The 62263-nt window shown below is 52.9% G+C and overlaps 2 protein-coding genes across 2 annotated transcripts; one reads left to right on the top strand and one right to left on the bottom strand.

Annotated features, from left to right (window-relative positions):
- Positions 1-6751: 6751 nt before the first annotated feature.
- On the bottom strand, positions 6752-44587 carry FAM167A (family with sequence similarity 167 member A). Its single transcript, XM_032268397.1, has 3 exons — positions 44454-44587; positions 26027-26806; positions 6752-7425 (listed from the first exon to the last, which is right to left on the bottom strand). Exons 2-3 carry the CDS (start codon positions 26408-26410, stop codon positions 7162-7164), a joined length of 648 nt encoding a protein of 215 aa, XP_032124288.1. The 5' UTR covers positions 26411-26806; positions 44454-44587; the 3' UTR covers positions 6752-7161.
- Positions 44144-47471, top strand: LOC116543077 (vegetative cell wall protein gp1-like). Its single transcript, XM_032268394.1, has 3 exons — positions 44144-44292; positions 44418-45057; positions 45199-47471. Exons 1-3 carry the CDS (start codon positions 44144-44146, stop codon positions 45373-45375), a joined length of 966 nt encoding a protein of 321 aa, XP_032124285.1. The 3' UTR covers positions 45376-47471.
- Positions 47472-62263: the final 14792 nt, after the last annotated feature.

The following is a 62263-nucleotide window of genomic DNA, read 5'->3' as shown; positions in this document are numbered from 1 at the left end:
CTCAGTCCGACGCTGAGATTGCGTCTCTGTAAAAAAAAAAAAAACTTTCACTTTTTCTGTTCCCATCCTCTTTTGCCTGCCTAGTAAATCCTAACTCCCACCGTCTGCCAGGTCTATGTCCGCACTGGGACTACTGAACACTGCTTAAAAAAAAACAAAAAAAACAAAAAAAAAACCCCCCCCTACTAGGCTTGCTGGACACACGCCACACTTGCGACCACAGCCTCAAATGGGCAGCCAAGTCGCCAGACCAGATGGTCCCTCCTTTTCCTAATGAACTCACCTGTTCTCAGGGAATTATTTCGAAAATGTCTTTCTCTGGCAACCGCCTGTATCCCACCCCGCCGACTCCCCTGTTTCACAGACAAATAGGAGGGACCCCATGGGCTCCCTTCCTCTGTGCCGCTGATGCTGTTACTGAAAAGGGGTCTTGATCCAGACCCCAAGGGAGGGTTCTTGGATCTCGCACAAGAAAGAATTTGGGGTGAGTCCCCAGAGTAAAGTGGAAGCACATTTATTACGGAACTGAAAAAACGGAATAGCTGCTCCGCGGGCAAGGGGTGCCTGGCTGGGCATATTCGTAGTTCTTTCTTGATCATATGCTGAGCAAGGGGTCTATTATTCATGGGTTTTCTGGGAAAGGGGTGGGGAAATCCTGGAATGGAGCGGAGGGTTCCTGCCCTTTTTGGACCGCGTGCGGTAACTTCTGGCTGTTGCCATGGCATTTGTAAACTGTCACAGGGCTGGTGGGAGTGTCTTCTAGCAGCAAATGCATTATAATTAGCATATAATGAGCAGTGAGGACAACCAGGGGCCACTTTTGCTGTTATCTTGGTTTTGGTGGGTTCAGGCGGCTTCTTCACCACATCCTGTTTTACCAGCGGGGGCTTTGTGACCCGTGTCTTGTGCCAGCCTCCAATGTCATCCTGTGACTAAAAATGCCTACCTCCTAGGGACGCAGCCCAGCAGGTCTCAGCCTCAGTTCCCCAGCCCTGTTCGAGCAGGAGTCTCCCTGGTTCCGACGCCTCTGACAGTGTCAGTAACGGGCACCCCCCCAGCTGCACCCTCCCTTCTCGCCTCAAGGAAGAAGCAGTTGGTCCTGCTGTCCCAGCCTGGTCTCTACTCGCACTCTGCTGGGAGGTCTCCCTCCTCCAGAGCTGCACTGCTGTGGCTCCCTGTTCCCTGAGCACATTGTCAGTGTCTCCCTTTCCGCAGGCACCGGCCTCTCTCAGATGCCAGCACCTTCATTATGTTACACAGTGTTACAAGAAAACCCCAAACCGCTCTCTGGTCCGTACCTATGTCCTTGTCCAGCTCCTAGTTCTCTGCTCCCTGCATGGCACATCGATGCAGCAGGGTGGCCCTTATCGTTTGCCTCCACGTCCTCACTTCCCGCCGCCTCCTCACTCCCGGCTTTCCCACTGCGGTGAGATGGCCATCTCCGCCATCTGTGATGCCATCACTGGGGGGCTCCCTCTTGCTGAAGTCAGCAGCCACCTCTCTGCCCTCTTGTTCCCTGGTTTCTCAGCAGCATTGGTCTAGACGACTCTCTCCTTGAAACACTGTCTTCTTGAAGGCTCTTGGATGCCCTGTCCACCTGCTTTTCCTTCTACCTGACTAGCTGGACTTTTGGTTTTGGTTTTTCTTTTTGTTTGTTCTGTCGCCCAGGCTGGAGTGCGGTGGAGCAATCTCAGCTCACTGCAGCCTTGACCTCCCAGGCTCCGGTGATCCACCCACCTTAGCCTCCCGAGTCGCTTGGTCTATAGCTAACTTTTTTCTTCTAAGTATTCCCTGAGCACACTTCTTTCTCTATCAGATCTTTAAATGTCATGACACCCAGGCTGCGCATGCACACTTCCACGTGGACTCGAAAGCAAGTTAACTCACAGAGGAGAGAGCAGAATGGGGGGACTCGAGGCTCTGGGAGCAGGGCGTGGGAATGTGCTGGTCCAAGGGTGCAGGGTTCCAGTTAGGAGGAATAAATAATGAGCATTTGAGGTGATGGGTGCGTTAGCTTGAGTCAGTCATTCCACATTGTACATATAGAAACACTTGGTACACCATAAATACAATTAGAATTTGTCAATATCCAGTGAAAGTAACTAAATGAATAAAAACACACTGGAGTCCCGAGGATGCTGTGTGCAGCCCTCTTCTCTCCTATACTCTTTTTCTGAGTTTACCAGGTATAGTACTTTCAATATTATCCAAACATCTGAATCCAGACTCCCAAATCTGTCTCTAACACTGGCCTTTCCCCTGAACTCCAGGCCCTGTGTCCAACTCACTCCCCACTTGTATTGAATTGACATTTAAATATACTGTGAACCAGCACCCTGGCTGCTGCGGCCCCTCCACACCCGTTCATTTTGAGTGAATGGCACCCCTTCTTAATCTACCTGCTAACGGGAGGGCCATCCCTAGTTCCTCCATTTCCGTCACACTCCACATCTAAATTGTCCCCAAAGTATGTCCCCAAGCAAATGTCCACTGGCTCACTTGTCACCCCCTCTGCAGCTACTGCCCAGTCTAGATTAAGCTCATGTCCACTGCCTCTGCTCCTACTTGACCTCTGGGCCCCACTTCTCCGCCTCCTCCCGACTTACTGTCTACACAGCAGTAAGTACTTTCTGCTTCGACCTTGTGAAAGTTTAAATCAGATAATGTATCATTCAAAAACCCCAGAAAGCTTCCTGCACCACCCAAATCAAACCCCAACTCCTGACTCTGCCCTACCAGGCTGGAGAGGCCCCGCCAGCCTCTGCGGCCTCCTGTTGCACTGGTTTCCCTCTGCAGACCTTGGGGGCTGGGACTATCTTTTTCTTCCTGGGGCACTCTTTCCTGACCTCTGCACAACTGCCCCTGTGGCTGGAATAGCTCTTCTCCAGGAAGCTTTGATCACCTGGGAAAAGTGGCCCCTTCCACACGTGGCGCTGTCTCACATTTTATCTTCTCTGTGGCACTTACAATGATTGGATTTGTTTGGAGGTCACATTCGTTTCCCTCTGGGCTGAAAAAGTGCACATGTGGTCCCATTTGCAGGGTGGAAAGGCCCTGGCTTTTTGAGTGCCCTTTGAACCACATGATGAAGGCGGATGGCAGATTCCTAAGTACTGGTGCCCCACCAACTCATACCCCACACTCCCCCCAGCAGCTTATACTGTGGGCTGTTTGTGGAAAGAGACATCACAGGCACTCCGTCTCTTGGTGTAGGCAGGGGATGTCATCTCAAGGGATTGGCAGAAGTGTTCACTTGTTCCTTCCACAAAACAGGATTAGTGATTCCTGCTCTGACTCATTGACATAGGCCTTTGCTGAGAACACAGGGACAGGATCAATGATAAAGAGTGCCTTCCCTTGCCTGCTTTTTCTTACTGAAGTTTCTCAAAGTGTCTTTGGACCACCTGTGTCCATCACCTGGGGCATTTTTGAAGCCTGGAGCAACAAAGCCAGAATCCCTGGGGCTTGAACCTAGTACTTCTCCTGGGAATATGCATTTGTGACAGCAGCCCAGGTGATTTTCACGCATGCTTGATTTTGTTGTTTAAGAGGTGCTTTAAGTGGCTGAAAAAATTTGAGGCATCAGAGCTCAGAGAATAATATGATCACCTTTGGAAAAGGCCACTGGAGAAGAGTGAGTTTACTTTGGCTCTGGCTTCAGTCAAGCTCAGGAATAAAGACTGCATTTTTGCCGGGCGCGGTGGCTCAAGCCTGTAATCCCAGCACTTTGGGAGGCCGAGGCGGGTGGATCACGAGGTCAAGAGATCGAGACCATCCTGGTCAACATGGTGAAACCCCGTCTCTACTAAAAATACAAAACATTAGCTGGGCATGGTGGTGCATGCCTGTAATCCCAGCTACTCAGGAGGCTGAGGCAGGAGAATTGCCTGAACCCAGGAGGCAGAGGTTGTGGTGAGCCGAGATCGCGCCATTGCACTCCAGCCTGGGTAACATGAGTGAAACTCCGTCTCAAAAAAAAAAAAAAAAAAATAGACTGCATTTTTAAGTTCTACATCAGCTCACCTGTGGAACTCCAGATACTAATGACCACCAAGAAGCTTCCTCAAGGGGAAGGCACGAGAAAGGAGGAAGAGTGATTGGGGTGAATCTTTTCCTCCCTCCCATGCTGTCACCAGGTTGGGAAAATCTTCCTGCCCTCCATCCCTCCCGCCCTCCCATCCATTCATCCATCTGTCCATCTGTTCATCCGTCCTTTCTTTCAGTTAAGTGCTTGGCCCTGTGTGTGGATAACAGGGACAAGCAACAAGGACAAGCGTTTCTCTTTGTTTGTACAGATACCTTCTTTTGAAGTATTTTTATTTCACCTTTTCTAACAGCAATATAGAAACAAATAATCATAAAAATAAAAGTATAAATTGTCCATTGATTATGTAATAGCACTTGGTATTGCTACAGGGGGTGGGTCTTGGACTCGGTCAGGCATTGTCAAGCCTGCCCAGGCCCTCCAGGCCTCTTGATGGCTACTGAGCCCCTGAAGGCATCAGACACAACCACAGGTGGCAGCATTGGTAGAGACTTCCTGTTTTACACCCGGGGATGCTTGGGGATGGCGGAGAGATGGATGGACAATGAGTACCACTGCAAATAGCACTAGACACACGTGGTGAGCCAGGAAGGTGGGATGGAGGTTAGGCCAGTGTTGCTGCTGATGCAGAGACCCACACAAAGCAGGAACTTCACAAAGCTGAATTAATGTGGTTGTGTTCACTGTGGAAAGTAAGGAAGCCAGCCGACGCGGGACAATGCTTAGAAAACATTGCTGTTTCCTCTCCACCTCTTACCTTGGGTCATTACCTCATCCCATAATGAAGTTCTCTCAGGAGGAACTGAGCAGTCTATCCCAAAATATGTGTCTTGATCTTAGTTTTCTCCCAGAGATTGAAGAAGGCAAGCAAGCACTGGGTTACCCAAGCAACTAAATCACTCAGTTGCATCCAACTTAATCGGATTGACTACATTCAACTAAATCTTTCCATTTTACTTGAACCCAGTGGTTTCAGTTACTGTGATGACTGCTTTCTAAAAAGAAAGCAAAACCTAATTTGGCATTTTTTCAGAATATGGGATGGGCTTTCCTGCGTGGATTCAAGGATGTTTACGGCGTGTTCTCTGTCGTGTGAGTAGATGGGTGTGTGCAGGTCAGCCTGAGACCTCAAGGGTTCATCTGGAAGGAGGCTGGCAGGAAAGGAATGCCGATTCGGGACTTGGCAGTGTTTGTGCAGAGCTCCAAGGAGAGACAGCAGTGCATGGTCCTCAGGGCTGCAGACCTCACTGCACGCAGCAGGGCAGACAGTAGATCTTGGCTGCGTTGTTCTACCTACTTTCAAGGAAGCATAGACCTTCTGGATCTTTGAAATTATAAGCCATAGACCAAGCTCTTTTCCGTCTCCTAGAGATCCTTCATATGCATTGTCCTACTCAGCCCACGGAAGAAAAGCAACCTCTCCCCTATGTGGGTCAAGATGTGTGGGTGGACACGGGCCCCAGTGGGATCACACAGGAAGAAGCCACAGCAGACACAGCAGACACATACCGTGTGTAGACTTTGGGACAGTGATTAGTGACACATGCCCTGTGGGGCCACGTCCATGCCTTGCTCTCCATTGACTCAAATGTTCTGAATTGCAATACGTGGGAAGATGGGGGTGGGGACTGAGGGAGGTGGAGAGTAGAGGGGTTGGCAGTGTGTGGGTTTGGCAAAGCATGAAGACCATCTTTGGGGTTCAAGTTCATTGATATGCGATCTACTAGGCATAATCAACAATGGTTTCACACATCAATATTCTACAGCCTAAACAGCTGTGCCACCTGAGGGAAATCCTTCTGTCCCTCAGGATTCACTTTGTGCCTTTACAAACCGAGAGGACTGGACTAGATGACATCAAAGGTCAAAAACACTTCTGATCTTGGGATTCTATCCGGCTGGCCGAGGAACCCCTGCCATGCGGTGTGACCCCAGACTGACCTCCCTAACCTGCTGGGGTCTTAACTTGCCGATCCTCGAGCCTGTTGTGAGGGAGAAACTCTTAAAATCAAATCCTACACACTGTACTTGACCTACACAAGTGGCTTCCCCATTCGGACAAAAATCGGTTATTAACGAGTGAACAACACATCACTCACAGACATACTCGATTAAAACTTGGTGTTTAGGTCAGGCACGAAATCGCAGAGGAGGCCCAGGATGGGCCTCTGGGCTCCCTCGATTGTCATTCTGGGGAGGGCAGTGGGGTGACCTAGGTGACACCACCAGAATCCACCAGGAGGCCCCCGGTCACGCCCCTCCAGGAGAATTCAGTTATGGAAAATGCATTCAGGACCTGCCTGGTTCAGTAACCAGTGGTCTCCTAGGCTGTCGCCCTGCGGGGTGGTGGTGGTGAAAAGGCTCTTTGGAGGTGCATGTAGCCAGGATAGATGATGGGGGCATCTGTGCTTGTTGCACACAAGCTACACTAGTGCACCCATCACACGTCCCAGCACACACCAGAATTTACAATTTACACAGCCTCACAGTGCCAAGGTGGGAGACTGACAGCAGCCTGCGTCTCAGGCTCACCAGGGATGCTGGCAGCCAGCCATAGAAGCTGCGTCCCCCAAAAGTGCCCATTTGTCATGCCTTTGGATTTTCCTTTCCTGGTAGGTTCCTGTTGCTGAGTCATGTACTTAGGGTTAATTTGAGAAAATACTTAGAGGACAGCAACAGCTCGTGAGACGGGCACATCTGACATATCTAATTTCCCCAAGGCCCTTGAGGGAGAGCCTTCTGCAAGAATGACAGCTTTGGGTCGGGGGGCTCCCCTTGGGAATCCCAGTTCATAGCACCAGTCATTCCAGGAAACAGGAACATGACCATGGAGGGATGGATTCTGGTGGGAACCCAGGTCTCATTTAACATCTGGTTGGAGTGGCCCTTCTGCAGAGCTCTTTGGGTATTAAGCAAGAGCCAGTCACAGAGACACTGGGACCCACACCCAGGGCCCCTGGGAGAGCACCACTGAATAGGTCCTGGGGCCCTTGAGTTGCCAGTCCCAGGACCCTTGCCTCAGGGAGACCCACTGGAGTAACTTGGCTTCAGCTTCCTCCAACATCCCTCCAGCCCAAGCACTCCGCTCCAGCCCCTCGGCCCAGTCTGAGGGCTCCTCAGCAGAGAGAGAACCTCCGAGAGTTGATGTTCATCTTGGTCACTCCAATGAGCTTGAGTGGCGTGGACAGGCTGAAGGAGGAGGCAAGAGGGGAATCACAGAAGAGGTCGGCCAGCTCGTCCCGCTCCTCCAGCTCGTAGGTGGCGTCGTTGAGCATCCTCCTGTGGAGGCGGCAGGTGTGCTCGATCTTCAGCTTGTTGATGTCCCCGCGCAGGCGCATGAGCTGTCTGGCCAGCTGCTGGTCCTGCAGCCGCATCTCCATCTGGAAGGGAGGGGGAGCAGGCAGGGTCAGCAGAGAGTGGCTCCAGAGTCCCTGATAGAAAGATTAGCATGTTCCCTGCTCAGGGAGGTGAAAAGACACAGACAGCAAGGTGACAAATGAGGGCGTGCTTGCAAAACTATACTTTGTGCTAGGCTACTGTATCCGAATCCTTCTGAAAGACATGCGTATTGGTCCTGGCTTGAAGACACTTCCAGTTCCTTCTCCTTGTTTACAGTTGCATTCAGATGGAGTAAGAGTACACAGAAAAGCATGGGGTGACAGCTATCAAGTTCAGCAGGATGGTTGCCTCTAGGTGGGAAGGAGGGACTGTGGCTGGGAAATGTATGTGGGGGCTTTGACTGTGATGGCCATGTTTTCTTTCTTAGGCTGGGGAGTATCATGTAGTTTTTATACCTTTTAAATGTTTTAGAATGCCTGAAATGTTTCTTAGTAAAGTTTCAGAAGAGCCAAGCAAAAACTGGTTCCTAAGTACTGGATGTTTTATTGTGGAACAGTTCTAAGCCTTTGGTCTATTAACATGCAATGGTTAACCATCACTACAAACTGTGAAGTGACGTCACCACCATCACCCACAGCTTATAGAGGAGGAATCGGAGAATTAGCTGTGTCGGATCACAGAGCTCATCCACAGCTAAGCTGGGGTGAGGAACCTGGGCAACTGGACCCCAGAACCCAAATGACTGACAATTAAGTTCTTCTGCTCAAGGATGAGCTGCAGTGTGGTGTATGGAGGTAGCTGAGTGCTTAGTGACCTTGTGGAAGGTTTCTGTTATTTTTAGTGGCTTGGCGTTTCCTTTTGACATGTAGACAAAAAATAAAATTCTAAGCCCCCCAACTGACTGAACAAACCCCTCTTCATCAAGAGGACCCCAGAGAAACCTAAAACCTGAATTTCCAGCCATGATGGGATGGGAGTTCAGACATGCTCCATTATACTCCCTCACTTTTGGAATCTAGGTACAGCAGATCGGCATTAATGTTGAGATCATTTGACTGACAAAACAGACTCTTTGTGGCAATAAGGTACCAAATTCCTACCTGTCGCTGGTATTGTATCACATAACAGAGAGCAAACCCTGAAGAATATAAAAATATTTTACCCCAAAACATATTTATTTGACATATTTTGAAATGGCCCTGCAAAGCCATCTCTTGTGGGAGAAATTTACATCTGGAGAGCATTTCTATTAATGCAATCAAGCCTTTCCTTTCTAGACCTTTCCAAGGTCTAGGAGAGATTCAGTGCGAGTCTGGCAGTTTTAAGGTCGGAAAAGAGACATTTACCACCTACTTCCTCTAAAGGCATCTACCTGGATGCTTCATCTGTATAACAAGAACCTTGGCCCCTACAACCCCCCTTGTCCTAAGCATTTCTTTTTACTGACTTCAAGTCTTTAGACAAAGCTTCTTTCAACCAAACCAGTAAATATATCTTTGAATCTACCTATGACCTATAAGCACCCCCACCCCCTCCAAACCCCTTCAAGATATCCCGCCTGTTCAGGCTGAACTGATGAACCTTCTGTGTATTGCTTTGTGTCTTTGCTTGTAACTCGTGTCTTCTAAAATGTGTAAAACCAAACTGTAGCTGGACCACCTAGGGCAAGCTTCCTCAGGCCCTCGGGAGACTGCTGCCTCGGCCATGGTCACTTATACTGGCTCATTAAGGTATTTTGCAGAGTTTGGTTTTTCTGTTCACAAAATGTGATGATGATTTCTCACCTGGCTTCGCACTCCCAGTTTCCCTAACCCACTGTGAACCAAAAGTATCTGAGACAGGTGTCAGTCAATTTAGAAAGTTTATTTTGCCAGAGTTAAGAATGCACGCCTGGGAGGCAGGTCTGTGCCTTCCCTCAAAGATGGTTTTGAAGGCCTTAATATTTAAAGGGGAAGGAGTGGATATTGGGGGAAGAGGAAGACATTTTTTTTTTTTTTTTGCATGGGTGAGGCGGAGTTTCGCTCTTGTTACCCAGGCTGGAGTGCAATGGCGCGATCTCGGCTCACCGCAACTTCCATCTCCTGGATTCAGGCAATTCTCCTGCCTCAGCCTCCTGAGTAGCTGGGATTACAGGCACGCGCCACCATGCCCAGCTGATTTTTGTATTTTTAGTAGAGACGGGGTTTCACTGTGTTGACCAGGATGGTCTCGATCTCTTGACCTCGTGATCCACCTGCCTCGGCCTCCCAAAGTGCTGGGATTACAGACTTGAGCCACTGCGCCCGGCTGAAGACATTTTTTAAAGGTGTAGGTAGATAAGAGACAAACGATTGCATCCTTTTGGGTCTTTGATCAGCCTTTCACCAAATACACAGTTTACGTGTGTGTTTACAGTAGAGGAAAAGCCACCTAGCCTTAGTCTGGCTCACTGAATCGACACTTTTATATAAGAATGTAAACACAGGGCACATGAAGCAATCAGATACACATTCGTCTCAGGTGAGCAGAGGGATGACTTTGAGTTCTGTCCTTTGTCCAGTTCCTGAGAAGATAAGCTATCAATTTCCATTGCCAGGGTGAAATTCAACAGAACTGTTTTAGGGTACAGATCTGGCCACCCAACAGGGAGGTTCCGTGTGAGCCAACTGTGAGAGGTTTAGGTTTTATCTTTGCAGCTGCCTTATTCAGAAATAAAATGGGAGGCAGCTTTGCCCAATGCAGTTCCCATCTTGATTTTTCCCTTTGGCTTAGTGATTTTGGAGTCCTGAGATGTATTTTCCTCTCACGCCGTCCACGTGTTTAACCTTGATGGGCCTCGGAGCCACTCCTGAGGTACCAGCAGGACAGTCTGGGTGTAGCTGGAGCTCAGATGGCTGGTTTCTCAGTTGTGACATGGCACAAAGGGACTGGCTGAGTGCAGAGTGCCTTCTGTAAGCAATGCTTTGTCACTGAGACAGGTCGCCAGCTGCTCCTACTTGACTTGAGATCTGAATCCTTCTCACCATTTCCTCTGTCTCCACTTGCAAGTGGTTATTGTTTTAGTATTTTTGAGACATGCTCGGCTATGCCATTTACCCAATGCCCGGAGCCAAACTGATTTAGAAAAATGAGCCCTGAGATGCCCTGTAGTTATGCAAATGAAGGCAGTGTTCTCACTTTCCCCCATTAGGTTTAGCATGGCACACACTGCCGGGTAGAAAAATTAAGTGACCTTGCCAGCGAGTATCTCAATGTTTTTTCCCTTTCTGTTATTCTTCATGCACCTCTACAGGTCTCTTTTCTCCTGATTTCATACATAAGGAAAGTCAAGGTAGAAAGTCTTGCCTGTAAGTCAACGAGGTATCTAATGGCAAAATTGAGATCACCGTTCACAGCCACAAGAGTTAGTTTACTTTTCAAGCCTTGGTCCTCAAGGATTGAATAAACTCAGATTTATTGCCAATTAAATTCTATTGATCTAGAATAGCGCCAATGATGATAGGGTGGCTGGTGATTTGTTTATTTTTTATGGTGTCCCTAACTGAGCCTGGAACTGCGTTGGTGCTGCCTAAACCCTTCTGAAGAAGATGGGGGTCAAACCTGCCTGAAAGACATTGTCGGCTAACACCCACTGCCGTAATGCAGACATCTGCCACTTCTCTTTGGAGTGTTCTGTAATTTGACAATAGATCTTTTTAAAAAACTAGGATCCCTATGGTTTAGATTTGAGCTTTGGCCCCAGGAATTGCATCTTTGGTCTGAAAAGATCCTTTCAAGTTGGACCATTTGCGGTGTGGCCCGGTGTCTAAGGCTGTGTGTGGTGGACACATCTCTGTGGGGCAGCAGGAAGGAAGGGGCTATTTTTCCGTGGCTGACAGATCTGGTCAAAGATCAGAGAACAAGTTAGGCTTTTAGACCCATCAGAGGCAGCTAGAAAAAGGGCTGACAGTAAGGCCTGTATCAGTTTCCATGGACTGGACAAAGGCCGCCTGGGTGGAGTTGCCTTGCATGCCCGTTCTGTGCAGGCGCATTCAATTCTGGGTAAGGGTGAAAAAGTTGCAGCTTCAATAGGGATGGTGATTCCAGCTGCTCTCCCTGCCTGGGGTCTGAGAAGACAGGAGGAGGGTCTGGGAATCGCTGCTTCCCCAGTGGGCTTGGTTCTGAGGGCATCTCACAGTGTGGGCATCTCACTAGGATGCATTGTAGGTTCTAACATTTAGATACTCACGATACCTGCTGTGCTGGGACCCCTGCACTCAAATCAACAAATTCATCTCCTGCTCCAAAGAACAGGGTTTGTCCCCATGCTGCAGGACCCTTGGCTGCGCTGGGCCCGTGCTCAGCTCCTCTCTGGGCCACACAGCAATTTTGCAAGGGTGACTTTGCAACTTAAACACTAACTCGAACCCTGATTAAGAGGTCACTCCACTGTAATTAAACCAAATCCACATGAGTTCCCACAGCCTCTGAAGAAATCTGAGAGGGGCTTAATTTTTTTCCAGAATTTTTTTCTAGTTGTGATAACACCCATACAACATGGAAGTTATCATCCTAACACTTTTAGTGTACAGCTCACTGGCGATTCAGTACATTCACGCGACTGAGCAGCAAACACCCATCTCCAGAACGCTCTTCATTTTTCCAAACCAAAACTGCACCATTAAACACTAACTCCGCATCCCCTTCCCCCAGCCCTGGAACCCATCCTTCTACTTTCTGTCTCTATAAATCTGACTACTCTAAGAACCTCACAGAAGTAGAATCACACAGTATTTGTCCTTTTATGACTGGCTTATTTCACTTAGCATAATGTCCTCTGGTTTCTGATGGCTAAAAGGCTTTTTACAAATTCATCCTTTTAGAGATTTGCAATGAACATATGTCTTTGCTGGTCCTGTGTGGAGTAAGTCAGGGGGATTGCCAGGGAAGGCACAGAGGGCTGTGCAGGTTCAGGAGAGTGGGTCTGGGCGGGGGCTGGAGTCCCTCTTCCTGTTTTCCCTTCATGCTCTGCCAAGGGTCCCCTTGGAGGCAGGGATGACAGTGCAGCCCCAGCTGCGGCAGCGGGGATGACAGTCAGCCCTGGCTGCGGCCGCACACATTTGACACAGATTGTTCATCGCATTTTCCCACAACTCTAGATGGCAGGCATGATTTTAGTCTGTTTTACAAACAAAGAAATGGTCTCAGAGAGGTGAAGGAACTGCTCAGGGCCAGCCAGCCTATGAACGGTGGCACCTGGACCATACTGGGGCCCGTCAGCACCCAGAGCTGGAGGACTCTCCCAGGCTCCTGTCTGCTCAGAGGTGAGCTAGGCCCAGGGGCGGCAGAAAGGGGAAATCCACAGCCCTGGCTTAGCACCTAGGTTCAAGGTGAGCTCCACTCCTCACTCGCTGGGTGGCAAGTCACTGCCAACTGGAACTTCTGTGTCTTCATCTACAGAAAAGAGATAAGGGCTCTTCTCACATCTTCCAAGGATAGTGAGAATGAATGCCAGAAAATAGGAAGCATGCTGGCCAAATCAAAGTCAGAGGTTCACCATCGTTTGAGTCCTTTCTCTCCAGGCAGAGACACACAACATGGAACCCGGCGAGGACCTCCCAGTTTTAAGCCCTCATTAAAGAGCCCGAGAAGCTGGCCAGGGTGACTCGACTCTCAGTGTGGGTTTCATGCTGTCCCTGGCAAAGCCTCTACCGTAGGACGTGCCGATTTCCAGTCCCCGTGCCCAGCGTGGCCTGGTGTCTCTCTGAGAACAAAAGCACTTACTGAATTCTCAGAGGTGCAGCCTGTTATCCCGGCAACACCATAATTAGGGCACAGAACTTGGTGAAAGGAAAGGGATGTCATTGGTCGGGGGCTGTCAGAGCCCCATAGTGAGAGGGTGTCGCCACCAGGCGTGGAAGAAGCGAAGGATGGCAGCCACACATGGTCCCTTGGAAACAGCTGTGCTTATGATCTGCGCTACAGATGTTTGGTTTTTGAGGTAGACAAGAATGCACCTTAAGATGTGAGCCATTGCACCTGGCTGAAGTGTTGCAATGTTCTAAAATCCTATGTGATTTTATGTGATGATGGTTGTACAACTCTGAAAACATTCTAAAAACCATTGAAATGTACACTTCAAATGGGTGAGCTGTATGGTATGTAAAGTTTATCTCAACTCCTTTTGAAAAAATTTTTAAAGACCAATTAAAAAAAAAGAACGAGCCAGGTTGTTTCTCAAGGTAAAAGGCAAACTACCGAGGGCAGGATTAAGTCACTAAAGACGGTAATTAAATGGCTCTGAAAGAGGAGAGAGCTTCCAAGCTTGACTTGGTGAGGGGAGGGTGTGGCAAGGGGGGCCTGGAAGAAGGGGCCAGAGAGGAAAAACCCAAGGCGGATGGTCAGCTGAGGACATTCACATAACAGAAAAGTCTAATGTGCCATGCCGGTGGTTTGCTGGGGGTGGGGGAGGGGGGTCCTCTCTAGACCTGGGGATTTTCCTGGTGAGTCAGAATAAGAGCTGACTCCTGCCTTAGAGCTGGGTGGAATAAAAACAAAAGCCACAGGAAAGGTATGGGAAACGGCATGGTGGGTCCTGGAAAGTTAAATAGAATTACCACATGTCCCGGCAATTCCACTCCAGGTACACACCCAAAACAAACGAAGACAAAAACTAGAACCAGTATTTGTATATCCACGTGCACAATCACTGATACGCGGAACCAACCCAGTGCCCTCCATAGGCGAATGGATCCACACAATGTGGCCTAGCCATAAAGTGGAATATTATTCAGCCTTGAAAAGGAAGACAATTCTGGCACATGCATGAACGTGGATGAACCTTGAGGACATTATGCTAAGTGAATTAGCCAGACACTAAAGGCCAAATACCATAGGATTCCACTTAGAAGAGGTTCCTAGTCTAGTTTATAGTGACAGAAAGCAGGACGGTGGTACCAGGAGCTGGGGAGAGGGCTTGGGAGTTTTAGTGTTTAGTGGGCACAGAGTTTCCATGTTAGAAGATGAAGTTCTGGGGATGGATGGTGATGACGGGTGCACAGCAATGTGAATATACTTAGTGCACTGTCCACATAAAATGGCTACAACGGTCAATTTTATATTATGCATATTTTACCATCATGTAGAAAACAAGAGCAAAGTCTACAAATTTAGAGCGATCAGTTGAACCCAGTTTGCCCAGGACCTGCCTGGTTGTAGCACTGAGAATCGTGCATCCAGGGAACTTCTTCAGTCCTGGGCAAACAGAGATGGCTGATCAGCCCACCTGCAGCAAGTGTGGCCACAGGCGCTGGGGAATGGGGGCCCAGCTTGGAGGGGTGGAGAGTGGTCTCAGTGAAATTGTCTCTAGCCCGAGTGGTACTGGAAGCTGATGAGACCCTGAAGAGTAGTCTGGGAGGTGGAAGGGCCTCTCTGGGGGGATTCCTGGAGATGGGGGCCACAGAAGGAGGGTATTGGACCAATTGGCAAGAAAAGAATTATTTGCCAAAGGGCCGAGAAGCTGGCTGGGGTGACTCAGCTCTCCGTGTGGGTTTCGTGCTGTCCCTGGCAGAGGCTGAACTGTAAGATGTGCGTTTGGGAAAGGCAGAAATTCTGTGGAATTTGCGTCCTTACTAAACATTCCCTGGCTGATCTCTGTTCGCTTGCTTGGTCTAAAACACTGAGTGATTTCTTCACATTCAAGGGACACAAACAATACTATTCCCAGTTGCCAATGAGATCTGCTCGAACACTTTCTCTGCTCCCAGGGACTGATGTCTGAGGTTCTAAAACCACCTGAAGATATTAGGAATTAAAATTTTAATAAAGGACATGCAATTGTCAGACCATTGGGAGCACAGGGAACGACTCTATCGAGGGGTTACGTCTAACCCACCATGGTTTCTCCTAAAATAAAGGCCATGCACGGACGGCCAGACAAATCCTCCTTTTTCCAACACCAGTCCTACCCGACACCCTATGAATAATTTGTCTTTTTTCTATCATCGAATGCTTCCATTCTCTGAAGAATGTAGCTGTGTGCACTTTTGCTTATGGAAGCCTCTGTTCTTTTAGTTCGGAGAAATAAGGGTGGGGACGGCGGCAAATGTGAAAGCATGTTTGCAGCAGAGATTTCTGGATGCATCTTTAAAGCTGGCCTGGGAGAAATCCCAGTGTGCAGGGGCCAACCAGAGGCGGGAGTGTGCGTGTCCTGGAGAGCATGGTAATCAGCTCAGATCTGGGCAGGCACACAGAATCTCAAGGTGGCGAAGGGCATTTTGTCTAGTCCCCTATCTGATGCTCTTATCTCCAGTCCCAGCCTAATCGCTACTTTTAGTCTCTGGTGCCTGCTGAAGGAGACTGCGTGTAAAATCCAGGCTGTTTGCCAGCTGCGTGTGCAGGTCCAGAACGTGGTCCACTGCCCCACGATCTGGGAATGAGACTTCCAGTTCTTGAACCCTGGAAACAATTTGTGGAATCTGTCTCCTTATCCATCTAACTTCACTTGAAGGGCTGCCTTAGTGCCGTTAAGTGTTGTGCAGGAGAATCCATTTAGAAGCCTGGATAAAATGGTCTTACTCGACTCGGGTTTGGCCCCCCGAGAAGGAGCCAGATGAACGCTGGCAGGAAAGAAAGCAGGCGTGTCCTTCAAGTGCACCGCTGAAGGGCAACTGGAGGTTCCGGGGAAATGTGAGAAAAGAAACGCAAACACCCCGAGGAACCAGACTGCTCCTGTGAATTGATTTTCAGAGGAAGGCTGGAGCTTGTTTCGCAGACGTCTCTATTCTGGGAGGCTACAGCCCAGTGGGAGGGAGCTGGAGCAGACTCTCCTGGCGAAGGGAGGCCACACTCATGCTCTGCAGCCTGGGCTGAGGCTCTGGGCTGGCTGGTCCTGCATTCTCTTTTGGGTCCCTGGTCTGGGGCTGTGGGTTGGAGGGGGGCAAATACAATGGCTCCTGTCACTGGGCTGACTCATCATGCAGGAAGGAGACAGCCAGACGACAGCAAAATGACATCTGAGCCAGGCCTCCAGGCTCTTCCCTGCGAGGGGCTCCTGTACCCCTGGGGAATGGTGAGTCTGCTGGGAGGGACAGATCACAGCCCCAGAGCCGGGCAGAGAGCAGGAGGCTGTTCGGGCCCTGTCCAGGACTCCACAGCAAGAGTCAAGCTCTACCCCTGTAATGGGCCTTTGATTTTTCAAACTTGGACGGCATGGGCCAAACTACACCTTCAGGGGTGAGGTAGGCCTTTGGGAAGGACAGAGTGACGCATTCTGAGGAGCCCCTAGATCTGCCCCCAGGGGCTCTGGGTTCCAGCCTCAGTGCAACCTCTGATGAGATGAGCGACTCTGGACAGGTGCATGTGCCCTTCACAGAGAGAGGATGCTCAGCACTTCCCTCCCATCAGACTGCATCTTGGAAGTGAGGGCGTTCTGGAAGCTGTATGCCCAAGGAAGGCATTCTGTGCCCGAGAGGGTGGGAGAGACGTGACTGCTGCTGGCCGGGTGAGGACAGGCCCAGATCAGCATCACTGGCACCTACCCCCGCACCTGGGTCCCCTGTACCTCAGCTCCCAGCATCAGGGCCTCCTCCCTGCCTGCCTCCCCCTCGCTCAGTCTGTCTCCACTCAAGAGGCTGAGGGCCAGGTCTCCCCACTTCTTCAAACCTTTCAAAGGTATCAGGGGACCCTCTTGCTCCCTTGACCTCTCCAGCCTCCTCTCTCCCGCCCTGATGCCCTCGCCCCACAGGGCAGCCATACTGGGGCTCTGACCCCTTCTCTACCTGTCACCCTTCAGGATGGGCTCGGCCTTTTCCCCTCTCCCTGCAGAGGGGGTGACAGCCCCATGGGTGCCTCCTATACTGCCCCACCATGCAGCCTCCACCATGGCACCCACGTGTGGGGATTGGTTTCATTTTTTATCATGTGTCTCTCACTAGATGGTAAAATACCAGAGAGGCCAAGACTGTGCTTTCCACGGGCCCACCACAGTGCCTGGTGCATGCTCTGGTGCTCAAAAGCCATTTGTTAGATGAATGAATCAATGAATCGGTCCATTAATTACATTTCCCCAGAGCCACATCTTGGTTTTCCACACTCCATTACCCAGTAACTGTCTCCACGCCTGGGACAGCCATGGAGAAATCTCTCCTCCCTCTGCTACCCGGGCTGCCACCTTCGGGGAGCTCCCACTGCCCCCAGGCCTGTGGAGAGGCAGTGAGCAGAAAGGACACGAGCAGCCCGTGGTTTAAAGTCGTCTCCACAACTCGCTGGTGATGCCACCCTGGGCAAGCCACCCCACATCCGAGCTGCAATTTCCTCATCTGTTAAATGAGCATAATAGTACCCACTTCTTAATAATAATTGACAATAATTAAACAGTAATTACATGGGCATTCTACTGATCACTTATGAGAAGTAAATAAACCCCTATATGCACACTTGGTACAGGACGTGGAGATCGGAATTACTAGCTCCATCTTCATATGCAGAACCGCAGAGTAAACCATTCGATTACATTTTACTTCCCATGTGGCACTCGCCCCGCCTCCTGGGTGTGGGGTCCCTGTGAGGGCCTTCTTTGCTCCTCACAGCCTGGCTCAGAGCAGGTCCCCAGCTCAAGCTTCACCTGCCCTTACTGGATGCTCCCTTGTTCCTGACGACTGTACTGCCCATCACACGTCACCTAGCATAGCCTGGGTTGGGTAGGGCTGTGTTATCGTCTCTATTACCAAGTGTTGCCAACGTCAGAAGGCTGGCAATGCCAATGTACTTCAGACTTGAGAAGTGGGGGGACCCTCCCGCTCTGGGGTGTCCTTAGCTTGCACATGAGGAGGGCCAGGCCCGCCACTGTGGGGCCAGGGGCTTCCTCAACTTCCCTGCCACTCCCCTGGAGAGCAAGTGGGGGCTGTTGTGAGGCCAGGTAGCCAGTCCAAGGAGTGCGGCTCCCGCCAGACTGGGAGCACGGCCTGGGCATGGCTGTTCCTGCTGGGCCCCCTGCAAGACCTGCAGGAACGGCTGGCTCCCTCGCCTCTGTGAGCTGCGCCACTCTGCTGGGGGGCTCTGGGCCAGTAGGTGGAGGGAGAGAAGACACCACTAGCAGGGACCACCTTCCTGCACTGACAGGAGCTCCCCTGCATAGCCTTCTCAATCCCACGTGCAGGAAGGCCTCCCCCATCTGCAGGCAGGAACTGGGGCTTTATCACGTGAAATTGGAAGCTTTAGCCAAGGTGGCAATTGTCCTATGGAAACAGTGCTGAGGTGCCCTGAGGTCACCTGAGAGCCCTCGGAAGACCCCTGGGCACCACTGTTGGGATTTCTAGGCTTTTCTTGGGTTCTCTGTCCCCTGGCCTGGAAACGGATGTAGCAGCGGGAGCTTCACATCTGATGCTGAGCGCAAACCAGCTAGGAAGGTGTCAGCAGGCTGCTTTCTGAGAGGGAGGGAGAGCTCAGAGAAGGACATGAGCTGCTGGAGTGGGGACTATGGCTGTAGTTAGGGCTCCCAGGCACCTGCAGTTGCTATAGGTAGATTCCTGGCTGCACTTCCAAAGAGAAGTGAAGCAAATCTATTTGCTGCCCCTCCCTCCAGCCTCCTTTGAGCCCTTTTGTTCTCCAAAGTCCCTTCACACTCCATGACTCGGTTCCTGTCTTGGGAAGAACAGGCTTTGGGCTTCAGCTGCCAGGGGCCTCACAGTTTCCTATAGCATTGGGGGTGAATCCAGACCCGTTGTAGGCCCCTGAGGCAGGGCAAATCTGAGTTTAAATTCCTGCTGTGCTGATTGATCTTGGGCAAGTTTCTTAACCTCAGTTTTCTCATCTGTGAAATGGGGATAGTAATCACACCCACCTGGAAAGACTGCCGTGTCTATTGAGTGATGTGAAGTGTGTGTGTAAACATGCATGACACAGCACCCAACCATCACAGGGGCCCAGCAAGTGTTCAGCGTCCTAGTGCTGCTTATCCCCCTCCTCCCGGCTGGATGCCCTGCTAGGTCTCCTTTTACAATCACAAAATCAAGAAGGCTTAGTTAATTGGTTTGCCTAAAGTCACACAACTAGGCATGGAATGGTGGAATCTGACTTGAAGTTGAATATAATTATAAACAGTATGCTTTTTCCACCGCACTCTGGACCAGTTAATGGGCCAGTTGCATTTGAATCACTTGCAGGTACTTGTAAAACCCCAACACCAACCCAGGTTTACGGAATCTGAATTTCCATGGAGGGCTGGGAGGAAACTGCTCTTTTAGCAAAGGCTCTGGGTGCCTCACCCAATACTCACTACCCCATATCATGCTGTAATCATGGGGAGGGTGCCCATCAGAGGAATTGCATTTATTAATATAGAAGAAATGTGAAAGAGAAACAAGGAGAAGCTTAACACAATCATGTGGACAGGCATGGATCGGGAAGTGAGGAATTTGCAGATTTCCCTTGGGTGAATTTCATCATCCACTCAGCATGGCCCTCAGCTCATCAGAACATTTCAGAACTCAATTCACTGCATCTCTAGCATAACTTTTGTCACGCCGTGCTGCTGTGTTTATGTGCCTGTGTTCTCCTTGAAAGGGAAACTCCACAAAGACAGGAGCCCTGACCTGTCCACTGTGGCCCCACCCCAGCACGGAAGCCAGGTGGCCAGTGGATGCTGGTGGTGCTAAATGGACTCGGGGCTGGATGAAAAGACTCCCGCCTGCCCCTCTCAGCCCTGGGATGGCCGTGAGCTGCTATTCTGCTGAGACGCTGCTGTGGGGATCCTCCAATTTCCTTCCTTCTCCTTGACCCAGCAAGACAGCCAGGAAAGGGACAGCAGGCAGGACCCCCCAACTGGGGTCAGCTGCAGCTCCCTGGCCAGCAATCCAGTCTCCTCAGCCCTCACATCAAGCAGGAATGTTGGGGGATTGAACGCCTTATTTTTATTTTATTCTAGGAGATCCTGTTCCTTAAAAATAATCTGTAGAGTACAAGGTGAAGATTGTATACCGATTACATTGGCCAGGCAGAGAAGAGCCTGGTGCGGAAATGTTTCTTTGGTCTTTTAATAATCTCTTTTCCCCTTGATTATACACAACATATTCCTATTTTAGAAACTCTGAAAACTATAGAAAAGTCAAAAGAATAGTATTACCACTCAGAAATAAAGATCATTAAGTTTTGGGTTATTTCCTTTGCTGGTTCTTTTGCTTATAAATTCTTTAATAACCCCAAAGAGGCTGTCTCTGCCCAGATGAATAGAACAGGAATCTTCCCCTGCAGGGCTGGTGCCAGGCAGGCTGGAAGCCCCAGGCTATGCAGAGAAGACTTAGCCTTGGGCGAACAGATGCTGGGACTAGAAATTCTCTTGTGAACCAAATCCCAGCTCAGCCAGTACCTTGCCGATGGCTCTGAATAACTTGCTCTCTTCTTCCTGAAACAGTGCGGCTGCCCAGTTCCTGCTAAATGGTTGTTACAAGGCATTGCTAGCAACCCCTGTGTGACCTTTTGCAAGTATCCCGTGCTGAGGGATTGAAGCACAGGCTTCCTGACAGCTCAGGGCCCCATGACTTGGACATCTGACATGCCAAGAACAAAGGAAAGAGATCTGGACCCAGAGCCAAGTGATGTGTGTCTGTGTTGTGGTTTAGCCACATCCTTGCACATGACCTTGGCCAAGTCACTATAACCTCTCTGTCCCTCAGTTCTATAATCTTTCTGGGCCTCAGTCTTCTCCTCTGTAAAATGGGAATAGCAAATACTTCCAAGCCTTCTCGCAGGGTAGTGTATGTGAAAGGCTCCCTAGATGGGGGGTATCAACTTGGCTGTTTCGCCCATTTTCCATCAGAAGATGCTTGGTTAGCGTGACCTGCCATTTGACCACACTGCTCAGCACACATGGTTGTCACCAGCCTCAGAGGTCTGTACCCGGACATACCAGAGTCCTATGCATACCATGCAGGCAGTGGGGGCAACAGAGGGTTAACGGGGAGAGGGTGGCCCCCTCGAAGCCAAGCTGTGCCCACAGTGGCACCAGCTGAGTTGAGGTCACAGTCCTCCTGCCTCGACAGGCCCTAAGTGATGAAGACTCGTCAAGGTTCTCTTTCCTTTTTCTAACAGTCATAAACACCTTCTTGGGGGTGTGCCTGTGGAGATCACACACCTGTGTAAAACTAAGAGAAAAATACTGGTGGGTGCCCAGGGCTTCTCACTACAAACTGCCCATTAGGAAGCCAGAATATTTTGTTTTTTGTTTTGGCAGGGCATAAACCACGAGGAAGACTTTATTGCCCTTTTTCTCTGTCTTCCAGGTTGGCAAGGGGAAACCTGTGGGTGTGACTCAAGAGAGAAGACAGAAGTGAGGGTCCCCGCTGCCCTGTGCTGAGTGCTGAGGGCCCCACCCAGGGGAGCTGGCTGATGGACCCGCCTGGGCACAGGCGTGTGCGAATGCTCCGAATTCCAGACTCAGCTGGAGAGGAGAGAATCCCACAGCTCCAGGTCGTGCTCTTTCTAGCTCCCCTACTTCCCAAAGCAAGGCCCTCCCGCCACTCCCATTCGGGCTACTCGGCCACCTGGAAGGTGAAAGCTGGGGACTGTGACCTTCTGGTGACCTGAGCAGTGAAGAACCACAGCTGCACAACGGCCATTCCCTGAGCTGGTGTCCTGGGACCGGCGAGACTAGGCCTCGCCTGGAGGAGTCAGGCGGCTGCAACCCTGCCTACCACAGCCAGAGAGTGACACATCTCCAACTCCGCCCAGGGAGCCCAAGGTAAGGCCTTCTTAGCTGGGAGTCGCGCTAAGAGGCTTGGAGGATCTCCACCAGCCTTATATCCCTGACACGTTGGCCTGAAGGAAAATCTGATCTACTTGCTGGTCCCTAGGGGGCATCAGGAGTGACAGTCATTTCATTGAAAGCTGACAGGGAGAGCTGACCCCTGAGAACTCTTAGGATCCTTCCTCACCCTTAGGATCCTTCCTCACCTTAGAAATTAGCCATGGTCAGGTAGTCACTCTGCCTTTTACCTGGTCTTGCTGGAGGCCGGAGCAGACTAGCTTCTGCTTCCAGACCCAGCACTGCCAGCCTCTGGCTGGGGTGACATTGATCACTGCCTCCAGGAGGAGCTGCTAGGTGGTCAGAGGACTGGTTAGGGTCTGCCCTCTCCTGCGACCAAAACCCCCATTGAGTTATGGAAAATATCCCCATGAATAAGGGAATTACAGATTTCCAATCAATTACCTTGGCCGTGTGAGAACAAACAACACATCTGCCCTTGACCCCAACAAATCTGCAGGAAGGGCTTGCCCAGGTATAGAGAAAACCTGCTTCTAGGCTTAAAATAGACAAAAAAGGTCATGCAAGTCACGTTCACTGAGTTAAAAAAATAGGTTAATTTTTAAAGGTACCTTCAATGAGTTAACCGCTGATGAATGAGGGAAACCACGGCATTAAGTTTAATGTTCTGGCTGAGACTTGAATAGAGCAGAACGTGTTTGTTCTCAAACGCTGAACTCTCAGTTTTCAATCCAATCAAAGGGTTTTGCAAGTTGCTGTCTAATCCTGGCAGCAGGTGGAACTGCACGTCCAGCCTGCCTACCCGCCTGCCAGTCTGTGTCTGGGCCGCTTTGGGCTTCAGAGTTGGGATCGTCTGAACAAGTGTGGTTCTTGGACCACTCAGGGTGGGATGCTGTGAGTTTGTTCACTGAGGCCCATTCACCAATGGAGCCACAAGCCACATGGGCAGTTATGATAGAGACAGGGCTCAGAGATCCTGCTTGGGGATCCTTGGGTCTGTCCTCTGAGGTTGCTTCTTGGTCGCCTGGTCCTGGTCTTGCCCTCCTTCCATTCCTTGTATACCCTACGTGTGGCCCAGGGCTAGCAGAATAGTGTCACCTTAGAGCTTGTTGGAAATTTGAAAGCACAGGCCCCCAAAGGCACCAGAATCTTCATCTGCAAAGAGCCCCAGTGACCTGCCTGGGCGTTAGAGTTTGGGAGGCAGTACCTTGAGAGAGTCTCTATCCTGCAAGCAGCATGGTATCGGGAGCATGGATCTGCTGGGTCAGTGATCTTTGAGCATGCCCAACAGGACCCTCTGTGTCGGGCCACTCATGAACCTTACCTGCTACCTCTCTCCCCATAGCTCTCTTCTCTGTATGAGTCCCAGCCCCGGCTCTGCCACTCACTTGTCATGTCATCCTCGGCAGGTCACCTGACTTCCGTGGACCTCAGTGTATTCATCTGTAAAGTGGACACAATGAGGGCGATCTCGCAGTTTTGTTGCAAGAATCAGAGATCACGGGGTGAGGCTGGAAGTCTTTCAGTCCTGCTTCTCTCTCTGCCTCACCCCCAGGCATTCTGTTGCCTGCCAACATTTTTGTGATGTACATTTTTAGGAGTCAAATAGTAAAATCGATTGCCTGCGGAGGGTGCCATGTCATACGGTGGCTGAGCAGAGCATTAGCAATGCGACCGAACGGGCCAGGGTTTAAATTTCAACTTTCTCACGTATGGCTGCACTCTTCTCTGAACCTGTTTCCTCTTTTGGAAAAGTAGGGGTGCCAGGAAGGTCATCTGATGATTAGAAGAGATGAGTAATGCCTGCGAAGTGCCTGGCACACAGGACACACCCCTGGTGGCACAGGGAAGTGGCCAGGAAAGTGGAAACAGTGCAAACATACAGCGTTCTTAATCATACTGCTATGCCCTTTACCCTATGTACGACAGCCTTTGGCAGTCAGACTGGTCCTGACAGCTGCTGCTCTGCTGTTGGCCTATGGAGCCTGGCTCTGCACATCACCATGGTTGCGCCTCACCCTCGGCCTCCTTCCTGGCTCAGCCAGCACACTGGGCAGGGCATCTCATGCTGCTCGGCTCACAGTGGCCTGGCAGGAGACATGAGTCTGACTTGTAGACTGGAGGCCCAGGCTGTGCATTAGAAGCACGCAGGAGCTTTGAAAACCACACATCTCATTATCACCCCCAGACATTCATCAGCTTGGTCTTCGGTGTGGCCTAGAAGCTCCCCAGGTGGTTCCAATACACAGCCGGAGTGAGGGGTCTAAAGGAGGATGAGCAGGACAAGCTAGAGGGAACTCCATCCTGGTTTGCACCCAGAGGAGGATTCCTTGTCTGATCCCCACTCCAAAGTGGGGGCTACACAGAATGCTAACCTCCCTAAAAAGCAGAAGCCTCAGCTCCCACAAGCAGTGAAATCTCAAGTGAACTCGAAACCAACACATTCTGTCCTTGATGAACAGGAATGTTTTTTGTTCCTCCTTATGAAAGCAAATCAAAGCAGTTTAGCCTCAGCCATTCAAAGAGCAGCTGGTGACTGCATGGGGTCTGTCCTGGCGCACACTGTCCATCTCCCCTCACCTCTTACATCCCCCACCAAGAGCACCAGCGGTGGCAGGGCAGCCCAGAGATGTGGCGCAAATCCAGGGCCTCATCTTCCCCTGAGCTGACAGCATGTGGACCCTCTCGTTACTGGAGACAGACGCTGCAGAATGGTCCATTCTCAGAAGCATTCTCGGCACAAAGGGTTAAAACCCAAACAGGCTTCCAACTCATCAATCAGATCCGTGTGTCCCTGAGCCCCGCTCCACTCCAAACCCCTTGGATTCTCTTAGTTTTCAGGATTCTGCAAAACAAACTAAACAGGCCTTAGCCTCCCCCGCTGATGCAACAGCCCCTGCCGGCTCCGGAAAGCAGCTGCCCCGATGGCTCGCACACCTGTGGCCAGAGTGGCCCGACATGCAGGTGATACCTGGCCTCAGGGGACGGTGCAGCAGGGGTTGAGAGCTGGGGGGGGGGTTAGCTTCCTGCCTGGTGCTGCTGAGAGGCGCTGTGCCAGACACCAGTGATTCTCCCCTGGCGGGTGGGAGGAGACAGGGCACCCAGCTCTGCACCCGCAGCCTGTTCTCAGGCTGAGTCACTGCACACAACAAAAGATGCTCCTATTGGGAAACTGCTTTGCCCGTGGGCAGCAAAGTGGTGGCGCTGCTGTCCCAGCTTAAACACAATGTGCCCTTTGGTCACACCTGGCCCCGCCCTGACTTCTGAGCCAACTCCTACTCTGAGCCTCTTCACAGAGCTTCTCCCCAGGCAGGACCCATCCCACGGCGGCTCTGGGCGGCTCCACCACTCCAGCTCATTCCACACTGAGCCAGCTCCTCACAGCAGCACTCTGCACAGCCACACCCCAGCCACCGTGCCCCATGGAGCCACCCAGCTGGCGCCCAGCATAGGGAGAGGGCACTCACTTGCAGAATGAGTGGTCCCCGGAGTAGTGGGCAGCTGGGGTAGACAGCAGGGTGGGTGGGGGGGTTCCAGCACAGAGGGAGGGGCAGTCACATCCCAGGGACCCCCTTCGCAGTCCAGGGAGATGCGTTCGAGACTCCAGCACCAGGAGTGGTGTCGGGGTGAGGGTGGGGACAACTTAACATGGGTTCAGGTTCGCTCAGAAAACACCTGCTTCCTCCACTAGTGTCTGTAATTAGGGGCTGATTGACGCTTGGGTCCCCCCAACCACAAATGAGGCTTGCCTTCAATTCATGGGAAGATTACAGATGTGTACTTGGGAGGTGGAGATGGGGGAGAGAAGAGGGGGTGGTTGTGGGAAGACAGACACAGAGAGGCAGAGACAGAGAAAGAGACAGAGACATAGACAGATGGTGGCATTGCTTCTTTTCTGGGGATTCTTAGGGACAGCCACTCACCAGTTCCTTCCTGAGCCAGGCTATAGCTTCATCTATGCTCTGAAAGCCTTCCAGCTTGCCACTGGACAGGGGTCTGGTGTCCTGGCTGGCACTCCTGGCAGGAGGGGGTTGCTGCTCGGGCTCTCTCAGGGGAAGCAAGGGCTCCTGCCCCCCACGCTCCCCCTCCTCCATGCTCGCCTGTGGCTCCGCAGCTGCAGCCGCCCTTGGGAAGGGCCAGGTCTGCTCCTCCAGCCTGGCCTGCCATTCCAGGTAGGAAGGCCTCCGGGTCTCCAGCCTCAGTTTCTCAGTGAGGGCCTTCAGGCTCCGGAGGTGGTCATCGGGCGGTGCGGCTCCTGCCTCCTCCTCTGCACCCACGTCTTCCACGTGGATCTGGGGCACAGACATTCTACAGTCTGTCCTGGGAGCCGGACATGGGAGGGGCTGAGGGGCTGAGGCGGAGGCTTGGTGGGTGGCACAGTTGGGTCCGGCTCTGGGATGGCCTCATCCAGGTGCCCGAGGGCATTTCCGGGATGGCAGCCGGCCTTGGAGGATGGTGGCTGGTCAGCGGAGAGGAACTGCACAGTGAGCTGCGCAGGGCGCCCTCCCAGAGGCTCCGGTCTATGATCCGTCCTGGAATCCTGTGGGTGCCATGCTCTGCAGAAGGCAGGAACAGACAGGCGTCGCAGGAATCTCAGGCAGCCCGTGCCAAGGTCTATCCGTCCTGAAGGTGCTCGAAGACCAGACTGGCGGGAAGAAGGCCCAGAGCTCCCTCCTCTCAGGAAGGGCAGGCGGCTGATGATCCTGTGGGAGGGGTGAGAATTACATCAGTCCTGATCCCTGCCTTGCCACTCAGAGGTGGGCACGTCCACTCCACAGGAAGGGAAACGGAGGCTCAGAGTGGACTGTGACCAGGCTTCTCGTGGCTAGTCCGGAATGAAAGTGACACCATTTCAATGCCTTAACTCAGTGCAGAAAAGTTAACAACCAATTGATAAACTGTGCAGTGTTTTACCATTTATAAAATGACTCCGCCTCTACTATCTCATTTAATGCTCCCAGCAAGTCTGCAGGGATTTGTTTGTATTCCCATTTGCACACAAGGAATCCACATCTAGAGGTTAAATGACTCACCGAGATCTCCCAGCAAGAAGTTGGGGGGACAAGCTCAGGCTGTCTGAATCTGAAAGCGCAGGTCTCTCCTCTGTGTGGCAACAGTGGGAGGGTCCCCAGAGCCACCAGCTGAGCAGCGGCACCCCACGCAGGCTCAGGTGTGTCTGCTCCATCCAGGTGCCACTGGCCCCTCACCACCTCCACCCACCGCAGGCCCTGTCCTCCGGCAGCAGTTCTTACATCCAGGTCTTACTCCACACTCCCAACTTCCTCCAAGAACAACACTTTACCTCACCTCTTCAGAGACAGAAGCAAAGAAACCTGCAGCTGTGGAGGGAAGAAGGCGGTGGCATCCGAGCTGGACGGCTAAAGGAGCTGGCTGTGACTCACTGTTCTAGAATGAGGCTTCTCGCGTTCACCTAAGTGTCTGCACAGCAGCCTGTCTTCAGTAAGGACTCCAGCTAGGGGATCTGATTTGACCTCCCCAACTCCAGACAGGAGGCATAAACCCAGGCTTCTACCCTGTAACACCAGACGTAGGGTGCAAACCTAACTCCCAGTAAGGAGAGACCCCAGCCTCCAGACTCTGCAGCTTGAGGTCCACAGGGCGGGCAGTGGAGTTGGGTGAATCAAAGTAGGAAATACATGATTTGGACCCAGGCGGGAAGCCCTGGGCTTTCAGGGTGAGTTAAAAAAAAAAATCTGTGCTGGGGGACATGCAGCTATAAACAAGAATGAATTGATGTGGAATGATGCCTAAGATAAAGCTGAAATGCAGAAAAGCAAGATGCTCAGCAGTCTGGAGAGCAGGCCGCCCTTGGGGTGAAAAAGGAGAAAGGAAAAGGGATTGTTATTGACTTGTAAATGCCTAAAAGCATCCCGGCCAAAAACAAAAAACAAAAGGAATGGAATAGCCATAGCCATGGTTACCTGTGTGGACTGAGGGGAGCCGGGCAGAAGGGAGGTGAGGAGAGGAGGGAAGGAATTAAGATGCGGGTGGCAAAAGCTGAATGGTGCGCAGGCCACTCGAGCTGTCCTGGGATTCCTCTCCGACACGACTTGAAGATGCTTTAGAAGGACGGACAGAACTCTCTGGTCCAGACCTTTTCCTCAGCTCCAGCCTGTGGGGGGCCTGCGGCCGGAGGACACCCTGCTGCCCCAGCCTCGGCTGCCCTATGCTATGAGCCTGTCCCTGCTGAGGGACATCCATCGAGAATGAGAAGGAACAGTTCACCCCAACTGGTAAGCAGAGAAACCTGCTCTCACCTCCAGCCCTGCTTGGAGCAAGTGAGAATGCCCCTGAGGAACTGGATTCCGGTTCAATTGGCCTGAGATGGGATGCACAGCAGCCTTCGGCCCCCGGATCTGAGTGTGCGGCCAGAGTGGAGAGACACCATCTCCAGACGCAGGCACTAGGCTTGGGGGCAGATGGCCTAGCTCCAGGTCTGGTCAGGCTTACTAAGCCTCATGTTCTTCATCTGTAAAATGGGGGTGATACATACCAACTTCCCATGCCCTAGCAGAGTGGCAGAACTAAAGCTCACAGGCACTCTCTGAAGACTTAGCGCGCTAAGCCTGCAAAAGTGAAATGTACTCATGGGAGTCTTCCGTGCAGTTTCACAGTCAGAATCTGTCCAAATCTAAAGACTTATTAGCTACTTTCTGGAGCCCCTCCCAGGCGCCGTCTGCCTCTTTGCTGAGGTGCCAGGATCTGTTTTGAGCGTGTCTGGGGCAGCTGTACTCACAGGGCTTCCTTCTGACTGGCAGGGAGCTCTGATTAGATCCGTCAAAGCTTTCTGGAGAAGATTCAACTGCAGATAGATGAGCAGTGCCCTACCTCCCTGGGTTCTGTGGGCAAATACCACGGACCAGGAGCCATGGTGGCCCACCCCGCCCCCGGCAGCAGGCACCCACTGCAGAGGTGAGGGCATCCCACCGCTGCTGGGTAAGGGGCTCCTCTTGGGGTAAGAAACACTACATGTCTGTAACTGTATTGCAGGGAATTATTTCAATTATTGTTGTTTTTTTTTTTTGAGATGGAGTTTCACTCTTGTCATTCATACTGGAATGCAATATAGCAATCTCAGCTCACTGCAACCTCCAACTCCCAGATTCAAGTGGTTTTTCTGCCTCAGCCTCCTGAGTAGCTGGGATTACAGGTGGCCGCCACCATGCCCAAGCTAATTTTTTTGTATATTTAGAAGAGATGGGGTTTCACCACGTTGGCCAGGCTAGTCTTGAACTCCTGACCTCAGGTGAAGGCCTGCATGGACCATGTCAGGACTACCTGGTGGCACGGGAGACAGCCCCTGTGAACTGTGACCAGCTAGCGATGGTTCTCCGATCTGCTGAGCTTGGTGAAATGCAGAAAACACGGTGTGCACATCTGCCCATGTGAGCCTCAAAGCAGCCCCCAGAGGCAGGTGGGACCACCCCATTTCACCAAGGAGCAATTGAGGCTAGGGCAGGTGAAGCGCCTCGCCCGTGGCTACAGGCAGGTGCCAGCAGCTGGACTTGGGCACAGCCATTTGACTCTGTCAGTCTCTTTCTACTGTGGAGAGTGCGGGCTCTGGGGCTAGAGTCCCAGTGCAGCCATTGGCTCTGTGACATTGGCACGTTGCTTCTTGACCACTCTGGGCCTGTGTCCTCTTCTGAGAAATGCAAACAACCAGGCTATGTAATCTGCAAGGCTCAGCGTGAAATGAAGATGCAGGGCTCCTTGTTTAAAAAGGTCTAAGAATTTCCAGACAGTGATGGCAGAGCATGAGCCCGAATCGAGGGCCCCCGTGCCACTGCCTGGGCCCCACAGCCACGAGCCCAGCCCTGGGGATGGTTACATCCACCTCGAAGTCACCCAGGGGATTTAATAAGGTTATGAATGTGAGCTCTCAGCCCAGTGCCTGGTCTACAGGAAGCCCTAGACACAGTCCTTTAGCCCTAGCCATACTTTTTAAATGTCATTATTAGGCTGGGGGCAGTGGCTCACGCCTGTAATCCCAGCACTTTGGGAGGCCGAGGCGAGCGGATCATCGGATCAGGAGTTCAAGACCATCCTGGCCAACATGGTGAAACCCGGTCTCTACTAAAATACAAACAATTAGGGGGGCGTGGTGGTGTGCACCTGTAATCCCAGCTACTCAGGTGGCTGGGACAGGGGAATTGCTTGAACCTGGGAGGCAGAGGTTGCAGTGAGCTGAGATCACGCCACTGCACTTCAGCTTGGCGACAGAGCAAGACTATTTTAAAAAGTCATTAAGACGATGTAACTTTCAGAGTTATGTCACAGTCACCTCACAGATCATGTCGCTCTGGTGCTCTCTGACCTGCTGGGTGGCCCAAGCCAATCTCTGTGCCCTCACATCCTTCTCTGGACACCAAATGACATGAAGTCAGTTGATCCCACCTCCCTCAGATTTTCAGGTCTCAAAAATCTCAAAAAAAAAAAAAAAAAAAGGGGCCGGGTGTGGAGTGCTTTTAGAATGTGAACAGCTCCTTGCCCCTCCCTTCCCTCCTTGCTCACACTGTTAATGCTCCGCCCACAGCTCTGGGTACGGGTGGGGGTGGGGTGGGGGGGGTGGGCGGTGGACACTCCACTGTGTGGTCTCTGCATGGGAGACCAAGGCTAGGCCCCAAAGCCTGGTTCCTGGTACCAGCACTGCTGGGGAGCCAAGCACTCAGGCTCAATCCTCTCCTCTTGGCCTCAGTTTCCTAATCTGTGCAATGGCTGAGGATCTATGGAACCTGGTATGTGAAAGCTGTCTTCAAACTGTAAAGAGCTGTACCCACCTGCACAGCCGTGTGTGTGACATGGAGAGGCCTAAGTTAGGGAGTCACCATTTTAGAGCTCATGGTCACCTATAGCTAGCTGGCAGGAACAGAGTTGCCCCCAGCACACCAGACCATGAGGAGCTGCTGAATCAGCATGTGTTTTCCTGGTCGTCAGTGTCGGGAGCACTGTCCCCCTGGGTGCCCTGATGCCCGAAGAAGCCCAGAGGGGTTTCTTTCCTCCCACTAGGTACAGGAGCTGAGCTAGAATGTCACTCACACAGGCCCAGGGATGTGACAGCGGAAAGGCTTGTCACTGCGCACTGGGCACTGAGCTGGACCCAGCCTGAGCCGGTGGAGAGGTGCCAGCCGGGTGCCGGGGAACAGACGCCAGCACTGGGCAGCTTCCTAGGCTTGAAAAGCAGTGGAGGCCTCCCCTCCTGCTGGACAAACCAGGGACTCCTGGGGCCTAACCCCCAATACTCTAAGCAAAGGAGCTTTCTTTACACATAACCTGGGTCTTTCCTGGGGGTGGAGGAGCCGGAGAAGGAGGCCAAAGGATGCTGCCAGACCTGGGACCCGAGGTGTCTAGAAAAACGAGATCAGACCCCACCAGGCCCAGGCACGCCCCGCCAGGCAGGCCACCCGGCAAGCAGGGGGGACAAGCCCTCGGGGGCACGTCAGCCTTTCTGCTGCTCAGTGTGCCAGCGCCGAGGACCCATGCCACACACAGGGACTGCTGTTCCAACACGCTCCCTGGCTCTCTGGCCCACAGCGGCCCCGTGAAGGAGCCTTCGCCAACTATGAGTTAATTCCTCTGGCTGCTGGAGGAGCCAGGTGGGGGCAGCGCAGCCAACACCTTGTCTCAGTATGACCTAATCTGTTCACCTGGAAAAGCATCAAGTCCACTTCCTCAATGGGCTCCCAGGGGCAAGGGAAGATGCAGGCACTGACCGCTCCCCTCCCCACTTCCTTTCTCCCCACGTGATCCTGCCTGTTCCAGCCTTGCATCCTCCCCTAGAACCCTTTCATTTCTTCCCCATAAGAAACAGTCTTCCTAACTCCCGAGCCGGCAGCCCCGTCCGCCCAACACCACGGGCTCTCACACCCCTGACTCGGCAAAAGCTTTCCTCCAGTCTGGAAAGCCCTTCCCTCCCTTCCATGACTGAGTTCTCGGGGATTTTCTCGTGGGGGAAGTTTTGCCTGATTTGCCCAGGCTGAGCTGTGTGTACCCAGGACAACTGGAGCTCATCAGAGAAACAATTATGTCATTGCAACATTAACGCTTACGCCACATCACATGAGGTGTCGTGCTGAAAGCTTTACATGTATTAACACATTTAATCCTCACACAACTCTATGAATCTGGGGTATCATCATTCCCATTTTATAGATGATGAGACTGAGGCACAGACAGGTTCGGTACCTTGCCTGAGGCCACAGAGATTGTAAGCGGTGATGCTAGGATTTGAACCTCTGCAGTCTGGCGCTGAGCTGGCCCCTAACCACTGGGTTTACTGCCCCTCTTAAGTCACAGCACTTACACCCAGGGTCTTGTCGATGGTCGCCTCTACCAGACTCTCAATTTCAGGGCGAGAACTGAGCCTTTTATGCTGGACCCCCCAGCACTGAGCACAGTGCTGCTGTCTTTAAATGTGGTGCAATGAATGAGCCAATAAAACAGATTTCCTCCCACTCACAGCGACCTGTCCTTGCCCCAATCTGAGCCAGCCTGGTTGGGCTTAGGGAGGCAGAAAAAGAGACCCAGGCTTCCTGGGACGGTACCTCCCCTCCTGTCCCCAGGGGATGCCGCCCACCCTGCCTGCCCAGCTACAAGTGCCCAGACGTACGTGCGCAGGCTCTGCCTGCAGTGGGACTTAGGCAGGCACAGCCGCAGCTCAGGCCAAATCCCAGGATGGTGTGCTGGAGTTGGGGTGGATGGCCTGGTGTGACCAAGCATGAGGTCCTCCTTGGGGTCCAGTGCAGGATGAGGCTGTCCCACGGGAGCCCATCCCTGGGGTTCCCTTTCTCCTGGGGTGCGGGGAGACACAGGGTGAGTTTTGGTGCCAGAACCACCCAGAGGCCAGCCCTGCTCTGAGCTGGCTGGGGCCACCGGGGCCACCATGCTCACCGCATATGGGAAAAGGGTCCACCTGGCAAGCAAAGCCAAGCATGAGTGTGGCAGCCTGGCCATCAGAGCCCAGTGGCGGGGAGCTGGGAGTCCACAGGTGGGGCCTGTGGGAAGCCACCCACCCTGCCCAGATTACACAGCACACTTCTTCCCCTACTACTTTGAGTGGGGTTTCTGACCTTCGTACCTGACTGACACAAGCAAGCAGTGGAGAAGGAAAAGAGTACAGTGGGTTTTTGCTGATGCTCGTCTTTTGTCGGACTGACTGCCATGTCCAACCCCCCTTTTTTCCTGTGTGGATGGAGCTCCCTATTTTGTGCAGAATAGCAGGGAGGTCGTGCAGCCTTCCCTGCAACCAAAGGACCATGTCCTCCTCTTCCCTCGTTCATGCTGTGGTGACCAGGACTCTGAATGTGGTGCGTGTGAGGCGCAGAGGAAGGGAGGGTTAGGACGCATCTGTGAACCAGCCCTGGAGGCAGATGTGAGTGCAGGGGCGGTGGCGTCCTCTTAGCCAAACTGTCTCTGCTGAAGGGCTGGCCTGGGACCTCCTGGCTCTGCCTTCTGGATCTGCCCTGGTTCTGCCTGTCTTCTGGTCTTCACCTCCTGCCAATTCTGTGGGCGCCTGACAGCCTTACAATAATACCACTTCTCTTGCTCACAACGGAGAGCCCTAACTGAAATGAGGCAGGAAGCACAACTCATTGGGGAGGAAAATACATAACAGAGAGCAAAGCAGTGTCATCAAATGTCATGACAACCCAAAAGGCCCCTCCCCCACCATTCCACTTGTCCCTTGGGGGCAGGGGGGAGGGGTGCGACCTCCTGTTGAAAACGGCAGGGTGAATGGTCACTGTCCTGGTAATGAAATCCTCCTGAGTCCGTCCACATTCAGAGTTGATTTGCCTCCTAACTTGCAATCCATGACAGGCTATGCTTGATGAGGACAGAATGACAATTTCCCATGGGAGTGAATTAACCCTTGCTCTGCTCCTCTGGCAGAAACAGCACCCATGGTTGCCTGTGCTAAATGGATACACGCTAGGTCATGGGACCAGCCCAGCTGGGCTACAGCAGGACATCGGGGCAAACTGAAGTGCCCATGCGCCTGGCGAGCTGTGCTCTTTTGGGAGTGGCTGGGCTGTCTCAGGACTGTGAGAAGGGGGTGAGCAGAGGCGGGCAGAGCACGGAGGCGGGTGCCCAGGGGTGAGCCCACTACCGCATCTGCCTCCTGCAGGCTGCCACTTCCTCCACCTGCAGCTGCTTCCCTTCTCATCGCCAGCCTCCACCCCTCAAGGTTGCCTCAGGTCTGTTTCTGCGCTAACCCTATTAAAAGTCCCGTTTTACAGGTGAGGAAACGGAGAACTTTTCTCATGAAACCAAAGCCCAAGCTCCTGTGAACAGACGTGATGGCCTGAGATCCTGGCTCAGGAAAAGGGGTGCTTTATTTAGCACCTACAAATGCTGGGGGAATTTGCAGACACGTTCCCCAGTGTCAGCATGGGCAGAGCAACAGAGAGTCACCTTAGAGTTCACCAAGCACCTGCACACGCATCGTCTTCGTGTCCTTCAACTTCACACAGGATAAATCGGAGGCCTTGGAGGCTGGTGGGTTCTGGGAACACAGACCTGCCACGGGAGAGCTGGAGCAATCTCCGCCCTCTGTCCCCTTCATCACAGCCGCGCTCCTGACCCCTCAGCCTGAGCCTGGGGATGTGGATGCTGTCCTCTTTTCTCTGTTCCCTTCTCCACAGAGCTAACTCCTCCAGGCTTCTTCTCTGCCCTGCTGCCAGTTATCCTTCTAAAATGCAACTTGGATCCCACCCCTTCTTAATAACTTTCCTACCAAATAACTGTTGTTGAGATGAGGTCTCGCTGTCACCAGGCTGGAGTGCAAGTGGTACAATCATAGCTCACTGCAGCCTCAGACTCCTGGGGTCAAGTGATCTCCTGCCTCAGCCTCCTGAGTAGCTGGGACTGCAGGCATGTGCTAAGCTGCTAATATATATCACTCAATATGCCGGGCACTATATGGAGATAGCACCTCACTTATTTGCATGAGAATGTTGTGAAGTATGCACTATGATTGCCCCATTATACAGAGGAAACCGAGGCACAGAGGTGATATGCCTCAGGCCCAGCAACACTCAGACTGTGCCTGGAAGGGCAAGGACTGAAACTAGCAGGTGCACAGCTCCCTGTGGAGGTGGAGGGGAGAGCTGAGGACCAGGACCAGGTCACAGGCTCTGTGACCCTCTCCACAGTCTACTCAAATAGAACTAAGCAAGAGTGTCCTCTGGGAATCAAGTTATCTGGAAGACAGCCAGCTCTGTGTTGGTTCTGTGTTGTCCCATGACGCTGGCCACTCCTCACCAGAACCACCTTCACTGAGTTTCTGGAGCACATCTACACGGGGGCACATCTACATGGAAGCACATCTACACGGGAGCATGTCTCCACAGGAGCACGTCTGCACTGGGGCACGTCTACACTGGGGCACGTCTACACGGGAACACATCTACACTGGGGCACATCTACACTGGAGCACGTCTACACGGGAGCACGTCTACACTGGAGAACATCTACACTGGGGCACGTCTACACGGGAGCACATCTACACTGCAAGGAAGGCTGAGTCTTCTCATCCCATTGTTCAGCAAGCCGAGATGGCAGCCTACGTGACCAGCCTAAAGACCAGAGCTCCCCAGTGACAGGCTGGAGCCTATTGCCCATACTCCTTGGGGCTGCTGTACCGTCTTCTAGGACCTACTATGTGGACAGGACTGGCTCTCACCCATGTGGGAAGCTATCCATCTGCAGGTATAACTGGGTTCTCCCAGACATTTCTGGAAGGAAGAATGAGCTACCTTGTGACTTAGGGGCCTGCAGGACCCTCAGCAAGGCAGGTCGTGGGCGAAGGTATGTCTTCAGTGCTGGCCTTGCCGTCTTGCACCAACACCATCTGCTTTGTTTGTGGCTCTACTGCCAAAGTCAGGGTGGGCCTGGCTGATGGGCAGAGGCCCACGCATGTGTGCAAAGCACTCTGTTTCCTCTGCTGAGCCTGCTGTTCGTGCCACCAAGCCCTAAACTCCACATCAGAGAGAGTCATAGCTTCACTCAAGGGCAGCATCTCCTGACTCCTCTGTCAACACCTGCTGGGTGCAGGGTGGCAGGAAGGGACATCCCCACTCTACGTTGTCCTGATGCTGTGGTTTTAGCCAGGCCAGGCCCATCAGCAGAGGGCACCACCCCGATTTCTACCAGACGGAAAGGCAGGGGCCATGGGCTGGGACCTGGGGTGGCTTCAGAGGCCAGAGAACAGTGGGTCCAGCCCCACGGCTGAGGGAGTGCAGAGGCTCTAAGGGGTTTCACGCAAGGAAAATTCAGGGAGGTGCAGGGCAAAGCTCACGCCTGCATCTTTTCCTTTTGCTTTCTGAAGAGGCAAATCCCTTTTTTCTGGGTTGTTGAGAGGTCAGGAGGTCTAGGACACGGGTGCACAGTTGGCCTAGGGAGGTAGGCCTGGGGTGTGCAGGCTTTTCTGCCTGGGTTTAACCAGAAACCCAACACTTATCTCACCCAGAAAACCAGGCAGGACCAGGCTGGGGGGACAGGGACACAACCCTGGGCCCCAGAGAGCTGCTGCCAGGAACCAGGCTGCCTTAGCGGTCTCCTCTGCCACGGGGTTGCCATGGCAACCGAGCGGGAGGGACCCTGCTGTCTGGCTCTGGCGCTCATCTTTTGCCTTTCCAGCCTCATCTGCATTCCAGGTCTTGGTCAGAGCTGGTGTCCGGAGCCCTGACGTGGAGATGACATCTCCCGAGACCTGACCCTGGCCCAGTGCCTTGCATGGCGGGGATGCGTTGCTGGGGTGTGTGTGTGTGAGCAAGAGTGTGGTGGGGTTGTTGCCTGCTGTGTGTGACTGTGAGTGTGGGGGGTGGTTGCCCTGCTGAGTGTGTGAATTCAGTGAGTGTGAGTGAAGGGGGTGGTTGGTATGGGGTGGTGGCTCTCTTGGGTGTGTGCTCTGGGTGGGGGTGGGGCTGGGTTAGAGAAGTGGGTGGGTTTGGGTTAAGGAAATGGGTGGATCTGGGCAGGAAAGGAAGAAGAGACCGAGCGCCTCAGTCTGCAGTGCGCGGTGCTGCGTGTGCAGATGCTGTGTGAGCGGCTGCTGTGGCAGGAGGGCCTCTTTCCGGGTCTGGGGTCCTAGTCCTCTGAAGGAATGGGCAGCGAGGGGACCTCAGCCTAAGGGAAGTTGTGCCATGAACAACCTGTGACCCTGGTCACCTCACAGGACTTCTTGAAATTCAACTGGAACAGGGACTGGTTTATTTTCCTTTCCTTTTTTTTTTTGAGACTGAGTTTTGCTCATCACCCAGGCTGGTGTACAGTGGCGCGATCTTGGCTCACTGCAACCTCCGCCTCCCAGGTCCAAGCGATTCTCCTGCCTCAGCCTTCTGAGCAGCTAGGACTACAGGGGCCCGCCACCATACCAGGCTAATTTTTGTATTTTTAGTGGAGACAGGGTTTCGTCATGTTGTCTAGGCTGGTCTCAAACTCCTGACCTCAGGTGATTTGCCCACCTCAGCCTCCCAAAGGCTGGGATTACAGGCATGAGCCACTGCACCCGACCAGGGACTCATTTATTTGTCTGTTTGTTTTGGTTGATGGGGGTGGCTCCTGGGCCAGTCCTAGGGACAGCTGTGAGGCTGTTCCTGGGGCCACCAGTGTGAGAGGACGGGTACAAGGCATGAGACCCAGTACAGGACTCTGGGAGAGGCAGGCACCCTAGTGAGCTCTACCCCGAGATTGCCTTAACACTCTAGCTTTGGGCAGCCCTGGGTGCCACCCACTTGGGGTCCCAGCATTACTGATGGGAGTGGGAGAAACATTTTGGACAGACCTAGCCTGGTGTGGAAGAGAGAAGAATTCCCGGCCTGGGAGTCAGCTCCTGGGGTCCCATCCCACCCTGAGCCATCGGTTTGGGTGACCTCTGCAGCCCCTTCCACCCTGAAGCATGCAGAGCCTCAGCCCACAGCAGCTGGCAGGCGGACCACCATGCCATGGAGCCACCCCCATGGGGCCAGGGCCTTCCTGGGGACTGCCTCCCAGCAAAGCCCAGTTTGCAGTGTCCTGTGCTAATGGTTGCACTTCAGCTCAGGATTGAAACTTCCGTTTCACTACTGGTGCAGGAAAAGCAACAACACACATTTTAAAATCACCCTGCATTTACTAATTCCCCCCACCCCCAACACACACACAGTAGCCTGGGCTAGGGAGGCCTTCCTAAGAATTATACCACAGAGAACTGCACACCAGAGCCTTCAAAAGACCTGCCTCGGGTCCCACAGCTCCATGAGTGGGGCTGGCTGGATTTGCACCCAAGTCTCCCCACTCCAAGTTGAGCCTTGCATATACAGTCTGGGAAACAGAGAAACTTGCTTGTCTCGCTGGGACATTATGAGGAAAGAATCTATAAAAATACTTAAGACTGAGCTGGGTGTGGTGGCTCATGCCTATGATCCCAGCACTTTGGGAGGCTGAGGTGGGCGGGTCAACTGAAGTCAGGAGTTGGAGAACAGCCTGGCCAAGATGGTGAAACCTGGCTCTACTGAAAATACAAAAATTAGTCAGGTGTAGTGGCAGGTGCCTGAAATCCCAGCTACTCAGGAGGTTGAGGCAGGAGAATTGCTTGAACCTGGGAGGCAGAGGTTGCAGTGAGCCGAGATCGTACCACTGCACTTCGGCCTGGGCGACAAGAGCAGGATTCCGTCTCAAAAAAAAAAAAAAAACTTAAGACCTTTAGAAATTCAAAGTGCTGGGTCTGAGCTGAATAATTGATGGGCTCAGGCTGCTCGAAGCTGACACGCAGTCCTGCCTGCAGGCTGGGAGTGTAGAAACCTTCCTTCCCATTTAGCCCAGTGAAAGAGGCTGCTGAGAAAATCCCCAAGAAAGACTGCTTCCCTGTTGGTCAGAAAGAGGCCCTAGGAGCTATAGATCTAATTTATGGCCTCCCTGAAAGGAGAGGAGAAAGCCCAGGGCCACTGAAGGGAGAGGGGCTCTTGGGACACCCGGTCGCTGTGTGTTCCTTCCTAGGCTGCAGGGCTCTGGGAAAAAGCAGCCTTGGCAGGCAGGGAGAGGGGCCTGAGAATCTGAGAGTTTGATTTTGGAGGAGACAGGGAGAGGGAAGTGGTTCTCCTCTGGGGAAATGCTCGACAAGGCAGGGATGCCCAGAAGGGCGAAGGCAGCCTGCTACCGCCCCTGCAACCGCCACATGAGACCCAGGGCTTTTCTGGCCAAAGGCCATGGTGGCAGTGGGGATTAGAGAGCTGAAAGTAGACACAGAGTGGCCTTTAAAGCAATCGGCAGAGATAAAAGCAGAACACAGTGCAGGCTGGGGTCCTCACTGTACAAACAGCAAATGCTTCCCAGCCAGCTGAAACTCAGACACTAGGGCACAGCTAAGGACACTGGGGATGTGGTTCCTCCCCTGTGGCTCCAGTCCACCAGAGTGGCTCCTAACCAGTTGGCATTGGCCTCAGCCTCCACACAAGGCAGATCTAGGACTATCTGAATCCACAGGATAATTGGCTGCAACTTGAAAATAGGCAGAATCAACAAACTCCAGCTCAAGTGGGGATTTGTCCAGATGATCTGCTTTCTATTTTACTCCACAGCACAAGTTCCAAAGCCCATGGTTTCAAAAAGACCTCCTAGGGCCTTTCACGGTGTTCCCCAAGCTTATGCAAACTGGGCATCTCCATTTTCCGGCCTGGGGTGCTGACCTCCTAGGGGCTAGAAGGGTCCTTGGGGTTTCCTGGTGTTTGGATGCAGTGGGGTCCCAGTGTGGTCTCAGCCTGGCTAGGAGTGCCCAGCGAGGCCTGTAACTGGCTGCAGGAGCAGCGCTGTGCCTGCACGGGGGCTTGGTGGGGACACGTGGCCTGAGTGCCCACAGGCAGGACAGAAAATGGGATGTTTGACCTTGCTTCCCTGCCGTGTCAACGTGTGCTGGAGGCTGCTGAAGCCTCCCGGGTTCACACCTCACAGAGGAAAGGAAGCGGGAGCAGGAGAAAGAGATGGAGCAGGTTAGCAACAGGGCAGAGCCGGATGTCGGAGGACGTGGGTGGGCTGACAGCCAGCCCTGCCACTTACTAGTTCTATGACCTTGATCCATAGGTTCAGCGCTCCTAGGCCTAGGTTCCTCATCCATGAAACAGGATTATAGTGGATCCTACCTCACAGTCTTGGAAGGACCAAATGAGATCAAGTTTACATGAATTTTTAGTTATACCTCTAATAGGACTGTCACCTCCTGCCCTTGACCGTGCTTGGCTGTCACTCTCTTTGGTCCATCAGGTTGAGAAATGGCTGCTGCACTGCGGAAGTTAACTGAAGCATGCAGAACAGCACTTGACTGTCGGCTCGGGACTCGGGACTCTACTGCACACACCATATTGACTCATCAGCAACCCCGCCAGAATGCATGCTCCCTGAGGACATGGCCTTCGCCTCCTGCTTCCTTGGTAGGTGGTGCATTTGGATCCTAAACTCCTTTGCAGAGATGGTGGGATGTTCTGTGTGGTCTCATTATGCCAGCTGCAGCCTGGGTGCATTCAAATCAGTAACAGCCACCCCACTCCACTCCCTCCGACGTCTCACAGCAGAAAGTGTCTGCTCCAGATACAGCAGGGGCAGGCACTTCAGCGTCTATCTCTGGTCAGCAATGGGCATTTGACGATTAGCAAGGTAAACATTAGAAATGCGTTCTCATTGGTGAAGACAGAGGTATTCAAGATATGTGGGTTGGCTAAATGGATTCAGAGACACTCTTGACTCAGGAAAGAGCCGGTGAAAGAATCCATGAGAGCTCCAGGGAGGTGTGGTCAGGGCAGCAGAGAGCAGATTGCTGGGCTTCCCCGAGGCCACGGGACAGACTGTACAGACTCCACTGGGCCTATGTGCAGTAAATATTTGTCTAAAAATGTGTACCTGTGCGGCAGAATTTGTTCTGAGGCTGCTTTCATTCAAACTTGATAATGAGGCTGTCTTCACCTTCCCCCAAGTTTCCTGTGGCTGCTATCAAACAAACTTAACAGCAGCAGCCGCAGGTTTTTGGTTAAAGCTGGGAGGTGCCTGTGTGACCCAAGGGACTTAGGTCAGTTCACGCCTGGCATGGAACCTCCATGGTGAAGTGTGTGGAGAGGATCACAGGACAAGGGAGGTAGTGACACTTTCAACTTGATGGTGGACAGTGGGGGCTGGGCCCCTAAGGCAAGAACCCTCATCCAGAACCTTCCTGGGTGGCCACCACCTGGCGCATGCGTAGGGTCCTTAGCTGCTCGGGGCTGCTGTGCCCACCCGGCTCGCAGAGCCTTGGCTGGCTTCCTGGAATGAGGAAATGCTGCCCAGCCTTTGGGAAGCCCTGGAACTGTCGCCAGGGTGCAGGTCACTGTCTAGGCTCTTTCCATACCTGCCACTTGACCTGGGAAATGGGCTCTGACCTGGGCCTGTCCCTCTAGGTCCCAAGGGACAAGCCCTGCAAGGGAGCACTTGGGCGTGCACTGCCAGCTTCCACCTTTCGATCGGGAGGCCCTGGAAGGAACTTCCGGCCACACTGAAGAAATGGGGGCTCGGTCTCTGCCCCCAGCGGGAAAAGGTGAACCCCTACTCCCTGCAAGTCTCTGCAAAGGCCGGTGGGGAGGAGGATCACACTGGCAGGCCCCCTAGGGACCCTTTGGAAATTCCTCAGTGAAGGGAGGGGGAGCAAGGCCACCCCTTACTAGAGATGACAACTCAGGGGGAGCTACTGTGGGCTGAGGCCACGTAGCAGGACCCTGATGTGGGAAGGAGGCTGACGCTAGACAGCTGCCGCTAGAGAAGAGAGGCCCCCTTGGTGGCTGTGCCCACAGGGAGATGGGGCTACGGCTCAGCATGGTCCTTCTCTCGAGAGTGGCTGATGGATGAGATTTGATGCTGTCTTATAGAGCTGAGCAGGCAGGCAGTGCCCAGGAGGAAAGGCGGTGATGTGGGAGCAATCTCCTCTCACTGCGCTGCTCGCCTTCTCTCTCCATGCTTGTCCTTCCTCTCCAACACTTCTCAAGAGGGAAGTGGTAGGGGGTCAGGGAGGGGAAGAGCTGGCGCCTTTAATGGACAGGGCAAGGGACCTAACCAGGGAAAAGCTGAGGCCTGCAGCCTTCCCGACTCATCCTGGCAACAGGGCCCTCAGTGGCAGCTCAGACTCTACAAGTGATTGCAGAGCCAGTGAGGCTCACCTGCCACCCTCTTCTAAACTCGGTTCCCACCTGTCCCATCGTTCCTGCTCCCCACCTCCCCCTGCCTGCCTTGTAGCCCATCCTCAGCCCTTCAAGGTCTGTTTCAGTCTGTGCCTTTCCTTTCTGTCTCCACATGACAATCCAAGTCTCGGGGTGCATTTGTCTAGTAAGAGCCATCCAGGCTAATCCTAAGGGATTTCTAGTTAGTGGCACATGAGTGCTCACCGAACCGGGGAAACCAGGGGCAAAGTGCTCGGTTATCATTCATCTTCTGCCTTTGCAAGCAGCTCAAGTCCCTTAGGTTAGCACAGCTCCCAAAGGGTTCTGGGAATTCCAGGAGCTCCTGTAGGGCCAAGGGGGTTTTCTGCCAGCAAGATTTGCCTAGAGAACGCAGGCAGCCAGGGTGTGAGAAGCCTAGCGAGTAGTTTCTTCCTCATTGGCCTGGGGCTCTGTGGCTCTCTCTCAGCAAATAGTTAGGCAAGGCCTTAATTTATTTCCCTGCCAGAGTCCCTCTTGGAGGGGGGCCAAGCTAGTAGACAGGAAGGCGGGGACTGGCAATTTAGTGGAAATCCAAGCATGTAATTGGGAGGACCAAAAGAACAGGAGCAAGTGCGCAGGGAGTCTGGGGACTCTGGGCAGGCAAGGAGGAGGACAGGGTGTGGGGGAGCAACCCTTTCTTCTGCTTTAGATGAGAAGAATTGAGGCTGGCCAGACCCGGTGGCACAGCCTTGCAAGCTTCTGATAGAAGAAATGGCTTTCCCGGCTCCACAGGGTTCCCCGAGCTGGCAGGGGACCTTCTCAGGTCGTGAGATGAGCCCCTCTGCACAGTTCTCATTTATTCTGGGTGTCAGTGGTTTCTGCCCCTCTCTGGGCCTCAGGGGCCTCGGATTTCCTAAAGCAGACCTCCTTTGAGAGCACTGTCCCAGGAGTCAGGCATGTGGGCTGACTATCTCTGCTCCCTCAACAGGTGTGGGAGCCACTTCTGAGTCCCATTGGCAAAACACGCATAATAGGGCAATGGGGAGGATGGAGTGACCAAGGGATGGAGGGGTTTCCAAGTCGTGCACTATCCATAAATATACTCAAGACAGAAGAGCTGTCATCTTTATCCAGTCCAAGCACAGCCCATGGCTGCTTTCCAAACTCCCTAAAAACACGCAGCAGAAGTTCCTATCCTGCCGACGCGCTCAGGCGACAGGCGCCACCGCACCTCTGCTTTCCCGACTTTGAACACACTCTCCAATCTCCATCCTGAGCTTAGTAGGGGGCAGGACTGTGTCTACGTGTCAATGGGAAGCTGCTTTGGAGCACGTGTCCCTTGGGGAAAACCCTGTGGATGGGGACCTGGTTTCCTCTTCTGGGATTCTCCAGCAATGATGGGGGAGTTTGTGGAAGCTTGACTTGGGAGAACCTGTGCTTGCAGGGATAAGGCAGTGGCCAATTCCCAACCTATAGCCAATCCTCCTTCCAGATCTTCCCAGGAGGTGGTCCCAGTCCTCAGAATTCCCTCCAAGCCCCACCGGCAATAAAAACCAGGTAGTAAGGGGTTTGCGAAACAGCAATACATCCCACCCCTTGTGGTCTGTGGTCCTGTGTCTCGGCGACTCTGGGTGCCCAGCTTCACGGCTGAGCTGCTCATTCCCGGGGGCCCACTGGGCTGTGCCCTTCCCTCGGGTTACATTGGCTTGGGTCCTTAGAGCGCCCTTGGGCCCAGGTGCCCTGGGCCACTTCTCCTGAGTTAGGGACTGAATTCGCGAGGACAGAAACTTCCATCTCACCAAGACTGAAGACAGGAGCCAGGCTGGGCTTGGAGGTCACCAGCCACCTGGGAGTGGACCCGGGGAGGCTGAGTGGGGCCCTCCCGCTCAGATGGCAGACCCCAACCCTCCACCCAGAATCCGAGCCCGGACAGGGCCAGCAGGGAACAGGGAGATGAGTCCAGCCCTGGCTGCCGGCTCCGCGGGGAGGGCAGCGAGCCCGCAGGAGCGGGAGCGCATGACCGGCGTCTCCCGGGGGCGGTGGGCGCGCGTCCCCTCCGGGGCGCCCGGGGATCGGGCTGCTCCGCGCCACTGCTCGCGCTGCAGACCCGCGACGCCCCAGCCCCTGCCCAGCCCGCGCCGCCCGCCGCGGCCACACCTCCCAGCCCCTGGGAAAGTCCCCGCCGCCGGCGCGAACCCACCTTCGGGGCGCCCAGGGGCCCTGCTGGGGACTCTCCGGGGTCCCCGCCGCCTCCTCCTGCGCGGGTCCCCGCTGCCCGGCTCCGGCCCGGCCCCAGCTCGGCGCTCCCGCCTCGCCTCCCCAGCTCCGGCGAATCCTCCGCGCCGCTCCTCTCGCTCCTTTCGGAGGGGACGTTTTTTCCCCGCGTTGCGTCAGGGCCGTTGCCTGGCGACCGCCGAGCTCTCAGCCGCGAGCCCTTCTCCGCGGTCCCGGCCTCGCTTCTCGCCCCGGGTCCGAGCGCGCCCCGGGTCCTAGCGCCCTGCCGGTTCCCCTGCCCGAGCGGCCCTCGCCAGTGGAGACGAACTGCACACGCCTTCGCCAAACCCCAAATGAAACCAAACCCAAACATCCATTTTCTCATTAAACCCGAAACCAAGGCAGTTTTCCCCCAGTCGTGGCAACGTGGCTGCGCCACTGTCAGCAGTCTGTCCACGTGGAGGAGGCAGGGGAACCCCACGCCCACGGCCTCGCCCACCCACACACGGCTGGAGTTGACAGGCCCCGCGACCACAACTGCTCCCGAGCGCCCACCGTGGGCCACACCCCCCGACGACCCAGCAGGGCAGGTAGGTATGGGCATCTCTGGCTGCCAGATGAGGAAACCGAGGCGCAGAGACCCGAGCGTTTGCCCCACTAACCACAGGGTGTCCCGCCTCGGCCACCTCCGGCTGTTACTGGGTTCTAAGACCCAGTCCCTGCTTCATCAGGACCAGAGCTGCAAACCCGAAGGCACACGCAGGACAGCAGCCCGAACCGCCAGGTGGCAGGTCTTCAGGACCAGTCCCACATGCGGACGAGGGGCCCAGGCCAGACACCGGAGGCCCCAGGGCTGGTTACTGGATGAGGGGCCTCTTACCCCAGACCTCATCAAACACCTTTCCTAGATGCCCGGGGCTGGAAGCGTCTTTCAAAGCGCTCCCACCTGCCATTCTCACGACAGCCCTGGGCGTGCGTTCAGGCGCCGTCTACAGGAGCAGACACGAAGCTGAGCGGTGGGGCTGCAAAGTGACTGGGAGGGCTCCAGGCAGGCGCGCGGCTGGCCGGGCCTTCTGTGGGGCCTTAGCCCCTGCAGGTGCCCGAAACCCTCGTGCTGCCCTCTGGTGCCCGTGTCCTTTACTGCAACTCCGCATCCAGCCCTGACCTACTCCCTTTCTTTCTGACCTTCACTGGAAGGTTCTCTAAGGGACATGGTCTAAGGAGACCTCTAGCCAGCACAGACCTAATCATGCGAATGGGGCAAGGGTCCTAAGCTGACAGGTGTATTAACAGGCGTCTTTTGGGGAGTCACAGCGTTGATGCAGACCTTCTGATTCCAGCTCCTAAACATCTCTCCACTCCTTCCTCCTTCCTGCCCCCTGCCACTGTTCCTACCCAAGCCACCAGCAGCTCGCCCTACCCAGTTCTGGGACCTGCCACCCGGGTCCGAGCGCGCACGCAGTCTCCTCACTGATCTCCCTGTACCCACTCTCAGCGGCTCCCAAGCCAGTTACTCCACAACCAGTGGAAACTCTTAAGAATAGAAATCCAATCTCAGCTGCTGCTGCTTAAAGGCCTTCAACGCCCCCAGTCCCCTGGGGATTAATAGCTAGCTAGGCTATGGGGCACTGATTGGCCTCTGTCTGTCTCTAGGGCCTTTTGCATGGCCCCTGCTCCCCAGACAGATGCTCTTCCAGTCCCTCTGTGCACCTGCTCCACCCCATGGGCTGCTGCAGCTCCGCCTCCCAAGGGAACCCCAGGTTACAGGTGCTCACAGCCCCCCTACCTCTCCTTCATGGACTAGTTATAATTCCAAGTTTATTTGTGAGGTTATTTGATTAGTGTCTCTCTCCCTCCGAGTCAGTGGGCTCCGGGAGGGCAGGCAGCAGCCTCGATCCAGACTTGAGGACACAGCATCCTTCTGGGTGCTGGCTGTCCCTGACCACAGCGCTGGTGCTGAGCGCTGGGAGGCCGAGTTGCTCACTGCTGTGCCCACGGCCCTGGCACGTGGTGAATGCTCTAAGGTCTTTTTGGACAGGCCATTCAGCCCCATCTGGAAATGCTTTGTCCTACCTCCACCTCCTCGCTCTCTGTTTGGCCTGTGGCTTCTATTTCTGGGAGTGCAGATGCCTTCTCATGGGGGAAACTGTTGCATGTCTCAAATGGACAGGCAGCCTGTCCAGGGCAAGGATGGTGTCTTGCCCTGTGGCTACCGTTCTGCCTGGCATGTGCCTGTGGGCAGGACAGTGATCAGTGATAGGACCTGGAGGGGAGTGGGCCAGAGGAAGGAGGAAGGGGAGGAGGAAGAGCAGCCTTGGTTGGAATAGCCTCAACTCTAACATCAAACCATATGGCGTGGTCACGTAAGTGAGTCAGCACAGAATGGTATGTAGCCATAGAAATAATATTTTCGAAAACTGTTTGATCATAAAGAAAAATACTAATGATTTAATGCTAAGAAAATAAGACAGGGACACCAAATCTTGTGTACATTATGAAACTTCTCATTCGAATATCTAATTCATATGTATGCATGGAAAAGAGACTGGAAGAGTATACGCAAATATGAGCTGTGGTTACCTCCGGGCTCCAGGATAATGGAGGATTTCAATGTCTTCTGTAAGCCTGCATTTGTTTCCTACAGTGAATCGTTTTGTAATAAGGAACATCAAGAAACACTACTAAAAAGGAAAGATGGCACTGTGTTGGTCTTCCTGACGGTGCTGCCTTTTGTGTGAAGCACTCTGAGACCCATTGCTGGTTGGAGGATCTGGGTGGGCCAGAGAGAGCAGGGACACCTGGGGGCTCTGCCTTCCCCTCAGTTCCTTACAGAGCAGTTTCTTTTCAAAGTGCTGCATGATACATGAGACATTGCCTCTTGTAATCCTACAGGAAGCTGTGAAATAGATGAGTCAAGAAATATGCCCAGCTAGGCATGGTAGCTCACATCTGTAATCCCAGCACTTTGGAAGGCAGAGGCAGGAGGATTGCTTGAGCCCAGGAATTTGAGACCAGCTGGGACAACATGGTGAGATCCTGTCTCTACAAAAAAAAAAAAAGAAGAAGAAGAAAAAAAAAAAAAGCAAACTCAGCCTCAGCTGGGCATGATGGGATGGTACATGCCTGAAGTCCTAGCTACTTGGGAGGCTGAGATGGGAGGACTGCTTGAGCCCAGGAGTTGAAGGTTGCAGTCAGCCATGATTGTACCACTGTACTCCAGCCTGGTCAACAAAGCAAGAGACCCTGTCTCAAAATTTAAAAAGATCTAAACTTAAAGTATTATCTTTCAGAATTTCTTCCAATTCATGTATTCATCTATTCAGTAAATACATATTAGCACCACTAAATACCGGACACTGTTCTCAGCTCTTGGGAAATGTTAGTGAACAAGTTAGATGAAGGATCCTGCCCTTGAGAGCTGACAGTCTAGCAGAAGAAAGCAGGCAGGCGCTGACCAACAAATACACTAAGTAAATGAGCAATACTGTGAGTTATAGAAAGGTGGAACTGTAGACTTGGAAGTAATGGCAGAGGAGGGGCAAGGGTGGGCATGTTTTCAGGCAAGGTGGGCAGGGGCTGGCCTCGCTAATAAGGTGGTTTCCTAGCAAAGATTTGAGGGAGATGAGGGAGGGGGTCTTGTGGTGTCTCAGGGAAGGGTCTTCTAGGCAAAGGAACAGTCAGTGCAGAGGCCCTGGGCCAGCAAACGTGCCTGCCACAAGCAGGGGCCAGCACGGGTGCCTCGAGGCCAGAACACAGCAGGCAGGGAGTGGAGCAGGTGTGGGAGATGATGTCAGAGGCAGGCAGGGCGGGTGCTGGGGCAGAGCCTGTGGGCCTGGCAGACCCTGTGCGGACTGGCCTTCTCCCGAGCGGGCGCTCCGAATGCACAGCTGAACAGGGCTCTGCTCTCGGCTCTCTCGGGGCACAAAGGCCTCTCTAAATCAGTCCCTCCTGTTCCCTTTCCAGTTTGTAAGCTGCTAGAAGGTGATTCCTGGGTTCTGGGGATATGAGAGAAGAAAGGCTGACATTTCTGTTGGGCTCTGTAGGGCAGAGGACCCTAGGGTGGCGACATTCCTGCCCTGCTCCAGAGAGCAATAAAGACTCCCAGTTCGGGACAGGAGACCAACAGCCTCTGCCGTTTGCTTGTGGAAGGGACTTTTCCATCCCTGGGCCCAGGGTTTCAAGAGGAGCACGAAGTGACTGTCTTAGGCTCTCACTGCCCTCATGTCTCAGAAGAGGCTGCTTTGGGCTGAAGCTCAGAAGGGCAGTGAGGGCTGGCTTTCTGTCCTCTAGGGAAGTTGTTAGTTCCATTGAGGAGCGGCTGGCTCTGTGCCACCCGGAGGTAGACATGGGGGTGTGGCGCATACAGCTTCTTGGTAGAAAGATAATGAACAGAGCAGTCACCACACAGAGCACCCACCTTAGCGCTGGAGGAGGGAGGTGACAGATGCCACCTGAGCCTGGGTGAGGAGGAGGAGTGGACAGCAGCTGGGAGAGGCGCCCATCCTGAGGCAGTAGAGGGAACAGCATCTGGAAGGGCATGTGCGGAGGCTTCGTGCAGAGCAGGAGGCAGGTGAGCAGCTGAGGTGAGGAGCAGCATGTGCGGGGGGCACAGCTGCAGGGTTTGGCGCAGCTGCAAAGGCAGGGGCTGAGGAGGGAGCTCTCCTAGCTCAGAGGAGCTGAACAGGTGAGAGGTGGGGACAGGATGCCCAGGCAGAGGTTGTTTCCATGTTACTGACAGCTCAGGGTGATGGGGCCCCCTGCATGTCCCAGGCGATGATGACACTGGGGTGGCAATGGAGATAGTGACAGCAGGGACCCGGAGTCAGGCAGACCCCGGTCACATCCTAGCTCCTCTGGCGATTAGTATGTGCAGTGCGCAGTCACTGAAGTTTTCTGAGCTACAGTTACTTCATCAGTAAAATGGAAACTATTTTACTATTAACAGCACCATCTTGGTCCACGAGCAAGAGGGCTGCCTAGGCTGGATTTTAGAGAGCCCTGTCCTGTGCTTTCTCCAGGCAAAAATGGCTGGGGGCCAGGGGGTGCCCACTCAGAGTCCACCCCCTCCCTTCCATCCAGGACCCTGAGGACCCAGCACCCAGGGATCTCCTGCCCAGATGTGCCGCGTTCAAGCTTGTGTGGCCTCTTCCTGGTCTACGGGGTTTGGATGAAGCCTGGGTCTCAGGCTGGGCTGTTCCCCTGCCCAAGCACTGGGTGGGAAAAGTAAGAAGGAGCCACAGGTGGGGGCTGAGACTTCACTCCCACTTCCCTTCTATGTTCAAGGGTCCAAGGAAGCAAATCAGAGCCTTGCCTTTGAAGTTGTTGTTAAGGTATATTGGTCAAGGCGGGAGGAAAGAATGAAACCTATTTTCCAGTTGATTAATTGATTTATAACTTTCAAATATTTAGAGACTCGGCATGTGGACCTCCCGTTGTGCATTCGCTTTGGGCCTCTCAGATGGGACTGATTTGGGCCTTTCTTGCTGGTTTATTTAAGGAGCAAATGATGCAGCACACTGCACACAGACATGAGTGATCACCTTCTGAATCCCGCTCCTCTCCTTCATGCTGTCTTAGAGTTTGCAGAGTTTGCTGCTTTATCTTGTGAACACTTGTAAGATCGTCTTCTAGAAGATGCTGTGGGACGTGTTTCCAGGCCCAGCACCAGCACATCCTTGGTGACGCCTGGAAGGAGGCCTCCTGAACACGCACGGCACTTGCTTTTTGTGTTTGTTTTGTTTGAGACAAGACCTCTCTCTCTTGCCCAGGCTGGAGTGAAGTGGTGTGATCGTAGCTCACTGCAACCTCTGCCTCCTGGGTTCAAGTGATTCTTGCATGCACAGCATTTGAAGGGCACCAGAAATGTCAACACTAACAACAGCATAGCAGCGACCCTGATGGGCAGGGGAGAGTCTTCTAGACTTGATTCTAAGCAGTTATTTCACCCGGTGAGCCTGGATGCTTTGAGGAATGGAAAGAGCCCTGAGTGGGAGCTGGGTATCCAGGCTCCAGTGTGGGCTCTGTTACTAAAACCTGGAACTTTGTCACATCACTTCCTCCAGCTGGATGGTTTTCTTTTCACTAGAACAAGGGGTTCCAGCTCTGCCATCCTCTGATCCCTGATTCCATGACACTCTGCACCTGCTGAATGGACTCTATCCAGCTGGGCAGAGGCAGGAGGCAGGACCAGGAACTGTCAATTAAGGGGCTCTGGCGGTTACTAGAAATCAAGGCCAGCAAGAAAGAAGAAACAGGCTGGTGCCGAGACCGCGGTGAGAGCTAGCCCGGGACGCTCAGGCACAATGCGGCACCCCATCCTGGGGAAGAGCCGGCTTGAACTCAGGGTAATGTGGCCCTTGACCCGCAGGCAAGACCAGGGCGTCTAGGGCCTGCAGTAGAACACTGCCCCTTATGGAAGCCAGGTCAGGGAAGCCCAGTGGCTTCTCCAACTCAATAGCCCGTGGCAATGTCGGGGCTGCAGGAGAGAGGACATAGGAGCTCATTTCATCTCCACTGGTCAATCCCTGATGATACAGAGACACCTTGAGTAACCAAGGTGCACAGGACAGACTGGTGAACACTGGTGTCAGGAAAACTTGTTGCATACAGGGATGATCGTTCTGTCATCAGGAAAGCCGAGACAGGAGCACAGGCTTTAGAGGGAGGAGTGAGAGGAGCTGATGAAAGAGAAGGACCAGTTGCCACTCCCTGTAGGGGGGAGATCCCACAAGTGCCGAGGCAGGAGCCAAAAGCCTCCGCCTATTTCCATATAAATAACGAAGAAGAAAGTAACTAGAAATATAACTGTAGTAGTTATTAGTTATTCTTAGTTATTCATAGGCGATCCTATTTCTTTTACTAATGCCTCTCAGGTCATCAGGGTGAACCTGGGGTGACATTGTGAAATGAATGACTCTAAGGCAAGATGCTTTAAGCCCTCTGTCATACCCGCATAAGGGCTGCTGGAGGGTGCCTTGGCTGAGTGGCAGCGCCAGCACTGGGAAAGTGCCCGCTGTTTAGCCAGCTAGGGAAGGAGACGTTCAAAATAGCTGAGACGTCTCCTTCCTCAGAGGAGTTAGGAGAAAACTCCACTTCTCCAAGCTCTGGCAGCAGGCCTGATGCTGTCAGGTAGGCCTGCAGACATCTGGGGGCTTAACTGTCTCTATGTGATGCTGTGCTTCTGTGTCACGTTCCATGGCAATCTCATGACACGCTTCTGCACCTGGTTTCTTTTTTCTTGTAAGAATTAGTAAAAGTAACGTAAATCTTAATGTCTTTGTGACAAGTATAGAAAAAGTGCTGACTCATTATCCCCCTTACCTCATGTCGGCTACGGAAAATTCCTGAGCCTCTACCTGTTTGACCTGTGATGTACTTGACCCGATCACTGCCACACCCTCTGCCCCCAGTCGCCAACGACCAAGGCCACGCCTTACCTATGCCCTACCTTCCCTGCCCCGAGCTTTCGTACTCAATCAAAGTCAGAGTGTGCGGGCACTCGGGGCCACTGCCAGACTCCGAGCTTTGGTTGGCAGTGAACCCCAGGCCCAAACTCTCTTTTCTGCATCTCTGTGTCTTGTGTCTTTTATTTCTACAATTTCTCATCTCCACACCAGCAGGGAGGGGCTCACAGAACCCGGTAGGGCTGGACCCTATAACTCACCAGTGCTGGGAGGGATTCTGGGGGAAACGGGCCTTTGGCTCTTAATATTCAACCCCTTTTCAAGAATTGTACCCCGAGGAGATACTGGGAACAGAGCCTCCCTTATACGTAACTTCTCTCCTAAAATCAGCTCTAACCCACTGCCCCATAGATGTCCAAACAAAAGGGACCCACACAGTCATTCTCACCTCCATCCTGGCCGACAGGTGGGAGGCAGTGTATGCAGTGCGGGCGGTTCTATCCCCAGGTCTGCCCTTTGCTGTCAGGCTGCCTCAGGCTCCTTAGCCTCCTGAGCCTCAGCTTCCTCCTCTACACGTCGGTGGTACCAAGAGCTCCCATGAAGGTCATTGTGAGGATTAGAATTAATGCCTAGAAAATGCCTGACAAACTCAGACAGGGCGTAGCACATAGGACATGGTGGTGTTTTGTTGTGTTGTGTTTTGTTTTTGTTTTTTGAGACACAGTCTTGCCTCTGTCGCCCTAGCTGGAGGGCAGTGGCATGATCTCAGCTCACTGTCAATCTTTGCTGCCCGGGTTCAAGCGATCCTTGTGCCTTAGCCTCCCAAGTAGCTGGGATTACTGGCGCCTACCACCGCACCTGTCTAATTTTTTGTGTTTTTAGTAGAGACAGGGTTTTGCCATGTTGACCAGGCTGGTCTCCAACTCCTGACCACAAGTGATCTGACCGCCTCTGCCTCCCAAAGTGCTGGGATTACAGATGTGAGACACGGTGTCCGACGAACACTGTTTTTTATCAGGACTGTGCACCAACTGCTCTTGGTTTGCGCACCACCTAAAGAGGGGCGTGGCTTTCACTCATTCTGGCACCATGCACAGCATGAGCAAATATTCAACAAGCAAGCTGGCAGCATTCCTGCATATCTTAGCTGCCTTGTTTGTCTTCCCCCAGCACGAGGTAGCCCTGTTTGGAATGTGACACCAGAAAAACAGGACAATGCATGGAACAGACAAACATGCCCCGTGGTTCAGCCACAGTTTCTGGGCACAGACTCCAGAGCACTTCCCAGTCAAGGAACGCAGCAAGCCACTCCACCCTGGTCAGCTGCCATGCTATGGTTCACATTTTAGAATTGAGACTTGGTTTCTGCTTCACAGAGGGAACTAGAGGCAGAAAGGAAAAGAAAAATCGGGACAGGCACCCAGAGATGGGCTTAGCTACGGTCCTGGAAGATGGGAGAAGCCACGGTGTAGAGGACAGACTGATGAACACACAGAGAAATCACTTCTGCAAGAACCCACTGATCTTTCTTGGTCTGATCAAAATGTTTCACAATCAGTCCTCCTGGAAAAATGGCTGTATGGGATGATGCCATAGGCTTATGGGGAGGAGACAGGAGGAAGGAAAGAGGAAGAGGAAAAGGAGGGGGTGGGGAAGAGGAGGCAGAGGAGGAGGGGGGAGGAAGAATAAGAATCACAACATCAATAACTAAGGTGCTATGAAGGAGAGGGGAGGAGAGAGAGGGAACGGGGGAGAGGAAGGGAAGAGAGAAATGCTCAGCAGGGGGTGCACTCTGCCCAGAAGCCAGGTGTCCCGGAGTGAGGAGCCCGTGGGAGTCCCTAGGGCGCTGTCAGAATGAACAAATGAGCAGGACTGGTCCCCTCTGACTGTCTCATAAAGGCTTTGATCCAAGCAGACTGTGCAGTCCGGCGGCTGCAGGAAGGGCCAGGGCAGCCTGGGGCTGACAGTGCTGCAGCCAAGGCCCACCGTGCTGCCCCTACCTTACACAGGTCCAAGCGTTTCCTCTGCAGACAGAGTTTGCCTGCTGTCCCTGGGGGCCCTCTCCCCTCACCCCTCCCTGTGCCCCTCCAGCCTGGCCTCAGTTTTCCTAGTCAGTTTCCCTGTGGGCCTCTCTGTACCATTGTGCCAGCTCACAGAGTCGAAGGACTTGGATTGTCTTTGAAGTTTTCCAAGGGGAAAAACAATCTGTTGGCAGGTGTAGGTACCTTCCAGTGTCTGCATAAAAGCCTCTCAACCCCGCCCCACCCCCAGCTGGGCCATCTCAGCCTGATGTTCAGCCCTGCAAGTCACTCAGGCCTGTAGCATCTCAGAGTCTAAAAGAAATCAGAGGAGGCCAAAACGAAATCAGAGGCCAAGATTAAAATGCAGTTGAGGTCCAACCTCATCACATCATCCTCCTTCTGAACCTTCCACAAAAGCCTTCTTGCCATCGGAAGAGCCATTATGTTTTAAAAATACACCCCCAACACAAGCACACCCATACAAATATATCCAGTACCAACTGAATGATCTGACTCAGTCAGGTCAGACATGCCTATTTACAGGTCCTAGAAAACACAGATTCTCTAATCTTTCCCTAAATGAGTTGATTCTAGCTCCGTTCCCCTCCCCCGACTTGAATTGCTGCCCCTCACCTGTGTCCCCCTATCATCTGGGACACCTGCGGCTCCCACACTCACCCCCGTGGCCGCAGACCTCTTGTCTATCCTCCGAGTAGAGTACAAGTCCTGTGGGCTCAGGGGTGGTTTCCGACTCCTCTTTGAGTAAGAAGTGTTCCCAGGGCCTAGTGCAGAGCTGGAATGCATTGGGTACCTCATCAGTGATGCTTCTGCAAGTGAACAAAAGGATGAATGAATGAATGAGCCTGCATGCTCATTAACGCTTCTGCTTAGTTTCCTCTGTTGAAGAAGGAATGGGTGGGAGATGAGACAACCGGAGACGCCAGGAATGTTCCAGATGAGTAGCTGGTGCCAGGGTGAACGGTGCGTGAGCCAGGCCCTGTGTCCTCGCCAACCCTAGGAATGAAGCAGGTGGAGAGGAAGGAGAGGCCAGAGGAAGCAGCGCCCTTAGTTCACTGCTGATGTGATGTGACCACCAGTGCCCACCCCCATCTGCCCCCAATCAGCGACAGAAAGGCACGGATCTCCCCACTGTTTTCAATGGGCTTCTGTGATCTCACCTCTTTTCTAAGGAGCTAAAATGGGGTTGTAGAAGATTCCATCTCCTTTCTCTGGAAATCGGCAAAGGGCAAACTTTGACAAACTTTGACACATCCTTTCTGTAGACCCAGAGGCTCAGACCCCTTCCCGAGGTGCCCCCAGCCTGCAGGGGAAGCTGGGCTCGACTCGCTGTCCCTTCCAGCCAGCGTGCTGGTAGCAAACATCAGTCCTGGCCCAGGCTTGATGGCGGCATTTTCCCTCCCGCAGCCCTCCACCCGGAGCAAGGAGCAAGGCATGTGCCCCACCTCCCTCCAGAGCCTCTGGGAGCCCAGGTGTGAGCTGGGGTGGGGGCGGATAGAGCCAAGGAAGGGAACACAGGCCCCCAGCGCAGTCCTGGCCTTGAAACTTTTCCTGGGCAGATGGGTGCCTTGGCTTGAGCAAGAGGGTGGGAACTTAGGCAGCCTCTGGCTTAGAGCCCTGTGTAGACCTCAAAAGCTCTCCTGTGTGCCTTGTTTGGGAGACAGTGTTTTGGGCTGGAGTGAGGGTGCCAGGGTGGAGGCAAAGCCTGAGTCTGTGGGAGAGAAATCAGGGTAGTGGGAGGGAGAGTGTGTCAGAGCAAAGCTGGGGCCACCCACCCCACGAGGAGAGGAATGGAGGCCCAGGGCGAAGGCAGCCTGGATGTGCAAACTCCAAGAGGCCTCTGCTCCCGGGCTTGTTCTGGGCCTGACCTGGCCCAGCCTGGCCTGTTTGCTCCCCACAGAGCCGGTCCCCAAGGCAGTCAGGCAATGGAAGGCAGCTCCTCTGGAAGCTGAGGGGAGCTAAGGGTCTGGGAGCTGAGGGTCTGGGAGCTGAGGGTCTGCTTTTCCCATCAGGGTGGGGTAAATGGCTGAAGTCTGTGGCTGAGGAGAAGAGCAGGCCTTAGGCAGGCAGGCCCTGGGGCAAGGCCCACCCCTCCCTCCTCTCAGCCCCTTCTCTGGATGGGGCATCCATCCTTCCCCATCCCCTTCTTTCTTGGGGAAGCACTTGAAACCCCTTCCCCTTCCCTTTCCAGTTCCCACGAATTCCCATAGCCTTGCTCAATTAGCCCTTGTTGGGGGTCTCTGGGAGCCTGTGGTCCCACATGCCCCCACCCCGTGGAGGGTGTACCCCACCCCACAGGGCATCTTATGAGGCGTCCTTCCCTCGGGGAGACCAACTCTGGCTACTGCAAAGCAAAGAAGCCCAGTAAGGGGAGACCGAGCACTGGTTTCCTAGATAGATCCTTCTAGAATGTTGCTTTCTTAAAGAGAGTGATCCTTTACCCACAGGCATCTAAGTGGGGATTTCAGGTTCCGGACACAGCTCAGCCCTGTGCTTTCTCCGGAGTCCCCACATGAAGCAGCGGCGGTGGCTGGCGTCACGCACCAGTTACACCAGGCACTCGGCACGTGTGCCCCTTTATCGTTTTTCAATCATACATTTAGATTTTTTTCTTTTCTTTTTTTTTTCTATAAAATAGAGCCTTTAGGTTTTGTTTTGGTCCAAATTTCTCCCCAAAAGAAAATAGCAGTCATCCATATTCCCATGAACCGTCACGAACCATTATTGCTAGTTCAGCAGAATTTCCTCTATGTTTTTCATAGTCCGTATTGTTTTTAAAAGTGTGCTAAATGTAAGTAAATTGATTCTTCTTCTAGAAAACTCTAATATTATAGGTAAGGCTAAGCCCTTTTTAATCAACCGCCACCCCTCAATACTGCTTCTGGTTCCTCCTCCCTGTCATAATCACTGCTACAAGCTCAGGGTTTATTTCCCTGACCCATTGTTTTACTTCTACATGCAGGTGTATATAAAGCCCATACAGTTTTATTTTGTTTATTTGTATTTTTTTAATGGTATAATGTTATATGCATTGCTCTGCAATTTGCTTTTTTTGAAATGGAGTCTTGCTTTGTCACCCAGGCTAGAGTGTAGTGGCGTAATCTTGGCTCACTACAACCTCCGTCTCCCGGGTTCAATTGATTCTCCTGTCTCAGCCTCCTGAGTAGCTGGGACTACAGGCAGCCACCACCACACCCGGCTAATTTTTGTGTTTTTAGTAGAGATAGGGTTTCACTGTGTTGGCCAGGGTGGTCTTGAACTCCTGCTCTCAGGCGATCCGCCTGCCTCAGCCTCCCAAATTGCTGGGATTACAGGCGTGGGCCACTGTGCGCAGCCTGGCATTTGCTGTTGATACACACAGATCTAAGCCACTTCAACAACCCACTCCCTTCCTGATGTGCATTTCTGTTGTTCTCTGTCACTGCACTGAGATAGCATCCTGTTCACCCATGCATCTCAAGCACAGGCTCCGGGAGGTGACATCCTGGGTGACTGGGCCAGCATATGTTGTGTTTTACTAGGGACCGACAGAATTCACTCCATATGTCAATGTAACCGTGTATATTCCAACCACTAGGGACCTGTTTACCTGTGAACCAAGTCAACTCCTGAGAGTGACTGACTTTTTTTGTGTGTGATACGAGAGAACGGTGTCTCACTGTTACTTTTCATTTCTCTGGTTACCATAGAGGTGAGCGTGTAATTTTGTTTGTGTGGGTACGCAACTACTCCAGCATCATTTAGTGAGCTGTTTATTGAGTCATTTATCCTTTCTCTGATGGCTGAAAATGGCAACATTTTAATACACTTTATTTCAATATATGCATGAGTCATTCTGTTCAATTCTATTGATCCAGCTGTATATTCCTAAGTTAATTGATACCACACTGTTTTAATTATCATAGCTTTATAATGCATTGGTATTTGTAATTTTCTTCCTCGTAGTAATTCTGTAAATGTATCATTTTCTTCTGATTGATGAGAAAATTGAGCTGCAGAGTTAAAATGATTTGTCCATGGCCTCTTTCACCAAGGACCCAAAGGGGCTTCAAATGGGGTCCATGGATTCTCCTGCCCACCCTGTTTTCCCTGCGCCTTCCCGCCCCTTGGCATGTAGTGTGGGACAGGAAACAGCCCACAAGCCTCGTCCTGGGCTTCTGTAAGGAGTGTTGGGGGGATCATGTCCCACATTACACAGCACCCCCGCTAAGGGGACCTACCAGACCCTCTGGAACTTCGGGTGAACTTTGTGTGATCTCAGCCTCAGGAGAACGGGGCTTCTTTGAACAGCTGGCTGTTTGTTTGCTCTTGGGCACGGATCCATGAGCACTGGAGCTGTGCTCTTCACCCTGGGTCCTGGCCTCCCGCCTTCCCCACTGCCCTATCACGTGGAGAGGCGCTCATGGCAGGCTTCGTGCCTGCAATCCCCCCTCCCAGCTCTTACTCCTCTGCTCTTATCTTCCCCTTTGACTCATTCTACCCCTCCCCTCACCAGCTTCTTTAAAAATGTTGTATTTGGTGTATCACAGTTGTGCAGTGTTTTTTCAGAACAACATAGCAAGGCACTCTATGAATGAAAAGTTAAAGTGAAGCATTTCAGGTAGTTGTGGGAGCTATTTGGGGCCTCACCCCAGTGAGTTAGGAGGTTTCAAGGTCTTCTGGGGGGCCTCCAAGCTTCCTTGTCCCATCCAGAACCTCTTCCACCTCCCCAGAGTGAACCCCCGACCCCATGCCAACATCTGCAGCTACCTCACCTCCGCAGCCACCCCAGCTCCAGCCACACCCTCCTGCTCCTGGGGCTTGGTTTGTGTCTATCGACTGATGTGGCTTGGCCTCGGCTTCTGCTGCTGCCCTGGGTGATGCCAGGACTCTCCTGGGCATTCAGGCCTAAAAGAGCTTCCCTGAACTCAGCCATGACTCACCAGGGTGGGCCTGGCCAGGGCGGGGTGGCCCCTTGAGGGGTCTTGGAATGGCTTGGAGTTTCCGAGCTATAAATGTTGGTATTTATATTATTGAAATTACTGAGAGTTTGATATGTGGCAGCCCAGCCTTCAGGGGTTGATGTTCCCAGAACATCTGCTGTCAACTCACACCAGTCATCAGTGGGATTGTGGTCTGGAAGTCTGGGGAATGTTTTCTAAAAGGCCAAGTGTTGGAGAGAAGTGAGGACCGGATGGGTCAGGAGACCTGGGATCTGGCCTGGGTGTCACTCCTCACTGGACTGCAGCCCTGAGCAAATCTCTTTCCTTCTCCTAACCCTGTAAAATGGGGAGAATAAGGCCATGTGTGAGAATCCCTTCAATCCCTCAGTAATTATGACCAAGCACCTTGAATGAGCTAAGGAGTGTTGGAGGTTGCTGGAGGTACAGTGCCAGTAAAGAACAGCAAGGCACTAGCAATCAGATCACCAATGTACCAGGCACCTTTAGGTATTGATGAGTACCATTAAGAAAACAAAATAGGGTGACTCGGGAGAGTACTGGGGGCAGGGGAGTTAAAGGTGATCAGAGAAGGCGATCGTCCAGGTAACGGATGCCTCATCCCGGCTGATAGCAACAGGGATGGGGAAAGTGGACAGACTGCAGGTAACGGTGGAGGTAGAACCCTTAGGATTAGCAGACTGGGGGACCCGAGCCACAAGGATGGTGACCACCAGGCTTTCAGGGTTGAGCAACATAGTCACTGATGCTGTGGAGTCATTGAACTGGGGAAGAAGTGGGACTAGGGAAAAATCAAGAGCTTGGTCTTGGACACTTGAAGTCTGAAGCCCTAAGTTGACACCCAAGTGACACCAAGTGGAGATGTGATGTAGACAGGTAGGCACCTGTTTGGGAGGCCTGCTGCAGGGCTACAGCCAACACGGGGACACACGTGGTGAGGGGCTACCAAAGGCGTGGCTGCAGGGCTCCAGTGTTCTTTACTATCTTCCCACCACTTTGCTCCTTTTCAAATCCCCTCACTCCTCTCTGCCCCCAGCACCTCAAACCTGAGCCTGTGCTGGCCCTTAGCTTCCCCTGCAGGTGGCTCTGGGGCCATTCCTAGTTCTCTGCACAAAATCTGCACCTAAGTCCTAGGCCCAGGGGCTGGCTCCAGTTAGCTGACAGGTAGGAAAGCAGCCAGTGTACTTTTTCCAAGAGCTCAGCCACACTGGGCATCTTATTTTCTGATAGGGCATTTTTGCCTTCCTTTTTTTTTTTTTGAGGGGACACTGTTATGTAGGAGCAAGAGGGCAATGTCCCATTGCACAGGCACTATTGACAACATTCCCGGGATTCTAGAGTGGGGCCCAGCTTGGAATAGTTCAGAAACCTCTGGAGGCCCCTGAATAGCTTGATATGGGAGCTCCTCAGGCAGGGAGGGCTTCTTTCCCTGAGGGAGCTTTTGAAGACAACATAGGGTGTTGGCTCCTGGGATGGGTGCCCCAAAGACTCCACATGGTAGATCTCACACTTACATCAGGGCTTGAAAATGAGAAGTGTGGGTTCTGGTGATAGAGCCAGGGTTAATGAACTCTGGCATAAAGAAACATCATAGCCACCCCCAGATACACAGAGATGAACTCCATTGTCCCCAAGTGACAATGGGATCCAAACAATCAGGACCCCTAGTAAGCACCTGTGCCTTGCTCGATATTAGACCAGCTCACTGTTCACACACACAGTCACTCTGTCTGGTGATGACTGCTGTCTCCAACTGCAATTTAACAGGGCAGGAGGTCAGTAGGGAAGCCTCCAGGTTCTTGGCTGAGTTGGGTTCTGTATTAGTCCTTTCTCATGCATCTATAAAGAAATACCTGAGACCAGGTAACTTATAAAGAAAAGAGGTTTAATTGGCACAAGATTCCACAGGTTGTACCAGAAGCCTGGCTGGGGAAGCCTCAGGAAACTTAGAATCATGGTGGAAAGGAAAAGGGGAAGTAGGCACGTCTTACATGGTGGGAACAGGAGGAAGAAAGAGCAGGGAAGGTTCTACACGCTTTTAAACTAGATCTCAGGAAACCCACTTACTATCATGATGGGATATCTGCTCCAGGATCCAATCACTTCCCACCAGGCCTCACTTCCAACCCTGGGGATGACAATTAGACATGAAATTTGGGTGGCAACACAGAACAAACCCTATCAGGATCTTTATCTCAGGACAGGGCCTGGGATCTCTGCAGGTGAGCGGGTGAGTCCTGACCTGACCAAGGGCCCTTGGAGGGCACAGCTCATCTTCAGGGACTTTGATGGGTCCTCATAGCCCAGCCCCATCTCAGTGCTGCCAAATGAGGCCAGTGGCTTCCTGTAGAAAGCAGAGTAAAGGACGTCAGCATCACTCCATGGAGGGCTTGATCAAACAGGATGGATCTGCTGCCTCGCTCTCCCGGTGCTGTCACCCCAAACACCCAGCCTCTTTGTCCATGACTACACACAGGCCTTCTCCATGTTGTCGGGAAAACACCCACCAGCAGCTGGAGCTTACTCACTCCACAGAGTGTGGGCCGTGAGGCAGGGCTCTCTGGGTTGCCGCCCTGACTCAGCCTTTCACTGACCTTGTGATTTTGGACAAGTCGCTTAACCTCTCAGGCAATAGTAAAAGAAACTACAGTATCTCACAGAGCTGTGTGAGAACTGGAGGAGATAACACCTGAAAGGAAATTGAAACAGGAGGTGGTCATAGTAAGAGTGCAATCAGTGTTAGCTGTTATGACTGTTCTCTGCATGGCAATCCCCCAAACGGCTGTAGGGGCCACAAAACCGCTCCATGGAGCAATGCCTGTCGTCAGCGAAGTGGGACATTGTAATCAGCAGGCGCCAGGTCGTTGCTCTCCCCTGTAACCAGGGGACACTTTCTTACCAGAGGAAGGGGGTCGGGGAATTTTGAAAGGTAGATTAAAAACAACAGCAAAACAAAACACTGAGGCAAACCTAAAAACAGCACCACAGCCTTCTACAGATTGCCCCAAACTATTATGTCCACGGTCTCAGAGGGTAGGTGGTCAGCTTAAATAGCCAGCCTGTGGCTGTCTGTGAAACTCTGTATCAGTCTGCTCGGGATGTCATAACACAATGCCACCAGATGGGGTGGCTTAAACAAAAGAAGGTTATTGTCTCACAGTTCCGGAGGGTGGAAGTCCAAGATCAAAGTGCCTGCTGGTTTGGTTCCGAGGCCTCTCTCCCTGACTTGCAGGTAGCTGTCTTCTCCCTGTGTTCTCACACCATGTCTCCTCTGTGCACACACATCCCTGGTGTCTCTGTGTGCTTCCTCATCGTATAAGGACACCAGTCAGATTGGACACAGGCCCTCCTGAATGAACTCATTTTAATGTAATCACCCTGTTAGGGCTCTATCCCGATGTCTAGTCATTCTGA

The sequence above is a fragment of the Sapajus apella genome, unplaced genomic scaffold, assembly GCF_009761245.1.
Source record: "Sapajus apella isolate SASKATOON/1434 unplaced genomic scaffold, GSC_monkey_1.0 scaffold180, whole genome shotgun sequence".
In the NCBI taxonomy this organism is placed as follows: domain Eukaryota; kingdom Metazoa; phylum Chordata; class Mammalia; order Primates; family Cebidae; genus Sapajus; species Sapajus apella.
The sequence above is the reverse complement of the archived record's forward strand: the minus strand, read 5'-3'. Positions and strand labels throughout refer to the sequence as shown.

What these genes read in the sequence shown, in the direction of transcription:
- FAM167A (XM_032268397.1), bottom strand. Translation starts at nt 26,410, where the DNA reads ATGTCTGTGCCCCAGATCCACGTGGAAGACGTGGGTGCAGAGGAGGAG. An exon ending in CCTGGCTCAGGAAGGAACTG is followed by an intron (nt 7,426 to 26,026) that starts GTGAGTGGCTGT and finishes CCTCCCTTCCAG; the next exon opens with ATGGAGATGCGGCTGCAGGA.
- LOC116543077 (XM_032268394.1), top strand. Translation starts at nt 44,144, where the DNA reads ATGGCAGACCCCAACCCTCCACCCAGAATCCGAGCCCGGACAGGGCCA. An exon ending in ACCGGCGTCTCCCGGGGGCG is followed by an intron (nt 44,293 to 44,417) that starts GTGGGCGCGCGT and finishes CACACCTCCCAG; the next exon opens with CCCCTGGGAAAGTCCCCGCC. An exon ending in CCGACGACCCAGCAGGGCAG is followed by an intron (nt 45,058 to 45,198) that starts GTAGGTATGGGC and finishes CTGCTTCATCAG; the next exon opens with GACCAGAGCTGCAAACCCGA.